General features: G+C 35.4%; 7 protein-coding genes, 1 non-coding gene and 1 pseudogene across 18 annotated transcripts; 2 read left to right on the top strand and 7 right to left on the bottom strand.

Annotated features, from left to right (window-relative positions):
- Positions 1-1,998: 1,998 nt before the first annotated feature.
- On the bottom strand, positions 1,999-3,872 carry LOC147558856 (expansin-A1-like). 2 transcript variants are annotated; one of them, XM_086660578.1, is made up of 4 exons: positions 3,760-3,872; positions 3,503-3,635; positions 3,057-3,366; positions 1,999-2,681 (listed from the first exon to the last, which is right to left on the bottom strand). In XM_086660578.1, exons 2-4 carry the CDS (start codon positions 3,630-3,632, stop codon positions 2,360-2,362), a joined length of 762 nt encoding a protein of 253 aa, XP_086516704.1. In that variant the 5' UTR covers positions 3,633-3,635; positions 3,760-3,872; the 3' UTR covers positions 1,999-2,359. The 2 variants fall into 2 exon arrangements, with proteins under 2 accessions (XP_086516704.1, XP_086516703.1); XM_086660577.1 differs by lacking the exon at positions 3,760-3,872 and having other exon boundaries at positions 2,190-2,681; positions 3,503-3,687.
- Positions 3,873-7,226: 3,354 nt separating this feature from the next.
- LOC147558855 (uncharacterized) lies at positions 7,227-10,418 on the bottom strand. 3 transcript variants are annotated; one of them, XM_086660567.1, is made up of 5 exons: positions 10,174-10,418; positions 9,575-9,635; positions 8,995-9,483; positions 8,534-8,574; positions 7,227-8,449 (listed from the first exon to the last, which is right to left on the bottom strand). In XM_086660567.1, the coding sequence occupies exons 3-5, from the start codon at positions 8,999-9,001 to the stop codon at positions 7,928-7,930; spliced, it is 570 nt and encodes a 189-aa protein (XP_086516693.1). In that variant the 5' UTR covers positions 9,002-9,483; positions 9,575-9,635; positions 10,174-10,418; the 3' UTR covers positions 7,227-7,927. The 3 variants fall into 3 exon arrangements, with proteins under 3 accessions (XP_086516693.1, XP_086516695.1, XP_086516694.1); XM_086660569.1 differs by having other exon boundaries at positions 9,575-9,632; positions 10,174-10,342; XM_086660568.1 differs by lacking the exon at positions 9,575-9,635 and having other exon boundaries at positions 10,174-10,352.
- A 5,831-nt stretch (positions 10,419-16,249) lies between these two features.
- Positions 16,250-26,724, bottom strand: LOC147558854 (S-adenosyl-L-methionine-dependent methyltransferases superfamily protein). 7 transcript variants are annotated; one of them, XM_086660573.1, is made up of 12 exons: positions 26,347-26,724; positions 22,983-23,129; positions 22,283-22,380; positions 20,663-20,767; positions 20,429-20,489; positions 20,137-20,212; positions 18,886-19,411; positions 18,639-18,755; positions 18,290-18,448; positions 17,753-17,859; positions 17,364-17,438; positions 16,250-16,719 (listed from the first exon to the last, which is right to left on the bottom strand). In XM_086660573.1, exons 2-12 carry the CDS (start codon positions 23,075-23,077, stop codon positions 16,660-16,662), a joined length of 1,479 nt encoding a protein of 492 aa, XP_086516699.1. In that variant the 5' UTR covers positions 23,078-23,129; positions 26,347-26,724; the 3' UTR covers positions 16,250-16,659. The 7 variants fall into 7 exon arrangements, with proteins under 7 accessions (XP_086516699.1, XP_086516698.1, XP_086516696.1 ...); XM_086660572.1 differs by having other exon boundaries at positions 22,983-23,117; positions 26,585-26,643; XM_086660570.1 differs by lacking the exon at positions 26,347-26,724 and adding an exon at positions 26,067-26,180 and having other exon boundaries at positions 22,983-23,117.
- Positions 26,725-37,839: 11,115 nt separating this feature from the next.
- LOC147558853 (uncharacterized) lies at positions 37,840-41,349 on the bottom strand. Its single transcript, XM_086660566.1, has 9 exons — positions 41,055-41,349; positions 40,837-40,946; positions 40,613-40,731; positions 40,410-40,507; positions 39,657-39,744; positions 39,446-39,565; positions 38,786-38,891; positions 38,547-38,674; positions 37,840-38,280 (listed from the first exon to the last, which is right to left on the bottom strand). Exons 1-9 carry the CDS (start codon positions 41,114-41,116, stop codon positions 38,236-38,238), a joined length of 876 nt encoding a protein of 291 aa, XP_086516692.1. The 5' UTR covers positions 41,117-41,349; the 3' UTR covers positions 37,840-38,235.
- Positions 41,350-43,229: 1,880 nt separating this feature from the next.
- On the top strand, positions 43,230-44,689 carry LOC147558852 (protein FAR1-RELATED SEQUENCE 5 pseudogene; annotated as a pseudogene).
- A 2,802-nt stretch (positions 44,690-47,491) lies between these two features.
- On the top strand, positions 47,492-50,439 carry LOC147558851 (transcription factor Pur-alpha 1-like). Of its 2 annotated transcripts, none has more exons than XM_086660565.1 (5): positions 47,492-48,124; positions 48,251-48,298; positions 49,440-49,580; positions 49,713-49,952; positions 50,037-50,439. In XM_086660565.1, exons 1-5 carry the CDS (start codon positions 47,870-47,872, stop codon positions 50,187-50,189), a joined length of 837 nt encoding a protein of 278 aa, XP_086516691.1. In that variant the 5' UTR covers positions 47,492-47,869; the 3' UTR covers positions 50,190-50,439. The 2 variants fall into 2 exon arrangements, with proteins under 2 accessions (XP_086516691.1, XP_086516690.1); XM_086660564.1 differs by having other exon boundaries at positions 47,551-48,124; positions 49,710-49,952.
- Positions 50,440-50,725: 286 nt separating this feature from the next.
- Positions 50,726-54,249, bottom strand: LOC147558849 (uncharacterized). Its single transcript, XM_086659118.1, has 2 exons — positions 51,979-54,249; positions 50,726-50,899 (listed from the first exon to the last, which is right to left on the bottom strand). Exons 1-2 carry the CDS (start codon positions 54,007-54,009, stop codon positions 50,726-50,728), a joined length of 2,205 nt encoding a protein of 734 aa, XP_086515244.1. The 5' UTR covers positions 54,010-54,249.
- TRNAK-UUU (transfer RNA lysine (anticodon UUU)) lies at positions 50,969-51,041 on the bottom strand. Its single transcript has one exon. It is a non-coding gene; the product is annotated as a tRNA-Lys (tRNA).
- Positions 54,250-66,340: 12,091 nt separating the features above from the next.
- LOC147558848 (NAC domain-containing protein 87-like) lies at positions 66,341-68,502 on the bottom strand. The gene is made up of 3 exons (XM_086657639.1): positions 68,028-68,502; positions 67,632-67,912; positions 66,341-67,159 (listed from the first exon to the last, which is right to left on the bottom strand). The coding sequence occupies exons 1-3, from the start codon at positions 68,197-68,199 to the stop codon at positions 66,518-66,520; spliced, it is 1,095 nt and encodes a 364-aa protein (XP_086513765.1). The 5' UTR covers positions 68,200-68,502; the 3' UTR covers positions 66,341-66,517.
- Positions 68,503-69,924: the final 1,422 nt, after the last annotated feature.

Raw genomic sequence — 69,924 nt, 5'->3', positions numbered from 1 at the left:
AATCATGTGAAATCATTGTATCAACATAAACGTATTATTGAAGGAGACTCGTTGATCGTGATAAATGCGTGTTCAAGTGCGGAGGAGGAACCACTGTGGAGAATATTCTCTCTATTAGTTATGAGATTCTTACTGAACCTAGAGCTCTGGAGAGTTTCCGATTCTCGCATTGTTCGCGTACCTTTAATGAAGGAGACTCGTCGATCGTGATAAAGGCGCGTTCGAGTCCGGAAGAAGAATCACCGAGGAGAATTCGCTCATATTATTTCTGAGATTCTTAATGAAGCTGCAACTTTGAAGGGTTGCTAATTCTCGCATTGTTCGCGTATTTTTTAATGAAGCAGCTCACGAGCTTGCTAGATTTGCTTTCACCATTGATGTAATTCAGGTGTCTCAAGTAGAGGAGCCACTATTGGAGCTCTTGCTCTTTTTATATTCAACCGAATAGTCCGTGGAATTTAGCGTTAAGGTAACTCTAAACTAGTTCATATTAAGCTTATGCATGAGATCTGACATTCTTAAGAACCTACAGCTCCGAGTATCTTTATTGAAGTAGCTCAGGGCTTAGCTAGATTTGCTTTTACCGATGATGTAACACGAAGTGAGAATTTCCCAGCATTCTTGTGCATTGTAAGTCTCGTGGCGACTGACAAAGCCATGAATTTGAGCTATGCTTACTTCTATTAAAAAACTGGAAAAATCGTTTGCACATTAATCCAACTTTGGGACCTCTTGTTACGGAGTGAGTGTCCACAACTACACCAAAAAGTAGTGGACTTTTCCAGTTAACTCCGTCTATTATAACTTAGAAAATAATATTTTATGTCATCTAAAAAAACAAAAGATCGTACCAAATACCATGCCATTACGGTAGAACAAATAATCTCTACAGTAAAAGATGAATACGACTTCAATTATAAAAAAAAAAATACAAAAAGTGGTTGTCCAATTGAGTCAGCTCTGCACGGGTGTTATAACGGAGGTGCCCCAACTCGTTATCCTAACACTTTTACTGAAGGTTGGTATTGTCATGCGGCTTTGCGAAAGCAAGTTAACGCTGAACGGGTCTCCAGGAGCCATGGGATCTGAACCGATGGAGCACACCTCATGGCTCATGTTAGGCAAGTCAATGTACACACGCAATATCCTTCCCAACCAATTGAAACTGACTAATTGTTCAACCACTTTAATGCCCCCACATGGGTTACAAACTCACGTTAATGAGCTCGGCAATTGAGTAGGGATGTCTAGCTTCTAATAAACATCTTGGTATTGTTAAGATTTTCCTGTGTGGGACTAAAAGAAAACGGTTGACAAGATTTCTTTCCTCTAATAGAGAACTTGGGTGACAAACTAACCCAATCCAACTTTGGGAAGTTTTATATGCACCGAGGGAATCAAGTGATGAGGGAATCAAGTGATGTGTGGCTTCGTAAATAATGTTGGTGTGGATAGGGCTTTGTGTATTTTTGAAATACTTGTCTTCTATATTATCTTCAAATTGGTTATCCAATTGTTGAGATGGCCGAGTTGGTCTAAGTTGCGTTTCCGTAATAACCATGATTCACGAGCTAATCACGTCATCAAAAACTAAGTTTATTCGAAATTTCATATCGTGATGGAAAAATATGGTAAATTTTAGTTGGAGGAATAGAAAAAATCCAAAACCAAAATCTACTTATTGATTATATTGAAAACAAATATTTTAAATAACTCAATTTGCCTTAACATTTCAATAACCCATCATATTTTTATTATATTTGAAACCAGAAGATCCAATGGATAACTTCCCACAAAAAAACACAGAAACAAAATGCAGATGCTAACTACTGGCTATCCCACAAACATAAGAATTCTCTTCCAAATCTACTTAGGGAAAAAATGCCCTCTTTCAATATAACAAAGTCCTCATCCTCCCACCAACATTAACGACCCATGGATAGGAAGATAGTCAAGTCATTCAAAAGATTTCCTAAAAATAACTAAATAAAAAATTGATTTTTTTTTTTCTTTTTTACCATATTAATCCAAAGAAAACTGAGTAGAGTTTCTTTTATAGGTATGAATATAAACGGGCTCAAATTTATGTGAATTTTACATGCCTAAAATAATCTAATCAGATTTTAAAAACAAGTCTTTTTCTCAAATCCTTATACGTGCATATGAGATATAGAGGTTTTTTTAAGACCTAAAGTAAACGAATGCAAAACCAGAGTTTGATAACTAAAAGTACATAAAACCTTGATTCAAACTCGGATTTTCGAGTTAAAGAAAATGAAAAATACCTAACTTTGATAAATGGGGATTTTTCAATTCGGAGTATTTTGATTTTGATGAAGTTTAAAAAAGAATTAAGTGGTTAAAATCTAGCAGGTTTAAATTGTCTTGGACTGTTGTAAGTTTTTCCAAAAGACCAGTTTGGAGGAGCTACATTTTGAGAGACCATTCTTTGACCATCACTTATTTGGACTCTGAATGAAAGTGCTTGACCATCAAGGTAGGTGTTGCTTTGCCAATTTTGACCCCAGTTTCTTGACATGGAATGCCAACCAGTTTTGGTGCCTTTTATAGCCACAGCTACAACATCTCCAGCACCACCAACATTTGTTACAATAACAAGGTTGAAGTATGAGTGACCATTAATTGTGAATCTCATCCCACCACTTTTTATGCAAGTAACCCTAAAACCAAAAAAAAATAAGATAATGAGTTAGAAGTCGTCAAAATTGTTGCAAAGCAATCTCCCATCGGTGGTGAGGCGGAGTGTGGTTCTCCGTGCTCCTCTTAAGAAGTTAAGCACCCTTCCCTAGTGAGGTCTTTTATAACCGTGAGGCCCAGGTGTGACAAACAAGCACCACCTAACATGACCCATGCTTTTACTTGTCTATTAGGTTTTTGGGGCGGTTTCGCTCGTCTTCTGAAGAAGTATTGGGTAGTCTAGAGAAGACTCATGTTTGCCAAGGAAAAACCTTGTACAATGTTGTACTACTTTGGACTTAGTGGGCTTTGGTGTTACTTAAGAGAAAGAAAGAAGGGAGAGGACAGAGATGTCTTACCTTCTATACATAACAGGGACAATTCCAGACTTGTAAGTGGCAATATGTTGATAAATAGGTTGAGAAAGATCAAAATGTTGTTGGGGAGGATTACACCATCCTCCTGCATTATTAGGTAAACCATTGTTTGGTGGGCAAAAGTTTGTAGCAGTAACTGTGATTGTACCTGGGAGACAACTTGGACTATTAACACATTTGATCTCATAACAAGCCCCACATGTCAACCCATTGTTGAATAAAGCAGAGCTCAATGCTGCTGTATTAGTCCCATATCCTTGACTATAAAGATCTCCATATCCACATGCCCCTCCTACATTTCACACACACAAAAAAACATTATAAGATCAAGAAAGAAAAAATTCGTTTAGGCAAAAAGTATATTGTGTCTGAACCAAATGTCTGATTTGGACACAATAAAAATGTTGTTTTAGGTTTTTTGTTCTTACCCATTGTCCCCGAAGCGTCCGATCCTCCATAAAAAGTTGCACGCGCATTATACCAATAAGCAGTTCCATATACAAGACTAGATTTTAAAATTGTGAGGAAAGCTAGTAGGAAAAATCCAAAGAAGTTCATTATCTGCATATTCCAAGAAAAGAACAAAAACTAGATTAGTTTTCTTTGAGATGGGTAAAGAAAAGGTTAAAACTTAATAGAAATGGTAAGTTTCTTGTGATGAGAAAGTGGCTTTGGGAGAGCTTACCACAAATGTGACTTGGAAAACTGAAATCTCAAATTAAGTAAGAGAGAGAGAGAGAGAGAGAGAGAGATGGGAAGAGTGTGAGGGTATCAATGGTGCATTTATAGATATTGAGAGATATAGATAGAGTCAGAGAGAGTAGTTAAATAAATCAACAGAACAATCTTGTTAAAACTAGTGGTGTTTAAAAGGATGGCAGCCAGGTTGGGCCCGGGACCGGCCCGGTCCGTACAGGCTCGGTCTGACTCGTACGAAAAGCGGCTGGTCCGGCCAGACCCGAATTTGCCCCGGATAAGCCCAGTCTGGTTCAAGTCTCGGTTCCCGGCTGGACCATGAGTTTAGTCAACCCGGGCCCAGCCCAAAACCCGGCGGCGCCCAATAAGCGCCTCTAGTTAAAACAAGGGCAACATGAGGCACACTTTCCGCATCTTATTTTATGTTCACTTAAACTTTCCTATATTGGATTTCGATGATTTGAATATGTTGTCTCTGGGACGTCGATTTCAAAAGTAACTCTTATTTAATGAGTAACAGAGTGTCGATACATTTTTTGAATAGTCAATAGCAATGAGTTGAATACCTCGTTACGATAAGTCGATAACACCATCTAAATGGGTTTAAAGATCATCATTGTCAAAATGCTTCTCCTTAAATGGGTGCAATTTGTATTATCCCACAATTCTATAAACTAAGAAACATTATAACTGATAAGGAAATGCTAAATGTACTTAAAATCTTGACAGTTACAAGTTCTTCAGCAAATGCTAGAAGAACCCCGCTACACTAAAAGAAATGTTTACATATGGATTTAGTATGGCTTTAATACAAGAACATGGGGTGATCTGGATTTGAATTTGACTTTGAAGCTTAAAGACTCCTCCATTTATAACTTAGAAAAATCATTTCCAGACTATGGAGAAGAGGAGTACTTGAATATATTAACTTTAGGATCTACAAGATTTGGTAAAAGTGCTTCCTCATGTGGCAAACAGTCTAGCTTGAAAGAATATATGACAACCTTCCTATCTCTCTCTCTCTCTCTCTGCTCTCTCTCACATGATTCTCTAACTAATATAATTATTCTCTTATATGACATGGTCTGTAACTATATTCATTATCCTTGATGATTTGTTTGCTGCAATGGATGAACCAAGTTTGGTAGCGTTTGTTTTCTCTTCGACTTATACCGACTTGTTAAATCTCCCGACTCCAGTTGATTTCAGAATGTTTTTTTTCTTTTTGCTTTAGGTAGTGTTTAGGTTTTTCCTAGTTCACATTAGATTTGTCTAAATGGTCTGAATCTCTTGACTAGTGTATTTCAGAATGTTTATTTTTGCGTAACTCATGCATTTGGCTTGTCTAAAAAGATTTCTCGCGTTGATTTTGGATCTATGAATTTATTATCGAAGTTAACTTATAATTACTATCATACCCCCTTATCAAAGTAATTGAATCAGATGATTTAGATTTAGACAAGTCACTTCAGACAAAAAAATCAAACACCAGTTAGTCTTGAGCTCTTAACAACCTCCGAAGAAATGGATGAAAAGCAAAGGAAGCAATTTGTTTGTACTCATATTTAGCGTTAGGGTCAAACAAAAATACCGACATTAGTAGTTGGGTCAAGAGTTTGTCCGTTATAAGGTCTGGATCACAGACTAACCGTTGACCCAGTTGACTAGAGACAGTCGTTAACAACCGTTAGTTTGTGACCCAAATGTTAATGTCGGTACTATTTCATTGACCCTGAGGCAAAATTTACCTTTTAATCATTGGAATACAGACGTCTTAAAAGAAATTGGTGAAAGATGTGAACTTGTCAGACGTGGAGCGGAGCCTAGTCCTAAGCTAACTCTTCCACCATCATTAGCGCCGCAAAAGACACGAACACTGACCGACTAACCCGCCAGTAGAGAGCTATGGACACCAGCGACCTACCGTTGGTAGAAAGACAAGTTGTCTTAGTATATGTCACTCTAATGGATCTACTGCTTAGCATAGGCCCATTCAATGTATCAAGGAAATAATCATTAAAACTCGTCCGATGAGATTCCCAGAGGGCAACTGTATCCAACGCTTGCTATAAGAAGATTAAGTCCATGTCATATTTGTGAAAAATACTTTGAAAAGCACAGAGAGTTCCACTATAAGAAAGACGAGAGGCATGAGAACAAAGAGAAAGTGGTCTAGGGAATTTATAGAAAAAAGAATCTCTCATATTTCGAGACACTAGAACAACAATTTTCGCATCGGAAAGACGCGCATTAAGTGCAGAATAAAGCATGTTCCCTCTACGATCAACATATTGAATTCGATGAATATTTATATTTTCGAATTACATTGTAGTTTTGCTAGTTTGATCAATATGCTTTTATCTTGGCATTACAATTTACTTCTGAGATAGTTAGTGTTAGGGTCAACATAAAATACCGGCATTAGTATTTGGGTCACAAACTAACGATTGTTAACGACCGTCTGTAGTCAACTGGGTCAACGGTAGTCTGTGACCCAGATACTATAACGGACAAACTCTTGACCCATACGCTAATGTCAATACTTTTCTTTGACAATCACACTAAATACCGGAAAACCAAACCATACGTAAGAAGTGATAGCACTACATCTTAAGACGATTAGAACTCATGAGTGAATTTGGTCATAACTACTAAAATACTAAACCATTTAAAAAAGTTAAATTTCTTTCACTCATGTTCACTATCATCTCTTAAAAGTCTGGATAGATAAACAAATTATATGTGAAGTTGATAAGAATCAGATTAAACTATTAATCATGTTTTATATAATTGAAAAGTCAAATGTAATAATTAATTTTCTAAATAATTAGTCAATAAATTAATGGGAAGATATGAAAATCATTCTTTTTCTAAATAAAATCACTCAAATCAATTAACAAACACAAAGAAAGGAATCCCACATGATCTAAAGTATTTTATTTTTTTTGTAGTTTACTCATGATGATAATGAATGGTCAACTTCTCTTATTGATCTACCTTACTTATTGTTTCTTCCAAGAAGAGAACAAAGGGTAAAATTACAATTCAAGATAATTAGAAAAGCGTAATCATGGCTATAGTTTGCCAAATCAAGAATATGGTTTCGGCCTTCGATAAAACCATAATAAATTTGTCAACAACTCTTGATAGGAGAAGTTATCAAGTTGGTTTCTACCTTCTAGGTCAAGAGTTTGAGACGCAGAATCATACCCCTCAAAGTACACTGACTTAAAAAAAACAAAAGGGCATTAAAAACTATACTTTATTCAGCGTTTTAACACAAAATGGTCAATCATGCAGCTTCAAACCGATATCGAAAAACCATCATTTTACCCATCGCATAGACCGGCCTGAAAGGCAGAGCCAACGGATTTGCCTTCATAGGTTTCCAGCACAACCTCTGTCAAAATGGTTGCAGTAAACTAAAACATCACCTAATCAACACAATTCACAGCATATCAAATATATATACTCGTTTTTACCTCATTCTATCTGTAAACTATATCCAAGATTACATATTACAAACCAGAAGTTCAGTGATACATTGCTAGGTAATTGATAATATAACAGAACGCCACATTTTTTGCCAGAGAAACCAGTATGCTTATAAACAAATCGACCGAACTTACAACAGACAAGAATGTCACCTATCGGCTATTTTTCCGGGACTTCATGGGTCTAGAACAACCAGCTGGGTCTTGACTTGATGAAGCCGAACCAATCCTCCTTAATAACTTTGCGCCGAGGAAATTCTTTCCAGAGCTCCCCTTAAAGAAGAGATTCTTCTTTAGATGAGATCTTATCGAAGAACCATTAGCATTAGGCTGTGATACTGATAAAGTCAGGTTTCTTCTTGAACTGCCTTCAATATTATCTAAAAATTTAGTAGACCCATTGTTTCTAGGCTCATCAGAAATTACCAAACCTCGATTCTTTCTTATCGATCTCAAGGCTATCTCCAGTGGCGCAGAAACTGAAACAGACTCTTCTGCTGCATCAACAGTATTTAAACAAGTAGGACAAGCAGGGTCGCTACTATCTGCCTTCGATGTTGTTTGCTCCAAACATTCAGCGTGAAATACATGAGAGCAAGAAAGTATTCCAGTAATCGGCAAATTCCCACCTCTGAAAATCCGATATGAACTCCATGGGGACTTCTAAGACAAAAGTCTTCCGCATAATACACATTTCTGATCTTCTACAACACATTTAGGAGATCTTCGGGTCTCTAACTCCACATGCTCGGGTACATCAAAGCTATCCCCGTCAAACCCCAGATCGTGACTGCTCACGTTACTCCATCTAAACCCTTCTCTTCGGGAGCTCAAGCTAAAATCAGGAGAATCATCCATCATTTGGAGTTCAATTAGTGTTTTATGGAACTTATGGTCAATATGAGAACTGATCTTGGGACAATGAGATGAGGTCGTATTCTCACGAGGTGTTAACCTGTTTGTCGAATTCGTATCTTCAGACATGAAAGCTTCACCATCTGATATAGGATTCTGAAATACTAACGGGTATACAGGTTTTGACAAACAAGAGAGTCGGCTTGAAGTGTGGTGAGGAGGAAGAGATACGGGTTGTCTGCTAGTAGATACACACTGGCCCGACTCAGAAAGTGATGATGGAAACTGGAAGCTGTTGGATACTGCTGATAATCCGCTTGCAAATCGAGTCTACAACCACGAGGAAGAAGCAAATTAGGAGTCGTGTAAAAATAGTTTGGGCACCGACATGACAAACTCTAATAGAATTGTTACCTCGGGCGGAAGAGGCAGAAAACAAGTACTCGACGTTGTTGCTGGTCATGAGCAAAAAACATATTAGATTTTGTAAAACTGAGAAGAGATAATAGGTATCGAATAAATATTAAATTGTTATAGCAAAAATTCTGAATGATTTGAAAGGCTATGGCATCATAGTGAAATGCTAGACTAGAGGGGTGGATACCTATAGATTCATAAGTACCTTAATAAGACACTAAGTTGAAACTCCCTCAGAGCCATTTCTACAATTTCTCCACAAGTTGGCCTCACATTTCACACAAATAAGGCATCTCAATGATAATTTTGAGTTCAATCTTTCTTCGTCTTCTTCAATCTTCAATGTAATAATACTATTTTTATGGTGAATCTAACATCGTGCAACATTATAGGATCGTTCTAAGTGGGAAGCATGAATGAAATTATCATTCGGAAACAAAATGCACAAGCCCAATTACCTTCCATGGAAGTAGGGAACTCATTGTAATCAAAGTGCTTTTGCAGTGGTGTCCATAACGGTGGCTGGAAATTATCAGAGGGGCTTCCAGAATAAGACACCACACCATCAGATATAGCTTCTTGGTGGTTTGCATACTGATCACTACTCACCCTACTTCTACTTCTTTTACCATTCGAGGATACAGATAATGAGTGCAATGGAGTTCCACTTGCTTCTCGAGGCAAACCATCAAACTGAAATCGACAATCCCATCTCCTTGATGGAGGAGAAAAGCTAGAATTTGTCCGCCAACGAGGTTCATTACCAATAGAATTGTCTCCACACTCTGTACTTTGTTTTGTTCCCTGTGGCCCAGCGGCCACGCAACAAAGTGAACCCGTCCTTATCTATTTTCTGTAACACAGTTAACTCGTCCTGCTCTTTCAGTGGTAACTTTCACGCAAGCATGGACCTCTTTTTCCAATCGAAATGACTTAAATTTTAGCACCTATAAGAAAATGATAACTTAATAAGTACCAGCCAGATTAGGGGCTATTGACATGAGGTTGGCAGTACTAATAGTGTAAATATTTGTCTACCTTCTTCCCACTTCTTGTGCGTAACGATCTCCCAATCGTTCTTTACGTAAGTATATATCTTCTAAATACACAAATAAACAAGATGGACTCATTATGAAATTGTAACTCGAGTAGAGTCAATATCACTTGTCAAGATCCAAAATCATGAATTTGAAAAGAAAATAAACTTGGGTTCTATTAAAAATGACTTATTTTCCAATTGGAACCATTTGATTTTCATCAATCAACTTCAAACCCGAAAGTCGTAATCAGTTTAAATGATCTTAATAAACAAAACCCTTTACTAGTACAATTCTAAAACCTTAGTACATATAGCTTCAAACATAGAAGAATATAAAAGTAGAGTTCATTCATGACAAGAAATTGATTAATACAAGAGGGTAAGAGAACTATGATGTATCACAAGATTACCAACTGTATTAGCAAAAGATTAAAGAAAACAAAACAGGTTTAACTAATTATTTCATCCTTAATCAACTCATACATACAGGTTATAAGAGAACTACAAATTAAACAAGTCATGATATAGAGGAATTAAAATTAATAATTCAAATATAAAAAAGGGTAAGTTTAGTTAAAAGGAAGATGAAGAAATATACCTGCAAATAAATATCTATGAGATTGATTCTTTCTAGGGTTTTGTTTGGTGTTTATTAGGGAATGGGGAGAAGAGGGAAAGCTTTTAAAAAGAGAGGAGAGAGAGAGAGAGAGAGTGAAAAGGATGGGAGCAATACCCTCCAAAAAGAAGAACAAAAAGAGTGTTTAATCATTCTTTCTTGCTTGGGCCCTCACTACTTTTTATCTCTTTTTTGTGTTTTTTAGTAGGAGAAATTAAGAAAAGGTCAAAGTTCGAATTATTACCAACCGCGTATTTAATGAAATGTGGCAGTGCCGCCGACACTAATCACGGTGGCGCCACTTCATCAGCGGTCGTCTCATGTATGTTGATAGTTGTTGGTAGCCGGTAGCTATCTAATAATGGACCCTCTTCTTCTCTTTTTTATGTTGTACTATTTCTTCACTATTTCTTCAAATATTAATATTTGGTTGTCCAATGATCCACATAAATTTCAAAACTGTAGAGATTTCTTTTTCGTTCTTTAAGGAAGTGGATTTAATAGTTCATTGAACTTCTATAAATAATGTAATTGAGTTGAATATTACATTCTTTTTTTGGAATTGTCATTTTATTGTCCAATTCAACGGTTGTCTTTGCCTTCACTATTTAACATTTGGCATTTCTAAGTCACATTAGGAATGGAACAAAAGAAATGAAATGGCCAAATTAAAAATACTTTTGTCATTGGTCATCAAACTCCACCACAAATACACCACAAGCATGAAGCATCGGCACAACCACCACAAACACTACCGATGCTAAATGGGTACTTAAGAAATTTATTTTTGCGATGTTAAAACAACAAATGATGTTGATAAAACTACACCAATAGAACAGGTTGATCTTAGAAACATCATTAAGGATCCGTTTAATACGCGAGAAAACTTTGAGTAAGAAGATGAGTAAGAAAACCAATATTCTTTTAATGTGAATTAAGTTTTGAATTTTTGGGCTTATAGTCCAAAAAACGGGTCCTAATAGTGGATATAATCCTCTCTAATTCTATAAAGGATTTTAAAACCAAAAAAATAATATAAATGGATATCTAGTCCATTTGGTCTCATCTAGAGAGAAAACACAAATCTCTAGAATAAATATTATTTCATAATCCCTAATCTAACCTTTTCATATTTTATAACTGATTTATCTTCGAAATCTATGCATATCTTTTTCCATATTTATCTCCCATATTTCTCTCCAATCAAGTTTCTATTCAAAGTAAGGATATCTTCATTATTATCTTCCATATTTCTCTCTAATCATGTTTCTATTCAAAGTAAGGATATCTTCATTATTTCCAGTAACGGAAACTCTTTATTTGATCTCTCTAAAACCGATTTAGTTGACAAACCTCCATTAAACTCAGAAAATCTTCTTCTATCCTAATCTAACCTTTCCATATTTTATAACTGATTTATCTTCCAAATCTATGCATATCTTTTTTCATATTTCTCTCCCATATTTCTCTCCAATCAAGTTTCTATTCAAAGTAAGGATATCTTCATTATTATCTTCCATATTTCTCTCTAATCATGTTTCTATTCAAAGTAAGGATATCTTTATTATTTTCAGTAACGGAAACTCTTTATTTGATCTCTCTAAAACCGATTTAGTTGACAAACCTCCATTAAACTCAGAAAATCTTCTTCTTCTACATTATATTGCTGTCCAAATTCATCATTTATCAGGTTTAATACTTTCGAAATCTTTATAAACACCATTGTTAATATCTAATATTTCTTCTTATAACTAAAACCCTAATTATTTCGCTCTATTATAAAACGTATCAGATTTATGATACATATCTATAAGATCTGTTTACTAATTCATTAACTTCGAATGTATGACGTTTATTTTCTCTCTATAAAATTTTCATAACTGTTTAAGATCTTTATGTTTATTCTTTATTCATGATCCCTTCAAAGTTAGTATGTTATGTTTGCATCCAGTGATAATATCATATTTCTTTAGATCTATGTTTAATCTTCTGTTGTTTCTGATATTTCGTGAGATCAGATTATCAATCATCAATCGAATGTTTGATGTTTATTTTATTTCTCTCTCTTAAAATTTCATTTATATTTTTGATCTTGATGTTTAATCCTTCAACTCGAGTTTGACATTATTGCAATCAATCATCATAGCAGATATATTTAGATTTGTAGTTTAAGCTTAATGATATTCTCATTTTTTTTTTCTTCAGATCTGGTTTTCAATCCGTACGGATTTATGAAACATTTGTTCTTTCGTACGGTTACTCATAACAGAATTTACAGTACATGTACTTTATTGTAAATTACCACAATTTATAGTAAATTATGGGTAATTTATAGAACATTACCTATGTTTTAACACCAAAACAGTACTCATTTCATTAGTAGAAATACTTTGCTTTACTATCAAATCTCGTGTACTTTGTAATAAAGTATATATAATTTACGTATATCTTCATGTTCTTACCATTATGAATATAATTTACGTATAAGTGCACATAAATCGTGTATTATTTATTTACCATTACGTGTACTTTTCACCCAAAACAGTAGCCTTGATAAGTTTACCAAACTACTCAAAACCTTCAAATGTTGTCAAAATTTGACAAACATTATATATAATTTACGAAACTGTACATGTAGTTTATAATATAATGTATGATTTTTTTTTCTTTAATGTATGTGTATTTATGTGTGTAGATTTGATATACCAGATGAAATTTCAAAGAGAATCATCAAATCAAAGTGAGTTAACGAAACTAATGGAGAGTACATGGATGCCTGGATGGGCACCATTTTTGAACCAAAGAAGATTTTCTACTTTTTTTTGTAACAGAATGTAAAGGATGTGTAATGTAAAAGAAATTATGTGTAATTTATTGAACAAGACCCACATACATTTGATAAATTATGTTGTATACTTGACAAATGATGGTTTCCTCGTCATAAATAATACATAATTTACGTATTTGTTTCATAATTTGTATTCTATGTGTATTTATGTATGAGTAAAAACGAAAACACATGTTGCTTTAATGTTCCTAGAAAAATATACTATTTCCAAAACTGAAAGTTAAGTGAGAGAAAGTGATATATATGTTTTGTATATTAACCCCCAAATCACGCTAAATTGATCCTTGAAAATATACTATTTCCAAATCTGAAAGTTAAGTGAGAGAAAATTGATTTGAATCGAAAAAAAATTACATAGTAAGAGAGAGAAAATTGATTTGTTTCCAAATCTGTAAAGAGAGAGAAAATTGATTTGGTTACGATTTTTGTTTTGAATTGATTTGGAAATAGATTTGCTTTCCGAAACGGTTAGAAGATAGAGAAAAATCAATTTCAGATTTATACGTTAGTTGCTTTAAATCCCCTAAATCACGCCCACATTAGAAACATTCCAAATTCACCCTGGAAAATTAAAAATCCCGTGATTTTTGTAGGAGGGACATGGACGGTAGTTCTCTCATAAAGAATGGGTTATTATGTCCATAATGTAAAAGGACTAAATATCCATGTTTTGGGAAGATTGGATCATAAACCTTTTTTGAATATTATTTTGGTCTATATACCCACGGACTCTTAAGTTTTAGGGTTATTTCCCTAATGCCCCCAACTTTGTGACCAGCTTCCCGCTTGGCCTCCTACTTTACGAAAAATACCCATATGGCCTCCTTCCGTTATAACACTGTCACTCTCTCTCCTCCATCATGTTTTCTCTCTGCCAAGTCATGCCACATCATCTGTTACGCCACCCCATCACCTTCTCCAGCGAGAGTCGCCGGCCGGCGACTTCAAACCTGAAAAAAAACTTTTTTTTTCTCTCTTCCTCTCTCTCTCTCTAAAAATTTTTTTTTCTTTCTTCTCTCTCTCTAGAACTGTTAGATCTAGAGAGAGAGAAAGAAGATTCATCACGAGGAAGAGAAATTTTTTTTTTTTTTTTTTAGGTTTGAAGTCGCCGGTCGGAAATTGGCCGGAGAAGGTGATGAGGTGGCGTAACAGATGATGTGGCATGACTTGGCAGAGAGAGAAAACATGATGGAGGAGAGAGAGTGACGGTGTTATAACGGAAGGGGGTCATATGGGTATTTCTCGTAAAGTAGGGGGTCAAGCGGGAAGCTGGTCACAAAGTTGGGGGCCATTAGGGAAATAACCCTAAGTTTTAAAGTGTTTGACAGGGTTTTTTTTTTTGTTAAGGAAGTGTTTGACAGGGTATTAGAAAAAAGTTTACATCCACGAGTCTAACTACTCGCAATTTTTTTATCTCAATAACAACATTTTGAGTCTTCATAAAAAAAAAAAACATTTTGAGTAAGACATGTTATTAAATGTAAGATAAACCTTTTAGGGAACCTTTTATCGTTAATATAAAAGAACTCAGATATCTAAGTCTAAATATTTTTCTTTATTTTTGTTAACCACCCCAAATTTCGGCCCATAAATATTCTAGACGTCTAAATTTTTCGTCTACATGTTTATCATAAACTTTAGCCAATAATGTCAGAAAAGTTTTCAATGAAAACAAAAACTGCTTTTTTTGCAAAATTTTGTATACAAAATCTTAAATTTTGGAAGAAAATTTGAAGCACTTGTAACTCATATACACATAACCTACAAATTCCTGCACTTCCTACACGTCTCAAAAACAAGAAGAGTCACTTTAAGTTAGACTAAGGTGCTGTTTGTTTTTTTATTTTTTCAGATCTGAAATCTGAATTGGGTGTCAATTCAGATGTCAGATGTTTGTTTTTTTATTTAAAGAAATCTGAAAATCTGATCTGAATTGGGACCTGGTCTGAATTGGCTGAAATGAAGACCAAATATTTCAGACTTCAAAACAAGTCTGAAATAAAGATCCATCTGCTGAAAAATGTAAAAAGACTGTTATAACCTTTTAATTTAGAAAAAAGTTTCCCATCAAAAATTTTTTCCTGCCCAACACAAGAGATCGCTGCCGCCACCACCAATTACCAAAACGCTGCCACCATCACCACCATAAAACCACCACCACCACCACACAAAACCACCACCATAAAACCACCACCACATAACCAGAAAACCACCACCACCACCACCACTATAACCAGAAAACCACCACCACCACCCCCAGAAAACTATAACCAAAAAACCACCACCATAAAACCACCACCATATAACCAGAAAACCACCACCACCACCACTATAACCAGAAAACCACCACCACCATCGCCACCTCAAACCATAAAACACCACCAACCAACATGGACCAAACCGTGGCTTCAAAAGACAACACCACCACCAAAGACCATAACCACAAATTACAATCACTAACCACCATTAAAATCACTTCACCGGATCTGGGAAAGAGAGACAACCCTCGCCGGATCTGGTGAGGGTTTCCCTTCACCGATCTGTTGAAAGAGGGGGACTAAGAGAGAGAGGGGAACTCGAAGAGAGAGAGAGGTACTGAGATTAGAGAGAAAGAGAGAGAGATGTACTGAGAGTAGAGAGAGATAGATGTACTGCGAGAGAGACCTTTCCACCGGACCTCCATCGCCGGATTTTCTTCTGTTTTAGAGAGGTAGAGAGAGAGACGGTAGGGAGATGAAAAGTTTTGGTTTTGGTTTTCTTTTTTACTTTAACGTGGGAGATCTAGAAATTAGGGTTTAGTTAGTTAGTTATTGGCTTTAACAAGGGATGAGTGAGAAATTAGAGTTTTGTTTGTATAAAATATTATATAAGGGTATAATTGTCAAAATTCTAATTCAGACTTAACATTTCAGATGTAAAAAACAAACATCTAACTTGCAAAGTATTTTAGCTAATTCAGATTCAGCCCAATTCAGTTCAGCCAATTCAGATTCAGCCAATTCAGATTCAGACATTAAAAAAAAACAAACACAACCTAAAAAAGAAGAAAAAAATATCAGCCACATGCAACAAAAAAAAGTAAACAGCATATAGCAACGAAAACGGATTAATTTTCGACAAGATGGGCCAAAAAATTTCATCTTCTACAATACTTATTACCTGAAAAATATCATATTCCTTGGTGATTTTTCATCCATAAAAGTAGCCCAGTTTAGGACGGAACTGTAATTTTTCCATAAAAATAGCACAATTTGAAATAAATGAATCAAAAGATGGACGACCACAAAACTTCAACTATCAACCGTAAATCTATCAAAACAAAATGCTTTAAATCACACATTATCCGTGTGTTTGTCAACCTGTTTAGTCACTATTGCGTACTCTTGCTAAAAAACTAATTAATCAAGAGATATGATTAAAAGCAACACAAATCATATCTTCTCTCTTTTCCCGATTTCAATACATCCAGTTGCAACCTTTCCTCTGCACCTCAATTTCATTTCATAACTGCACCTTAACGGGGAGATGAGCGAGCTTTGCGTTTGCAACCAAAGAAAGCTATGAAATATCACTTTCGAGATGGAGTTTAAGTTAATATATGTCAGCACACACCTATGTCGTTAGACAGTCTCGTTAAAACAGGTTTCTTCTGGCAGTCTAAAACTCAAACAGAACATTGCCTGCAACGTCAAACAAGAACTCAGAAAATTGGAACATTACGTAGATATAAGGACAGTAAACGATAATTACTTGAAGAAAACTAGTATAGTAGCATTCTTTTATTGTCTATGGTGGCGGGTATCTAAAACATCTACAGCATAACTGCAATTATTATATCGGTTTTGTTATTGCCCCAGCTCGTCATTTTGACATAACCCCTATCCTTTCGATCAACCATTTGCCGAATGGCGGGTAGAGGTTGGTTCAGAACCCTTGAAGTGATTATCGCACTCAAGAATCAGACAACCTCACAGTCACAGTCCGCCTATATAGCTGTGGAAGTGTACATTGTAGAGATCAAATTGACCATCTACCTCTGTGGTTCTTTCTCTGTTCAAAGAATCATCGTGGTTCTTACTCCAAAATTTGGCTTTCGATTGAAAGCTTTACTAGCGGGATATAAACTGGTGACTACAGCTGCCTTACGCGGCCTATAGGCTTGTATATCTTTCTTTTTAGTTCTGGTTTACCGAAGTGTGGTAAATCTAATCACAAGCAATTACTCTTCATAGGGAAATTTATCATTAACCAAGGTATGAATTCCTTCACCACAAATTACATAAATGAAAGTATGCAAGTCAAAATTTGGGTAATTAGTTTTTACCTTGTTTGGAGCAACATCTCTAACCCTATGAAATATGAAGTTCTCTATCTTGGCGTTCAAATAAGACTCTGCCTCCTATAAGAAAGTTGAAAACAGAAGAAAAAAAGTAATTAGTTTATAACTATAATCAAGAATGAGAGCACTAGCTAGGTATCAATAGTATAGAGGAAGCTCCAGTTCAGACAACTAATGGAAGCCGGAAAATTTAGTTAATAACTATATTTATTCATGTTTGCGATCACCAAATAGTTGAGATAACGTATATGATTGTCATTTGCCATACTAATTACTGACTATGAACTTTGTTCTGAAGCTAGCTTAAATCAGGAGCCTTGAAAGCTTTTCAAATATAATACATTTGAGGATGGGTCTAACAAAAGAAAACTTACAGATATTATGGATTCTTGCGTTTCAGTCGATCTAATGAAGCAATAACAGTGAATCCAAGGCAACAGTCCTTTCCATTGTGTCTTCCTGATAAGACCCTTAAATGCATCTGCACATCAGATACAGATTTAATGAAATATATCATCAAAGAAATATTTGGTGAAATATCTTATTAAAAGAATTACTAATATATCAGCCACCAGGATAATACTATAGATATCTAGAAAACCAAGCTTTCAACATTGATCGTTTTCAGCACTACCCATATTATATCCCAACTCCTGGTTTCCTAAACAGCGTTAACAGGAACTATCTACATAGAAAGTTTACTTTTTTAAATATAAGATTTAGGAACCAATGATATTCAGGTGCTTTTATATGGTATCCTAATATGGGAGCTGTAACATCGAAACCTGTTCCCACGGTATTACAATCTAAGACTAGGATAGTGATTATTTAACATCAAAACCGAGATGTATATATGGACTGCAACACTAACAAACTATAACTACAATGAACCTTAACAAATATCAACTTACCAAGAAATTGCAGGGCTGAAGCAGGAAGATTCATAATTACATGATCAACATGTTCCCAGGTCTTAGTATTACACAACTTTGAGCTTTTCACTCTTTTGTTTTTGCCGCCCTTGCTCCTACCTGGAACAGCAATACTAGAATTATCCCCACTTATATAATCTGCACGAGTAAACACGAGAACAGAGACATTATATCAGCATTTCCTAGATAATTTACTTCAAGTGCGGAGTGACCCCATTTACTCCCGTTTAATCAAATATGATATAACATCAGAACAAATTTCATGTCAGCATGCAAATTATAAAAAGTTGAACCACCATAAGCACAAGCCAACTTGGGTGTGTAATACCTTCGGTACAACTCTCTGAGGGTCTTTTAGAAGCAACAACAACCTCACAATTTGTACATGAACCTTCCTTTCCATTTTCACTACTGGAGCTGTTAACGAAGTCATCTGGCGTGCCCACTGCAGAGCATATGAACTTAGATAAAGTTTTTTTTTTTGAAACTTAAATGAATCGTGTCAAAAAGATAAGTTACGGTACAAAGTTTAGATATAGTTATCAAAGAAATCTATCTGCAGAATCACATTTTACCTGTAGGTGTTCCGTTCCCAGGATCTGCTTCCCCTTTAAAAGATGATTTGTTTCCATCACAAGATTTAAGACATGGAGCTCCAGTTTCCAATTTAGTATCAGAAACAGGCACTGTCAATAAGTCAGAAATAAATGCTCTTGCATCCATATTGTACGCACGAAGGCAATCATCAACCTTGTTGATTTCAGCATTAATCTTTAAGTAACGTATGCTATCTGGGTTTAAGTCGTTGGCGAACACTTCGCATCCTTTTTGGGCAGCTGGAATCGCAAAAGGGCCAATACCAGCAAACATGTCGCAGATGGTCTCTCCTGCCTGGAACTGAGAAACAAGTCTAATATGCTCATGTTCTAATCTTGAGTTCCAATAGACCAAGCCATAATCGAGCTTGAATGTTGCTCCATACTGCTTGACTTCTGTAACCATATCTTTTTTCCCTGCTAAAACTTCAAATTTCGGCACACGAAACTCGTTCGTGATGGTCCCAACTTTATTAACTATAGTTTTGATTCTTGGCTGGTTTTTCTGTAAAAATAAAAAACGATCTTTAAACAATGGAATTAGGCACTTCCAGGAAAGGATTTTTCGGAAGCAATCAAACAACAAAATATGCTACACACATGTGGGACTGTGGGGTTATAGCATCATTATTGTGAAAGATAATTAGGATCAAGAGAAGACTTATTATCTTTGCTAAGGTCTGCAATAAAATTGTTGTTCCTACAATCATGAATACCATAACAATCTACAGGTTGCAAGAGACCTTTCCTAGATGAAGTTGGTTAGGTGTCCAGCCATCAAGATCAGAATGTAAGCCAATAGTCCAAACAACAACTGCAACCATTGGGTGGTAGCAATGTCAGCCTGGCCAAAGGCCACACAAATTTTTAGCTTACTTTGGACTTTGACCTATCAGAAGAAATATTTATGACTCAAAATTATGGACTCCCATGAATAGAGAGACCAGCACTAACAAATCATCCAATTCAACTGTTACTACCTGGCTGGTTTTGCACCGAGCCAGACAGCTCAGCGGGATTCTTTGCCACCTCTTAGCAGCTGTTAGAGCTGGTATCCTGTTGGAGCTAGCAACTAAATTACAGTACGAATTAACTAAAAGAAGTTCAAACATGATGAAATATAATCACATATATCTTTGGTGTTATAAGATTAAACAACGAATAATAATAATAATAATATAAGTGTTAGCATAGGCATGGAACTAAAAAGATGGCAGAGCTTATACATACATCATAGATAACCTTCGCAATGACATCCTTGTATGGAAGCAAATTACCAGGTATGTTTAGATGAGCAACATGACCTGCATGAACAGTAAAACTTGTTAGTTTAGTTCATGAACTAAGGAGACCCTTCAGTTGTATAAACTGAAACACAAAATCCACAATTGTAAGAAAACTTCACCAATAAGCCATATAATATGCAAATCCGTTCATATAGAAGACCTTTGGAATTCTAGAAGATTCAAAGAAGATTAAATATGCAAAAACTAATGAGTATAACATATGAAAGTACTTAACTATTGTCTCAAAAGATGAAGGTACCTCAACTCCAGGAGGCAATATCTGCTTTAGAACATGATCTAGATTAAGACGAAAAATTTGTTGTTTCAGAAACATGTATAGAAAGGATAACAACATCTGGAAAGCAATCAAAACATATGCAACCACATGCATAATCACAGAAAAGTGGAACCGAATCAATTGGAGAAAAAAAAAGTACGAAAACAATATATCAAAATATAGTACCACCGACCTGCACCCCAATAGGAGTACCCTAGTGTCAACGAATAGGGTACCACTTCAATTTTACACACATTATTCAGTGCATCAAGAGTCTGTTGCGGGATACCAGATAAGTCTGTTTAATATCAAGAAAAAAATTCCACAAGTAAGAAGTCAACTAAGAGCAACAATACCCAAAAATGCTATAGAAAATGACCATGAATCTCAATATATCTGCTTTGAATCAATCGTCACGATTCACAAATACATGTTATTGTTATGTCGGCAGACTTTCTTTTATTATGCTTTGCCTCTACTAGCGAAATGCCCCCTCTTCTGTCTGTCTTTTAGATCAAACTATCTGTGTATCATATAAAACAACCACCCTCCGATCGCAAAATACATGTAAATCTTGAATCAAGCTCAAAGATTAGGTTGCGCAGAGTAACCCAGCCCAACACCCCTAAACTAAACTAGACAACTCACAGACACATAAATGTCCCCAGATCATCATTGCTTTGAGAGAAAAGAAGAGAATATTGATCAATAATTCAAAATAACACTGGGATACCCTAATGAGGTTAGATCCTTTTATAATAACCAATCATGATAATTGTTAAGCACCACTTCACGAAAGTATGCTTTTCAAGAAGCCAAGGGGTTCTTTAAGACGTCTTAATACGAGCCCAAAGAGTGTTCATCGTCTACCACGAGGCCCACTTTTAGGTGGCCCGAAGCGAAGTCCAAAATTGAGGCCCCCTTGTATTATCTGTAAATTCAAAATTCACCTTAGGTCCTCACGAACTTACGTCGACCACGAGGCCATCCTACAAAACCTAAGTAGAAACTAAATATTTTTCCCTTCATTCAAAAACACATACATAATATACTTTTTTACCAATTAAATCCTGGTTGGATTCAGCGTAATGGATAGCTAACAAAGATGGTCATTTAGATTTATCTAGGATAAAATAAAATTTATCGAACTTAAAATTTTGTTAACTATATTGCGTATAAAAAGTAAAGCTACATATATTCTAAAACCTATGTATGTTGTATCAGTTTCAAAAATAATAACGAATATTTAATATTGTAATAGATAATAACTTAACTAAAAAGCCAAGCTGGGTAAAAAATAATGAACTAAAGAGAAGTGAGAAGTCTCTCGACAAAAAAAAGAGAAGTGAGAAGTGGAGATGGAATGAAGAGATGCACAAAGACTACCTGTTATATAATAGACATGTGTTAAAACTCAAGAGGCTAGAGTTAATTTGTTGAAAAAGTTGTATACTTTGGTGGGGTCCATTTGTTGAAAATGAACGAGAAGAAGTTACACGGCCAACACATCTTGAGTGTGAGGGCTCTCATGCTGGTTACGGATGGACAAGTTTTAAAACGTTTTGTTTGCAGAATCTTTCATAGGCGCCCTCACAAATGTGGCCCCAAAAATTTGGAAGCCCAAAGCGAGGCATTGCTCGCTTTGGGCCAGGGCCAGCTCTGTTAATGAAAGTAACCAACACATGTTGCTGACTTCTGTAACTAGCATCAAGCTTCCTCTTTGAAATTTATAGAAAAGACATAAATGCCTCATGATCATCCAGTACTTGTACCGATATAAAGCTCCTCAATACAAATTTTCAAGACTACTTACCGGAATTTTGAATCTGTTCAGATAATATCACAAAACGGTTCTTGTCAGACAATGGATCTTCTGTGACGGGCTTGACACGTGACTTGTCTAGTAAGTATCTGCAAAAGGAAAAAGAAATCAGAAAAGTAATAATTTTTTATCAGGACAGATCAATATTATGGTGTATTTTTAAACAAGAAATAAGACAATCTTCAGAGGAGATGGGATAGATTAGAGAACATTAAGGTGATCATACTCACTTGGCATATTCTTGGGTTGAAACAAGAATTTGATACGATCAATCTTTTTCAGGGATTTTACAAGTACTCTTTTTTAGTGAACGGCTATTTTTTCCACAATGAGGTGATTGTGGGGTCTTCTGAACTATTTCTGACCCGCCCGTATACGGTATACTTGTACAGTTTGTACTTAATAATATAAATTACTATTATTGTTGAATAAATAGCCAAAATGCCCAAAATAAAACCCCCAAACTTCTAATCACTTTGCCAGACAAAATTGAACTCAATGTAGAAAAAAATAGTTCATTGAAGTAAACTCAACACAACAAAAACAGAACAAACTAAAGACGAACTCTAGAAAAAAAATATAAGGCCATAATTTTCATGCCAAAGCTGTCTACCCATAAATAAATCGACAGACTTTCGCATAACACAAAGAAAATATTTGAGAGATCAAATAGATTAGATTGAAGTATTACCCGTTAAGCAAGCGGGTAACAGTTTTGCAGTGCTCGCGAGAAATTCGAAGTGCCCAAAGTTGGAGTTCCAAATTGAACTTACTTTCATCCAACATTTTATGTATTCACAAGGCAAGGTGATTAAATTTCCGGAACCTGAATTTCGCACTATATAAGCTCATTGTTGAGTTCATAAGAAATCACATAAGAAACTATGGAGAAAAACGAAAACTGGAGCAAGAAACAAATCGTAGATTTCTACATTCATGCTTCAACAACACAAAATTAAAATTCACAAGCAGGGACCAGAAAAAGGATCAATCAAAACAAGTTATTTACTAAGAAACTTTAGATTATGCCATAAAAATAAAATATTCAAAAGTAGGTTAAAACAGTCAAAAGATCTGGTTGAATCCAGAGCTAATATTCAAGTACAGAAGCAGAGATCTCAACTTAGACGAGGCTAAACTTTAACTTCACGGTAGCCAAAAGTTTTAACGAAGTCACTATAAGTAGGTTTCTACCTATGATGCATGTATTGTAATACATGTAAAAGTGTTATTTAAAGATAATTTCTAGTGCTAACAACACATTCTTAACGATGCATCTCAAATTCATGTAAACTATCTGACTAAAAAATTTAAACATGAATCGTACATCAACCAATACCACTCGGCAAACAGATAAACTAAAATGAATCAATAAACAATGTCAATTGACAATAAGACGACAACTAATGAACTAAATTTAAAACTATCTAAGATTCATAACTCATAAGAAATTTAGAATAATAACTCATAAATCATAACCATATCAGTCGACAAATAAACATCAACTCATTAACTAAATGTGATTGTATCTAAGATTTATAACACATAAGAAAGTAAGAATCGTAATTCATAAATCATAACCATCAATCGACAAACGAACATGTAGTCATCAACACAACTTGAATTTATCTAAGATTTATAACTTATAAGATAGTAAGAATCATAATTCATAAATCATAACCATCAATGGTCAAAGGAAAATAAACAAATTAACAAAATTTGAACTTATGTAAGATTCATAACTTCTAAGGAAGTAAGAATCATAGTCATAATCATCAACCTGGTGAACAGTGAAATCTTTAATTTGCAATTTTAAACATTCAAGTGGTCTGCAAGAGGACATCCATCAAACAGTTGGGCTACAACCTAAACAATTTCCACAATTCTCAAAGACTCTTCAATTTCTTGATTATAGTCTTAAAAGGGAAAGGGGCAATTACTGAAACCCCCACCTTTTCATAATGCAGATTACTGAAACCCCCACCTTTTTGAAAATTCTGTTAGATTTAACTTTATACTTTTAAATATTACTTTGTTACCCCTCTTACTAAAACCCCCACCTTTTCATAATAAACTTACTAAAACCCCCACCTTTTCTAATACACTTACTGAAACCCCCACCTTTTCTAAACAAACTTGGCCTCTTACTGAAACCCCCACCTTTTCAATATGCACATTACTGAAACCCCCACCTTTCATTTATAATTACAAAAACCCCCACCTTACATTTAATCAACATATGACAAAATTACAAACCAAGCCTAGCACAAAATTCATACACATACTCGCATATATGAGGTTCAGGAAAATAATAAAAACAATAATTAGTTTTTATTGAGGTTGCATGTAATTTGCTTAATTAAGACCTAGTAGAATATGTTTGCTCATTTAGAGAATCTTGAAGTATTAACTATCAAACACAAATAAATATATAGTAGTTATGTACAACATTCTGACCTAGTAGAATATGTTTGCAGCTTAATTGTTGCTTAATCGTCAAAGTTCATATAAGTATAGTCTTATTTGTTTTAGTTATTTCATCTGTCATTTCTCTCTAAGTTAATATATTGGCTCTCTTTCATATAGATACATATATAGTTGAGTGTGTATATACTTTGTATATTGAGGAGTGATATTTAGTGCCTCAAGGTGGTAACCTATCAAATCATCATCTTATTATTAATGGACTAGCAAACACATGAGAAGGTACTTCACAAATAAGGAATAAGTATTTTTTATATATTAGTTTCATAATTGTATAAAGCTTTAAGAACAAAAAGTTTTAAATTGGATTGTATAATTGTTATAATAGAATGATAGGAATAGCTTTTTGATTCATAATTTCTCAATATTTTGGATTTAACCATTTCGTACAAACTTATCCATGCAGTCTCTAAATAAGAACCTATTCCTTGAGTCCTCTGCTGGATTGTCCAAACATATTTTCTTGACTTATTTTTTGTTAAAAGAGTCCACTTGATAGCATCAAAGAAAGGGAGGCACCATCTTGATCAGAGTTCAACCAAGAACGACATAAGCCATCAAATAGTAACAACACCATCTCAACCAGAGTTCGACATAAAATGATTAGTAGCATTCAAAACAATAGTGAGATCATCTCAATCAGGGTTCAATACTTGCACGAGAAAAAAAAAAGATTCAGTAACAACTAGGGTTCTATTTCTAGTTGCATAATCGATGTAGTGGACACAAGTTTCTTCCCACAGCTTAAGCTCATATAAAAACTTCGCCTGAAAAATAACATTAGATCCCACAGACGACAAATGACAAAACGAGTACACGTTTATTTCGACATATTATATGAAATCTATGACAGTTACAGATAAACAAGCTCAAACTTCAGAAACAAGACAATGCTAAAATTCAACACTCCCCCCCTCCCCCCAATCACAAATTTGAAATTCCATTAGCAGCAACACTCATTTATCTATTGTGACAAAATGATATAATTATGACCACCAAAATTCATTCAAACATTTTAACAAACACCTCTCATGGAAGATTCTATTGTGATGAATCTGTTAATGTAATAAGATTGATGAGTTCATAATAAAATTTAGGTATATCTTTTATGATTAAGTAATTATCATAACAAGAAATTGTAGCTAGGTTAAGGAAAAGGGGCACGAGATGAATTGGAACTACAAAGCATTTCGGTTTCAGTAATGGAATCATGCAAAACCCTAGAGAGATAAAGAGAGAGACTTCAACAACTGGAATCATGCAAAACCCTAGAGAGATAAAGAGAGAATACCTTCGGTTTCAGTAATGGAGGTGCTCGGTACCGGGAGAGAGAGAGAGAGAACCTTCAATGGATTACAAGAGAGAGATAGAGAGAGAGAACCTTCGGCAGGGAGCAGCTCGGTATGGTGAATCTCCCGTGCTTTGGTGGGAGAAGATAGATAAGTTTATTTGCCCCCACGTGTTTTCTCGAAGGCGCCCAATTTTTTGCAATCATAAAGGGTGGGCTTGTTTAACAAATGGGCTTTTCGGTCATTCCACCTCACTAACGGCCCTACTCCGTTAAATATGACGGAAAAATTCAAAAAGGTGGGGGTTTTTGTAATTATAAATGAAAGGTGGGGGTGTCAGTAATGTGCATATTGAAAAAGTGGGGGTTTCAGTAATTCCCCCAAAGGGAAAGCAAAATTATATCTAAGACCTGAGGAATAAGGATCAATGATCTCTATGAGTCAAACCGTTCAGATTTCAGAATCTTTTACAAATTACATATCAAAGTGGTTAGAATTAAATCATGTATCGAGTACTCACCAGAAACCTGAGTATCCCTAATGTTGGGGTGTTCCAAAATTGAAAGCTCAATCAAATCCTTGGGAGAGAGAGTGAAGATTTAAGATAAAACCCTAGTTGCTCGGCAGTTCGGCTCCTTGCGGTTGTCGACTTTTCTATTTGAGGAAGATTTGAGAGAGAAACTGGAGACTAAAGATAAACCCTAGTGTTAGTTGCTCAATTCACTTGCTTTGCTCCCCTCCTCCTTGCGGTTGTCGATTTGAAAAATAAAAAAACTCCCACTCTCTCCTGGGGTGGGAATTCAGCCGAGAAGCCCGAACCCGGTCCAAAACGCGCGAATACGACGGAAAACGTTCCCCGGAGCCCCACATGGGAAGTGTTAGGGGTGTGCTTCAGTCGAGCATATAACGAGTTGCTTGAGCTTGGCTCGACAATTGCTCGTGCTCGACTCGAAATTTAACGAGTATGAGCTTAACACGAGCCTTAAACTATGCTCGTTTTCGATCTACGTTAGTCGTTACAAGGCATTGATACATCATGAAGCTGTGATAAGCACGATAACCGCCTAAGTTTAAAAGAGGTCTAAAGCCCAACAACATGAAAGAGGTCTAAAACCCGACAAACTTATCACATTATTTATACCTTTAATAACCCAAGTTCAATAAACCATGAATTTCACTTCATTTGGGAATCGAACGCTAGACCTCCAAAGTTCTTTTTAGAGTTTATGTTAACACTTTCAACCACTTGGGCAACCAAGTGTTGACAAATCATGCTCGTTTATATATACCGAGTCGAGCTTGATCATTTTTTAGTGTATCCTGAGCTACTCGTGAAACTTGTATAACATACTATCTATAATAGCGTAATATATGGAATACCAACCAATAAAAGATTATTAGAATATGAATCATTGAGAATACCAACCATTATCAGTAATTAATAGTTTTCATAACAATTAATGAAACATTTAAAGATTAAAATGAAAGGGTTAAAAGCAACGAGCTTAAAACGATGCGAGCTCGATCTCTTTTGAAACATATATGATTCGAGTTCGAGAAAATGAACATTTACTCGACCATGCTCGAACTTAACCAAACAGACAAAGATATTAGCGGAGCTCGAACACCTTACTACTTGCATCAGCTCAACTTGAGTACACCCCTAGGAAGGGTTTCGGAATTGCACAGTTAGCCCAACTTTGTAAACCTGGTCCTTTTTACGTCTTCTTTTTCATTATATAGACGGCCATAGTTGGTGCAACTTTCTCTCTCTTACTGTTCATCTTCTCTCTAAAATTATACTTGAATCAATCTGAAAATGAGGTTTGAACAATAAACCACCGTAGTTCCTTTGCTGGTTCAAAATGTATTTGTTTAAGCTCTAGAGCTGATAAGAGTGACAAGTCTCTACTCTTCAATGAATTGTTCTATGTCCATCGAAACTATTAGTCGATCCCCCATTGATTCTATAATGGAGGAGGAGGCTCGGTTCAAAACATAACTCATGCTTTTAGGTACAACTTTCGCAACCTATGGTGATGATCTTGAGACACCATTTTTATTCAAATTATGAATGTTGTTGATTCCTTGAACAACATAAGAATGAATTCATTTATCCTGTATATTACCGAGTAATAAATGATTTAATCTTGCCAATGCATCCACACTGTCGTTTGGCAACCAAAAGTATAAGTACTTTTGCTTGTAGTAGAAGTTCTTTTGCTTTAAAGAAGTAAAAAAAATATTAAAAGTATATTTGGCAAAATCTTACTTATGAATAAAAAAAAAAGTCAAAAAGTTAGTTTGGTGACTCAATTTACTTTTGATAATTTTATTTTTTTTCTCATAGAGATACTTGATTTTAATTGAATTTATTTATGATTTCTATACGAAATGGTGGTGTTGGTGGTGCCATAAAGGTTGGTTATGGGGTTTGGTGGTGCTCGAGGTTTAAGGGTGGTGGTAAAGATATGATGGTGGTGGTAAAGATATGATGGTGGTAATTGTGGTGGAGGTATGGGGATGGTGGTGGTGGAGGTATGATGATGGTGATGGTGGTGGAAGTATGGCGATAGTGGAAGTATGGTGGTGGTGGTGGTGGTGGAAGTATGGTGGTGGTGGTGGTGGTGGAAGTGCGGTGGTGGGTGTAAATACTATGGTGGAAATACGGTGGTGGAAATTAAGGTGTGTGAGTGATAGTGACAGAGGTATGGTGGTGGATAAGATATGTAGGTGGTAATGGTTGTGGTGGTAGTGAAGGCACGATGGTGGTGGTGGAGGTACAAGGTGATTATTGTCTGAGGTGTGGTGGTGTATGGTAGTGGTGGTACGAAGGTGGTGGTTAAGGTGTGGTGGTGGTAGTTGAGGTGTGGGAAGGTAGTTGAGGTGTGGTGGTGAGGGAGATGCAATGCTTGTTGTGGTGGTGGTGGGGGTACAATTGTATGGTAGAAGTTTAGTTGTGGTGGTGGAACGGAGATAGACAAAGAAAAAAAAATTGTCAAGTAAAATTCATGCATGTCTAAAAAAAATTAATTTACTTTAAAGTCAAAAGTTAAAAATATTAACTTTAAAGGTCAAATTTTAACTTAAATGAAGTCCATAAGTTCTGCGTTACCAAACTAACTTTTTTACTTTTCTACTTTAATAAGCAAAAAAGTAACTTATTTTGGTGTTGCCAAACGACACCTAGATAATCTAAGAAAACTAAATCTTAGATTATCCGTTCAATAATGTGATCATTTGAGAATGTGGATCACAATGACAAAACCCTACTTCGCCAAAAGATATACTGAACAAAACACAAAAACCCTACTTCTGAAATAGATAAGTTCCTCTTAATGACCCTTGGATTCAAACTCTGGGTTCTAGAGATCACACAGATGGTTATACTAAGGCATCACAGCTGATCACCCCTGAGCATAGTTGGAATTTAAATACCTTATCTCTTCTATTCCCTCCTGAAATCCGACAAAGAATTCAAACAATTCCTCTTAATGCTCAACAAGACCAACAAAAATGGATGTTCTCTCAATCAGGGGATTACTCAGTTTCTTCTTACTATAAACATCTGATCCATGCCCACACCACACCAACAACAAATATCTTCCAAGGCTGGAAACAATTATGGAAACTTAGGGCACACCCCAGAATCCTTCTCATTCTCTGGAAATTAACTAATGGCAAAAATACAATCCCACCTCTTGCCAAAAATACAATCCATCTGTCCACTATGTGACAAGGAAGTAGAAACCATTATTCATTTTTGTCAGAACTGTAACTTTGTTAAGAGTATCTTGGTTCCACGATCCTTGTCGCTCACTTCTCTCATACACCACCTTCCATGATTGGTTTAACTTTTTACACAGTATGGATACAGAGAGAGATCATCCCACCTCACTCAGAGTTATTGAAACACTTGCTACTACTTTTTGGCGCATCTGGAAGTGTAGGTGTGAACTTATTTTCAAAGGAAAACAATCTCACTCTCCAGCTTTGACTACAAGCATTAGAAACTTCAATCAATCACAAACAGCCATATTGAGAGTCAACCCTCTTATTCAAATTTCAAATCCTCAACAATGACCTGCCCCCAAACAAGGAGTAATTAAAATTAACTATGATGTGTCTTTTGTGCAAGCTTCTTTAACTTCGGTTCTGACCATTGTTGTATATGATTCCACATGAACCCAAATTGTCAAAGACTCCCTTCTCACCAGCTCGAGATCAGTAGATGAAGGAGAGGGGAAAGAAGCGCTGCAAAGAGTAATATGGGCAGTGGGACATGGAGTCAGAAAACTTATTTTGGAGGGAGATTCCGTAAACATTAACAATTCTTTAAATGGCTTCTCAAGTTCAATCCACTGGACTGCTAAGCATGTTATTAAAGAAATCAAAGCTTCAACCTCCTCTTTTGATATGATAAACTTTTGGTATGTAAATAGAAGCTTAAACAAATCAGCAAACTCTCTTGCTATCAGCACTAGGAAAAAGGGACTATCTTACTCTACTTGTATTCCTAATTGCTTGCTTTCTCATCATAGCATCAATATAACAAACTTATCTTCTTATGTATAGTTGTTATGGTTTGTCTTAAAAAAAATAGATAAATTGAAAATCATAAATGAGAAAACCCCAAAAAAATCCCAATGAATTAATGAGATAAGAAATGAGCTTTCCTATTGCTCAAATTAGTAGGGGTCTATTTCTTGGGAAGTCCCAAAGAGGGTACATGTTTTTTTTTGTTGAAACATCCATAGAATTAAATAAGAAAGCTATTACAATTCTTATTAACTAAAAAAGAAGGGACATTCTTCCAGATTTTGGATCTGTTTTTCTTTTTTGCCCATTTAGCTAATTTGTCGGCCTGTCTTTTAGTGTGGCTGAAGAGAACATTCTCTAGTCTTCCTTTGACTTCTCGAATTCTTTCCATGTGGACTTTTGATTGCCATTGTATGGAATGTCGACGATCTTGAATATGCTTGATGAGGTTGATGTTATCACTTTCTATGATGATGAATCCATGGTTGTGTTCCTCTGCCCATTGTAGTCCTTTAAAAATAGCTAACGCTTCACTCTCTTCGCTGTTTCTCGCTCTAGCTGTGGTGGCTATTGTTTCAATGAATCTGGATTCCGCATTGTGGACTATAAGCCCCGTGCCTATGTAAGCCTCAACTAACACAAATGAGGCGTCAACATTGATTTTAAGATATGGGTCCGCTGGAGGTTTCCAATTGTCTGGCTGGTCACTATTAGTGTTCACTTTGAAGTTAATTTTTTCCGGAAAGCTTTTGATCAAGGCAATAACCATATTAATATCCGTGATGGTATTTTAGAAACAGTTGTCACATCGCATTTTTCATATATTCCAAAGGATGGTAGCGAAGTGAATTCCATTGGCGGTGTTTGTTTGAGTAAAGTCTTGCGATGAAAAGATCCAATCCGGAATGGAAGAAATCTTCTCAAAGATAATGTTGAAGTGAAACCAGATGTTTTTTGCCATAGGACAATATAAGAGAGCGTGTTCTATCGTTTCGACTATTGTGCACTTGTTACACATGAAGTTATTTCCGATGTATTTTCCAATCCTACATTTTACAGGTAGAGTGTTGGAGCATATTTTCCAGATAAACAATTGAATTCTCGGAATGGTAGGAAGAGCCCAGATCAAATTCCAGTTATAGCTGGGGGATGGGGGAGGTATATTATTTGTTCTAATATGATTATACATAGATTTGATCGTAAAGCGGTCGGATTCTGTAAGGGTCCATCTTATTTGATCATTACCCTCACTGTCAATAGGGATGGCTTTGATCAAATTACTGGTGGTATCAAAAGTATCATTTAATATGTTCTCATTCCAATTGTTGTTTGTTATGAGTTGAGATACTTTGACGAGATTGGAGTTGTTGATGTTAGTAGGAGGAGTGTTACAGTTGGGTATCCAGTTTTTGTTCCATATATTAATATCTTTACCATTGTGGATTTCCCAGCAAGAGAGATTACGAATTTGATTTATGTGTTTACTTATGTTCTTCCATATCCAAGAATGGTGTGTTTTGCTGGACTCGGAAATTCAGTCTTGGGGTAGTATTTAGCTTTCATCACTTGCACCCATGCTGCCTTAGGTTCTGTATGAAGTCTCCATGCTAGTTTGCTAAGGAAAGCAATGTTATTTATTTCGGGAACATGTATACCCAACCCTCCCAGCCTTTTGGGAAGACTGATGGAAGACCAAGCTTTAGTACATATACCTTTAGGCTTACCCCACCCCCAGAGAGGGTACATGATCTTACACAATTTATGAAACCCAATTGCCAACTTGTCTATTATTACTATATAGTAGAATTTCCACTTGACATTAACCATAACAAAGAATATCTTCACTAATCAAACAATGACACAATGTATAATCTACTTAAAATTTTATAACCTAGCTCAAATAAAATAATTTCTTAGGCTCTGACCACATCTTTTAATCCAAAAAAGAACATATAATGTGGCACATTACTGCAAAATATAATCAGACCCACCTTTTCGTTGGTGGACAAATCCTAGATTTCTACTCCTTAGGATTTGAACAAATCCTAGATTACCAATTTAGTTTGTGTTAAACTTCTTCAACCTTTGGTAATCTAGGTTAGTTCAAATCCTAAGGAGTAAGAGATTTTTATTTTTCCTTTCTTGTTTGGTTTATCCACCATAGGTTTGGTGAAGAATTAGTTAATCCTCTATTTGTTTAGGAAAAAGTTGTTATTCAAGAGTGTTTCCACACATCTTGAAGAGTTGGTTAATCCTCTATTTGTTATCCAAGAGTGCTTCTACACATCTTGAAGAATTGGTTTATCCACCATAGGTTTGATGAAGAATTGTGTAACCCATTATTTAATCATAGTGGAAGATTTGTGGACTAGGTCCCGTGGTTTTTTACATTCTATAGTGGAGGAGTTTTTTGCCACGTTAAATAAGCTTGGTGTCTCTGCTTTTACATTCACATATTTTATCTTCATATTCTTGAACAAGTTAATTAGATTATTTTTTCCTAACAAGTGGTATAAGCTCAGGCTAGGTTCGGGAAATGGAAGGGAAACAGTAGTACACTTTACATATGATTCGAGTGAATTCATGAATGAGAGTTGAATGCAATTGGAATGTGAGATATCAGTGGTCTCGAAACGTTATTGAAGAGGGTTTGCTCCAGATGCCAAGTATCCTGTAACGTTCTTCAACCATAAGGGGTGCTTCGTGTCAGCCATCCAGTCTGAGTTTGTTCGTTGTTAGCTTCAAGTGTGCTCTTATGTTCTTCCTCGATTAGGATTTCAAGCAACAACTTACTCATGAACTCCTTGACAGCTTCAACTCCACAATTTACGATCTCCTGTAAGTGAGTTTTGTTCCAAGTTAAGCTTCCTAACATTTTCTAAATCAAGTTCTTTGAGAATGATGAGATTACCAATTGTGCCAGGAAGAACTGTCAAATCACTGAAATTACTACTAATGTTAAGGATTTCAAGATTTGTCAACAGGCCAATTGCATGTGGCAAACAATGTAGTTCGTTAAAGCAAGCATCCAAATGTTGCAATGATCTCAGATCACCAATTCTGTAAGTTAACCAGTGGACAGAGTGTTTTGCAACTTTCAAGAGTGAAAGAGACACTCCTTATGCCAATACATGATTGGTTGATTGATGGAAAATTTCGAACAATGAAAATGGTTAAAGAGGGAGATGAAAATGGTAAAAGCTCAAGATTTAGAAAAAAAAAGGTAAGACACATGAAAATCCGGACACCAGCAAATTTGGGGCGGACGGATGAGAGGAACTAGAAAGCGAACACCAACCTAGAGGACGAATTAACAACAATACATAGTAGCTAAGTCAATTTAAATCTGTTAAACGAACACTAGTACATGAATGAATCAAAAACATTAAATGAAGGCCGCGGTTTTGGAGAATAAAGAATAATCTCTGGGAATAAATTCTTTAGGGTATCCATGTTTTTTTTTATATTCTTGGGGGAATATTTTATGTTAGTCCAAAAACTCAATTGATTTAAACATTGCTCCCTAATCTTCATCCTCTTTATCACCTTCACCAATCACCACAACAACTTCCCACCACCACCATTCCGGCCACCACCACGTCGGCCACCATTTCCGCCTATTCTCTTTCCTATTTTCTCCTCCCTAACTCACTATTATCCTCTCTCTCCCTCTCCCTCTCCTTCTCTCTCTCTCTCATTGGAGATCACTCTCATTATTTCTCTGATTGTAGACAAATCTCTTTCTCGTAGTCTTTATCTATCTTTTCCGCAGTCTCTCTCCCTCTCTCTCTCTCTGTCTGTATAGATCTCTCTAAGAAATAACAGAGTTTGTGGCCACAAAATGGTCATTGCTACAAATATTTCGTGGCCACGGAATCCTCGAGGAGGGTTTCACCAAAAACCCTCGATGTCAGATTCCGACGAAGGAAACATTGTTCTTTGTCGAAACGGTGTCTGTGTGAGAGATGTAGAAAAACAATAAGAGATCGATTGAGAAACAATGAGAGATCGATTAAGAAACAATGAGAGATTGACAGAAAAACAAGGAGAGATTGAGAGACATAGATAGTCAGAGCAATAGAGTGAGATAATAAGAAATAGACAATGAGAAATTGAGAGACTAAGAGAAGAAGAGAGAAAGAATAAGAGATAGATGGTGCGACACAATGGGAGAGAGAGAGAGAGAGCAATATGAGAGAACTATAGAGAAGAGAGAGAGAGAGAGAAAGAGAGGGAGAGAGAAAGAGAGATAAGGAGTAAGAAGATGAAGATTAGGGGGGCAATGTTTGATTAAGACAATTTTTGGATTGAAAGAATATGCCCTTGAGTCGATATTTATTTACTAAGATCTTTATTCCCCGGAGAAATTTTTTTATTCCCCAAAGCCGCAGCCTAAATGAACTTCAAAACTCAGATAATTAGGTTTACAAAGTTCTATATTCTTCAAAATTGATAAAGGGAGATTTAATAATTGAGCCCCCACTTATTTAGCTATAATAGGACTACACCCCTAAAATGATTATCGTTTAGGCGTTAAACATCAAAAGATTTTCCGTCAAATGACTGTTACATTAGGGGCGTGTGAGTCACATGCTTCATCTTGGACAGAAATACCCCCTCTAAATCTAATGGTAAGCACATGGATAAGAAGAACAACGATCCAGATCAATTCTTCTTTTTTTCAAGTTGTTAGAATATTATTTAAAAATCGACCTCTTCCCTCCCTCCAATAGTCATCCTCTATAAAAAAAAAACCAAGGCATGGCCGGATGGCCCCCAACTTTCACTTGAAAATCTTGACAACCAAATGCAAGTGTTAGTCGACTGGTTCACGCTAAAATTGATAGGGGGGGTCAAAAATAGGTTTAGGTAGTCAGGTATTGCAAATCCGGGATTTTTTCGAATGGCGTCTTCACTAAATACTATATTCACAGTGAGGTGTTTTACCTAACTATAACTGTTACTGTTTATGAAGTGTTTCAAACTTTCTTTTTAAATGGTTTGTAAACAGAGGACGTGGGGTTTGATAATGTTTCTTTTATGCAATGAAGTTTGAGTTATGTATGTTGTTTTGGTTGATTTTAGCATATCTATGATGTGTTTTCTTTGTGTAATGTAACTTCGTTGTTCTCGGGTTTTTGTTGCTCACGTGCAGTTAAACTTGAATGGAACTTCAAGTGTTTTCTTTGTGTACTTATATGGAAATGCAATGAAGAATTCATGGTTCTTGTGTTTCAATAGTTTTGTTATGACAGGAAATGCAGTGGAACTTGATAAAACTTTATGGAACTTTATCACCTTACAGAAAATAGAGGGTTTATACAATAAGATGGCCGCGGCTTTGGGGAATAAAGAAAAATCTCTGGGGAATAAAGACTTAGTCGATAAACATTGACTTAGAAGACATATTCTTTGTTTAGCCCAAAAATTAAGTTGATTAAACATTGATCCCTATTATTCATCTTCTCTCTTAACAAAACCTAGATGGGAAAAACAGAGAAAACTAATAGATGAGAAAGAGTTGGGGTTTCATTTTCATTTTGTAATTTGCACAATTAAATTAGTATTTTGATCCATCAATTTCATCAAGAGAAAAGGTTGAGACAAATAAAGCGTAATCTATGATCAAACTGGTGTTCGACCATTATTTTAGATCTACCAGCTACTGAAACAACACATCAGGCTTCCATTTATGTTTGGAATAAGGTATTTCTAAATCATGAACCACCAAACACTCCAATTTCTTTTATGCAATCTCGTCCACCAACTCCTTCAGCCGTCCTTACCAAACTTACAGTCGATTTCATCCTGGCTTACCACTCCAAGCTCTATCCATGGAGGTCAGTCACTTTTTCTCTCTCGCAGATTGATTCCTTCGATAATCGATCTAGTTGTTTTGTATTTTTGTAATGATTATTGATTTCTATGTTGAGGTGATTGGGAATTTTGTTTATTGATGTGTTGAACATGCATTATAAGAACCCTAATTTTTTCAACAAAAAAAAAACCCTAATCTGTACGGTTAGATATTTGTACTCATAATGCAAATTCTCACATGGTTGTTAGAATTACAATAGGTTAAACCCGAAATCATTTACAACCCTTTACTTATTTTGAACTTTTCAATTGATTGCTTCATCTAGGTATCTCCAATTCCATAAATAATTTGACCTTCAGGTGCAGTTCTACCAAGAAAGATGTTAGAGTTTTCAACATTTGGTACAACCATGGCTCTTCTTGAATGGTTTCCATTAATACTTGTTGACAAGATTTTACTTCTAATTTCTCATAAATGGTCAGACCGAGAGAGAGAGAATTAGTGACAGAGAGAGGATGAGCAGGAGAGAGAGGAAGAGATATGGAGATGATGATTAGGAGGTAAAAAATCAAAAAAATCAATTTGTGGACTCAAAATGAAATTGCTCTATAAGTCAAATCAAATTGATTAAAATCTCTATTCCCCGGAGACTTTTTATTATTCCCCAAAGTCGCGGCCAATAAGATTACTTCATTACATATGAAATTTCTTGTTAAACAATAACAACTACAGCTAGGTAAAACTCCTTACTATAAATATAGTATTTAGTGAAGGCCCCCCATATTTGGAGGGGGTATTTTCGTCCGAGATGAAACAAAGGGACCTGTCTCTAGTGTATTGGGACACAATTAGTATATAGACATTGGTCTTTTTAGTAAGTAGACATTTTCCTCAAAAAATCTAAATAAATCATCATAAATTCACTTTAAAATGACAATATTGAAAATACTTTGATATTTAAAATTAACCTCAAAAAGATAAAAAAAAATTTAATAGTAAAGCTCTCTTTCTCTATCTAAAAATATGCGCAAAATTTCGACCACTATTGTCGAACTATGAATATTGGTCGAAAGTTTGGACATAGTTCAACCACTATGGTCGAAATATTTTCAATATTTCGACTACAGTGACGGAAATTCTGGCGACAAAAAAAATAAAGTAATCATGGTAACCGAAATATTTACTTTTTGAGAAAAATCTTTACTAACATTTTACACTAGTAGGATAAAAAAAATAAATGTGTTAGTACATAGGAAAGAAAGTGATGAGAATAACTTAAACATAAATAAGAATTTAATGTTTATAACCTTGTAGGCGATGGTTGTTTTATAGAGTAGGTTAAAAATAGGATTATGTGGATCTAAGGAAGAACATGAATATAAAAGAAAACTTCGATATTTGTATTGTTTTAATCTTAGTTTTTGTCCATATAAAAGTTCATTTATTCGATTTAAATCTCTAGAAACAATGTCTATTTTCTAATTAGTAAAGGGACTTCAAATCCAAAAATAAGATATTTTGACTATGTCCCTATACCATTTGTCCAAAGTCCCTGTACTTAACACCTCCTAATATAGTTAAACTAGTGGGGGTCAATTACTAAATCTCAAATTGATAAATATCATCAGAAAGAAAAAAAAAAAAAAGTTTACCCAATTCTTTGTTCTCATATCTCATCTGTCTCAAGAGAGGTGGAAGAACTCGAAACTTAGATCTACGGGCACAGGCGAGATAGAAGCTAGTAACAGCTAAAATCTGAATTGCCACCCGGATCAGGTAAACGACAAGAGACTCCTTATAGAAGTTTTTCCCTATCATTCGACGGTTGTTCCTCTTTCACCTCCATCTTCATTCTCAACCTGATACAACAAAACCAAACATATTTCAACATTTTCAGTCAAGGAAAAATGTGATCACAAACTTACGAAATTTCATTCAGTAAGAGAGGCAGAATCGGTTATCGAGCTCATTCATCTAATGTTATTTAGTTACTCATCATTATTTGAGGAAATGGAAATAAAAACAGGATGACGGATATAAGTTTTCTCGGCCAGAAATGGTAACAGTTTAGAAGCTAGTAGCGTTTTATATATACACGCAAATGAACTATAGGATAAACTTTTACCTCGACTACTACCCTTCTCTTCCTCTTTGACTTGGCAAGTCCATTAGCTGATTTTGACTCTTTCCTTGTTCTCTTTTGGACAGTAGCTTCTCTCTCTTCATCATCTTCGACATCTTCATCTGAGTCACCTGCATCAGGTTACAAAACATATTATCTGCTATTCTGCATATTATAGGGTGCAAACAACCAAAAGATTGCATGAAAAATGAAAATGGTACTAAATTATGCAAAAACATTACCGTAGTCAGCATCCTTCAGAGGCTCGTCCATTGCGAGGCCACTAAAATCTTCCATTTCATCTTCCTCTTCCAAATCTTCATCGGGTTCAACATACTCTACTTCCGGCTGTTCCTTATCATAAACATGGTAGTAAATTTGCCTTTATTGTTATTGAAATAACCGAAATATTTCCATTTCCGAGGAGACCGAGATAAAATATAACATACAAAACATTCAAAATAGAAAATATAACAAAACCTTACACTTTTACAGAAACTAGACATCTATTACTTGTTTACTTCTATTAGTGACGCACCCACATATTATACGAACATAGATTAAGATTTATGTTGATAGTTACACCTTGAGGTGTACACACCAAGAGTCGAACGCCTTGTATGTAAGATGTTTACACCTCGTTTGTCATGTCAGACACAATCACGAGATAGAAATCTAGTGAATTTCCTTGAGGCCTCGCATCTTCCTTACTAATCCGCGGTCATACTTATATAACATATTATCCTTAACCAACAGGCCTATTTGTCACTAGTTAATGATTCCTAAAACAATTAAGGGTTTTCTTACCAGAAAAATGTATTTCATTAGCATGACCACAAAAGTTTTACTACTAATCAAGTCACAGTTAAGGAGCTATGAAGGATAAATGTTTCTCATCTTACCTCATCCTCTTCATCACTTTGCTCAAGAACTCGTTGGTAAGCTGGCATATTATGGTTGAGTATGTCATCTTCAGTATATATTCCATTTAGAAGACGTACTATTAGTTCTTTCTCAATGTTCTGCAACAAATAATTACATTGTAAATACCAACTTCAGTGCAAAGACATGAGAGTTAAGATTCTCTCGCATATATACACACAAAGAGATAACCTTTTCCACAAGTGCAGCCTTTTCAGCCTTTTCCAGTCTCCTAGCATCTCTCTTACTCTCCTTCCTAGGTACTGTCGTTATCTTCTCTCTGAGAAATTGAAAAAACCGTTAAGTCGTTGATCAGATAATCTTTAAATTTCATCTCTTTCAAAACTAATATAGGTTAGACTGGAGTAATGATGATTTAACACGCTCCTGTTAAACATCATCATGTCGCATAGAACCAATAAATTTTGGTTATCAACATAAATTAGTGTTCCATTGGCTGCTTTGCGAATCCTGTACTAGACCACCATGTTGAGAAAATGAAGTCATTGCTCGCTGAATGAGCCACCAAGCTACAAAAAGATTATCGCGCACACCAAAATTCGGAAAATGATACAGTAAAACTATTTTTGAGACGGTTTAGCCAAGACCTATTTCATATGGTCCAAGTGGATACTCCTTTTAGTGTTATTGCTTTTGCCCCGAGTCAGATACTCCAGCACCCAGATACACACTCATATTCTAAGTCAGCTTACTAAGTATAATGTGAGATTTTTTTACTTGCTCGTACTGGCACGCAATTGTGTTAGAACCACAAAATACATCTCTAGGTTAACGTCTTTCGTGTACAATGTAGCAATGTTGATTCAAAACTAAACACTATAAACTAGAAAACAAATTAATTCAATAGTGAAAAGATTAAAACTATTATAATTCATCGTGAGAAAGGATTCCATTCCATTCAAATCAAACAGAGAAAACAAATACCTTGTCTTCAAAGAAAGCTTCCTCATACGTATCCTCATTTGAGTCATTTTCGTGAGACGTTGCTTTATTTTGTGCAAGAGGAACTTGGGCCAGTACAACTATGAATATCAAAATTAAACAATATTAGGGTTTTTTCCAATCATTCAAATCAAAGGGGTAATCAAAGGAACTCAATTAACCAAGGGCAAGTGAAAGTAAAATACCATATGCTTATCAATGATTTCAAGTGCTTTGTCATAATTTTTCGGTAGTTTAACTCTTTCCCATAATTTATTCGGCATATGTGCTCTCTCTATGGTTTTCATATATAAATAAAACACTCCTGTTTTCAAACACAAAAAATGCAGGATTTGATGGAACCCACAGCTAAAAAATCAATCTTTCATCATCCAAATATGTTTAGAGAGAGAGAGAAAGAGAGGTCTACCATCGTGATCCCTAATGGTGGCATAACGACTGTTAGCAAGAGGGCAAGAACTCCGATTGCAAATTCCAGTTAAATTATATGGATTTCGACAGAAATTACCCGTTTCAATTCTAAAAAGGCAAATTAAAATCCACGATAAAGGAAGAAATAAGTAGCTAATAACAAGTATGATTTTGTTCATCTAAATGAATTTAGTAAGGGGGGTGAGAACTACTTACTTGGCCATGAAACTACAATGGTTGTGCCTGATAACTTGCCAGATAACTTCATCGTGCTGCATCTTTGATTCTAACTTCCTTACAATAACAAAACTTGGACGAACTCTAGGGTTTCAGATGTTAAGGGTTTGAGATTTAAGGGTTTTCTGTAGAGGTTTAGGGGCTCAGTGAGGAGGAGAGTCAATTAGGTTTAGGAAAGCTTAATCAGTTCTGGAAGGTAAGAAAATCTTGGCGGGTTAGCGCATGAAGTTGCGCAAGCAGCCCTCGCTCCTTGATTTCCTAATAATCTATTTTTGGCCCCTCGATTTGTGAGGTGTGGCTAGTTAGTTCTTTCTCTTAACTTCATTGTATCTTGAACTTGCACCTTGTGCTTTGAATGAAGTTACTCTTCAAAAAAAAAAAACCTTAAGTCAATCTCTCTGACCCCCTCCCTCCCTCTTTTTTTTTTTATTTTTTTTAAAAAATTCTCCCTCTCCATATTTTTTTTTGAAGAAATTGACTACAGTTTACGTTAGTCGTTACAAGGTAGTGATACATGGAGACGATGTGATAAGCACCATAACTGTCGAAATACTACTGGACTTAAAGGCCGACGAATTAAGTGGCCTACAACCCGACGAATTAAATGGCCTACAGACCGACCAATTAAGTAGCCTAAAGTCTACATAAAGGTCATGTTTGGTACGTGAGAATCGTGTGGGAATGGAATGTGATTTCTATCAATCACATTCCCCACTACTGGTAAGGCCAAACTACTTTATTTATACCCAAGTTCAATACTCCTGGATTTTCACTTTCATGCGATCAAACCTGGGACTTCTGCATTGCAGAGTATATGCGCTAACCAACTAAGCTACCAGTGGTTGGCTCTCCCTCTCTATTTTGAGGAAGGGAATTGCCAAAACACTTATCTAATCTGGAGAAAAACCTCAAATTAGTATACGAGTTTCCACACAAGAGCCAATATTAAAGGTGGAGGTGATGGTCGGAAGAGGGAGAAAAATCTGACAATATATATGAAAAGTCGCAACAATAACAGTTTATTGACGACCCTTACCAGCATAGAGAAGAGTTAATAACGGAGGCTACACATAAACAAAAAAATGTGCCAAAATCTTCCTAAAATGTGGTAGGGTAAATGGACAGGCATCAGGGGTTGGTTGAAAATAGATGGGCTTCGATATCCTAATTGAGTTTGGGCTCAAATGTACTTAGTAGAAGTTGGGCTTTCAGGTTTTTCACTAACTCACTTCTCTCTGGATGTGAAGTAATCTCACAAGCATATCATTTTCTAAACTGTGATATAAATTAACATTCTTTTACTATATTAATAAGAAATTACTTAACTAGTAGTATGATTCTGAGACCGGAAAAAATTTAGATTAAACTCTCATATATTATTTTTTGTTTACCTTCTACCTGTGTAGTATGACGAAATCGAATATCTACCTAGTCGTTATAATGTAGAAAACAACTATAGACAATGACAAAGAAAACTTTGTTAGTGAGAAAAAAAATGATATTTACAGTGAGATAGATGATGAAAGTAAATTAGGGGATAACATCAACGAAGAACATGAAGATTTAAAAGGAGATGTACGAAAAAAAGAATATGATGATATTCAGGATGAGATAGATGAATTTCGGCCATATGTTGGCATGGAAATTGAATCTCCCGATGAAGCTTACAAATTCTACAGTCAATATGCATCCAATATGGGATTTAGTGTTCGAAAGTCTTCGACCTGTAAATCTAATCTCACCAACACAATAATAGGTCAAAAATATTGTTGTTCGCTACAAGGATTTTCTAATTCCACTACATCTGAAAATTTCAAAGATAGAAAAAAAAATTGTTCTAAGACAAGAACAGATTGCAAAGCAATGATGTTTATAAGAAAGAGAGAAGAAACTAAATGGATAGCCTCTCAATTTTTAGAAGAACATAACCACAATCTTGTAAGTCCAAACAAAAGACATAAACTTCAATCACATAGGAAGATAACAGAAAGTCAAGGAGTATTGTTAAATAACATACGTTTGGCAGGTATGAAAATAAACCATATGATGAATTATATGGTCAGTGAAGCTGGGGGTAACCGCAATGTTGGATTTACAGAAAGAGATGCGAGAAATTTCTTTAATGCAAATCGAAAAAAGAGCATGTAAAGAGTGATGCAGAAGCTTTACTTGATTATTTTGAACGTCAACTTACGGAAAATTCATCATTTTTTTTATTCAGTCCAACTTAATGAAGAAGGTCAAATAACAAATTTCTTTTGGATTGATGTTAGGTCAAGGATGGGTTGCCATTACTTTAGAGACGTCGTTTGCTTCAATCCTACATATGGAACTAACAGGTATGGCATGCCTTTTGTCCCAATTGTTGGTATCAACCATCATTATCAAACAATATTGTTTGGTGGTGCATTACTTTATAATGAATCAGAAGAATCTTTTGTTAGGGTAATAGAAAAATGGATGAGATCAATGAATGGTAAACAACCAAAAGTTATTCTTACTGATCAAGAGTCTGCTATCAGGGGAGCCATTGCGATGGTATTACCAGGTACTCGACATCGTTATTGTTTGTGGCATATATGTAGAAATTCAATGAAGAATTTAACTCATACTATTAATCAACACAAGGGTTTTACTCGTAACTTTAATAATTATTTGTACAGAAACGAAACAATTGAAGAGTTTTACTCAAATTGGGAAGCAATGTTAAAAAGATACAATTTTGAAAACAATAATTGGTTGACAAGGCTATTTCACATAAAAGAAAAATGGGCATCAGTTTATACAACGGATATATTTTGCGGAGCAATGTATACAACTCAACGTAGTGCGAGTATCAATTCCTTCTTCGATGATTACTTGAAAAAGAGTTTGCGTTTAGCTGAATTTATTAAAGAATATGAAAGAGCATTATTAGCTAGAAGAGAAGCGGAAAACGACGAAGACTACGAAACCAATCATAAAATAAGGGTTTTGAGATTTTCAATAAGTATTGAGAAACAAGCAGCAGAAATTTACACAAGAACCATCTTTCAAAAATTTCAAAATCAACTTTTCGAGGGTATTTCATACCGGCATGAATTGGTAAGGAAAGAGGGGACAAAAGATAGATATCATGTATGGAGATCAGAGCACAAACAAGCAACACGTATTGTCACATTTGATTCTCTTGACATGACTAAAAGCTGTAGTTGTCAATTTTTAGAATTTACGGGTTATTTATGTAGACGTATTCTTAAGATTTTTAGTTGAAGATGTTCAAAATATTCCAATTCAGTACATACTAAAGAGGTGGACAAAATATGCAAAATATGGACCGATGATCGATGAAAAAGGTAAAGAAGTGATAGGTGACTTGAATGAAAGCGTTACTATGAGATATACTAAACTTTGTCAATAGACAATTAATATTGCAGCTAAGGGTGCATCATATATTGGAATTGTATAAAGTGGCAATTAATAGCTTACATAATGCATTAAAAGAAGTTGAAAGTGCAATGAAGAATGAGATGACTAATATATATAAAGAAAATATTATTAACAATTCATCTGAAGAGAAAATACAATTGTTAGTTACACCTATTGTCAAACACAAAGGCCGGAAAAAAGAATAAAATATTGGATTGATCAGTTACCGAAGAAGAATGTCGTTCAAACTGTAACAAAAAAATCTAAAGGAGATGCAAGGAGGTAATGTTAATTTTTGGTCTCTAATAAAGTACTTATCTTGTCATAGTGTATTAAAATATTGATAGTTTTTATTCCGAATTTTTGTAGCTCAAAAGGCATGCACACAACAACAAAGAAGATTCCTCATAATACAAAAGGAGAAAGTCGACAATATTACAACACCAAACCAGGTATTAATTAAGATAAGATAGTGTAAATTTTACTAGAGGCAATAAAAAATCTTACTAACTTAAAAATTGTATTTTGTATCGTAGTGGTAATGATAAACACGTAATTTCTAGTACAGGCAGCGACATCAACATTCTAGTGAGTCAGGTAACAATAATTTTAAGTTACACGTAATTTGAAAGAAAATTTCAAAAATTTACTAATGATCTTGATTATTTGAAGGGTCCCTACATGGTTGATGCTTATTCAATTAATAAAAAGAAAAAATCTCTTACCGGACCTCAACGAGAACCTTTCACATGAAATTGAAGACAACACCTCATAGTGGGACATAAATATAATATCTCTTTATTCTGACTAGTTGTTAAGTTGTCATAACCAAAATACAAAGAAGATGAGTTATGTTAGTCAAAATTTCACGTTAAAAGATATGTCTAATGAATGGGTGTTAGAGAGTTTATTGTCCGAATTGAGTGTAAAGGTTAAACAACATGTGATTGAAAGGTTAGAAGATGTTTTAGGTGATGGTCATTGTGGATACATATGTTGTGCAGAACTTTTAGGTTTGGACAAAGAAGATGGATGGATAATTGCTCGTAAGAAAATGGTTGAAACGTTAAAAGAAAGTGAAGTTTTATTTTCTGAGCATTTGGGTGTTGATTGGTACATATATATTAGAAAAATACTTGACTATTATGAAGAATATTGTGGTAAGGGAAATTATTTTACTTTACCTGATATGGGTTGCTTATTTGCTACTATTTTCAATTGTGTTTTGTGCGTGCTATCCGAAACTCAAAATATAACGTATCCACCGCTTAGGGGTGGTGCCCCAAGAGCCAAAGATTATTGTAAATATAATATCTGAGAGGAAAAATCACTTTGTCAAGGCAATTCTAAAAGAAAATGCTCCAATTCTACAAATATATAAAGGTTGACCTCGATATTGTCTACCTTGTGCAGTTCAATGGGCACATTGGATTGGACCAAAAAACGAGGCATGGAATTCCTTAGTAGCTAATTAATTTTCTCAAGAATTTTACTACTTATTTTGTTATGTTTAGAAGTATGCTAATTAATTTTCTGAATAATTTTACTATTATTTTGTTGTGCATGAATTAGAAGTATTTTAAGATTCATCGAAAGTGAAATGCAGTAGGGTGTTGTATTGTGCCTATGAATTGATCAATGGCAATAATAGTAAATAAATAACTTAGCAAGACTTATTCTACACTATTTATTATTACCCGTGTGAATGCAAGTTGTCCTTCCAAATCTAATTCACGGTTGTGGTAGGTTGCCTTAATTTAAGAAGAAATTTAGGGTGGACGTGGAGTAATCATACAATCCAACGACATCAGAGTTCGAGCTCACACCTCACGGCGTGAACTCGAGCTCTTTGAATCACGACCCTTTTTCGTATACAAGTTATCATAAATTCTTTTTATGTGAAAGTTTAAAGAGAAGATTAACTACTTAGCCATGAAATTGCAATGGTTGTGGCTAATAACTTGTCATATTCGCGCTGCATCTTTATTCAACATCTCTACAATGACCAAAGCTAAACGAAATTTAGGGTTTCAGATGTTTAGGGGGTCTGTGAGGAAGATTATTTTCCTCACTGCTGGACCAAATGGTCGGCGTATTTATAAGTTTCCTTCCTCACGTAGAGAAGAACCCTTATATGGTCAATTATTAAATTTAGGAGTTATTACTTATTACAACTCAAATGATTGTATCTAGTAGTTCAACAAAAAAAAAATGATTGTATCTGGTTCTAATGGTAAATCAAACCAATTGGATTAGTTTTTAGGTTTTTATTGATTACTCAGGGTCAAGGTTAGATTTTTATTACATCTAAGAATCTTGATTTGTTTTCCGTGAGTCTCCATTACTATATCTTTTTTACTACTTTCTCAAAGATGTCAATCGATTAAAAATATTTAGAACACTATGAATTTGACTTCATATAGAAATAAACCTTTTTTTTTTCTAAAAAAAAGACAGAAATATACCATTGCTCATAGAATTGAAGATGGAGGTTTTCTTAGAGTGGATCGAGTTTAGTCCACCTTTTAGTAGCCTTCTTTGTTTTTTCTTTTTTTTGAAAGAGTAGCCTTCCTTCTTTGTGTGTGAGAAAGTATAAAAGTAATATATAATCGAGAAATTTCATAAAGGGATAACATTTTTTTTTGATGAACTATAAAGGGATAATAACATGATAATAAAAAAGATAAAATATCATCTCAAAATTCAATCTATTAAAAGGTGGTGCCACTATTTTATGTATTTATTAACAAAAAAAAGAAACAGGTGGTGCCACGAAATGAAGATAGTTGCTTCCTCACATCTTATCCATCTTAATCCTATTTATTTTTTCTTTTTTTTTCGAAGATATTTTTTTTTTTGTTGAAAGGATTTTCGAAGATATCTTGATCCAATTTACTTGTGAAAGAATTATCTAATATTCATCTACAAACTTATGTGGATCTCATTCACATTAAAATAGTAATTTAAATCTATAATCTATATAAAATATAGTGTAGGATAAACATCTCACGTCACCCGGCGCATTTTAGCAATTCTTTTACTCAGTTTAGGGAGAGAGGGAGAGGGTGAAAGTGAAAAACAAGTGTTGCCAAGAGAAGAGTAAAAAACGCTGATTTGTTTGGGAAGGAAGAAGTTGTTAAAAAGAAAGGATGATAAACAGATTTAGTCAACAAACACAATGGTTCCAAACCCTAACCCTAACTCTCACAAGTAGAAGAAGAAGACGAATATTGAAACACACCAAGTATTCAACTTTTTCTAAATTTCTTCATCTACACCTAAAATTAGGGTTAGGGTATTCACTCTAGGCGTTGTTGATTCATCATTTGGTGTGAAAATCAAAAGTAGGTAAAAGAGGGTTTAGGGTTTTGTTTCTGGTTTGAGAAATGGAAGGAAATTCAGGTGGTAATGATGTTGAACTTCTCTGTAAAACCTTACAAGTAGAGCATAAGCTATTCTACTTTGATTTGAAGGAAAATCCTCGTGGTAGGTATTTGAAGATCTCTGAGAAAACTTCATCTACTAGATCGACTATAATTGTTCCTGTTGGTGGCATTGTTTGGTTCTTAGATATATTCAATTGTTATGTCAATTCTGGTGATCAAGAAGTCCTTAGCAAGGAATTGCAACTCGATACCAAGGTATAATGGTGAATTAGTGATGCAAGTTTCTCTCTTTTTTTTAGGGTTTATGCTTTTCTTGGAAGTCTGATCCAGGCTACTCAATGAGTATTGATCTATTTCAACTAATGATTTTTGTTGTTTTAGGTGTTTTACTTTGATATAGGTGAGAATAAAAGAGGGCGCTTTTTGAAGGTAATTCATGTTTATCTTTACACTTTTGTTGTTGTTGTTGTTTGTGAAGATCAAATTGAAGATAGTTGAATTTCTATGATCTTTAGCTCTTCTTTGTTTGAGAATGGCTTAAACATTTTGTTCCATTAGTCCTGAGTTTCGTTAACTTTCGATCCTTATACATTTGGTTTGGTTCGGTCGGGTCATTGTATTGCTTACTACCTTGTTCGTCAAACATTTCGATTAGTTCCTATTAGAATTAGTTGTTCTTTTCAAAAAATTGAGAAGACAGAATGCATTAAGAAGCCGAAAGACGAAGAAGAAAATGAGTAACAATCTTCGTGTGCATACCAAGGGCAAGGGAAAGAGAAACCTCAAGAGGATTACAAGAGAGATATCATGAAAGTATTGCATGTTCGGCATAAATTGTTAAAGTTGAATTCTGCTAACTCCTTGTATCTGAAGATTCTGAACGCCTGTGCATTTTATCTCCGAAATAGTCAACTAGTCTCATCTTTTGAAACTTCATGACCATCAAAGGTTTGGGTTTATGTCTCTTTGCATAAGAAACGTTTATTAGGCATATAGAAGTTTGAAGTCTGAATTGACTAGTCAGTATGGATTTTTCCCACACACACATCCTGTGTAAAGAGCACAAACTTTTTGGAATCTTTGCTTGCGACAATTCCTTTTAAGGAAAAGGTTCTCCAGTGTGACCTATAAGAGCCTCGAAGAACTGACTGTAAAATTATTGTGTAACATGTTAATTGGATGCTTAGAAAATATAATTTTTTGCTCACATAAATCCTGAAACTGTTTCTATATACGGAGTGATAGTAAAAGACTAATATAAGGGGGTCGGAGTATGTGAGACTTCGTAATGTCGTAAGTTATCCATGAGCATTTTCGACCCATGATGTCAAATTTTGATATCATGTCCGTTTTTTAGCCGCTTTGAAATCTCAAGCATCCGCCATTCTTATTCCGGAAACCGAAAAAATTTAGAAGTTGTTTAATAGTCTAGGCTTAGAATCTGCATTTTGCATAATATATCTAATTTTCTACCAGTGTTAAAGTTCAGAGAAACTTTGTTTAGTTGGCATCTGGGTCATCCACGAAACTACCCCTCATGCCTACACGATTATGTATCTTAATATTGCAGGTTTCAGAAGCATCAGTTAGCAGAAACCGTAGTACGATTATAGTTCCAGCCGGAAGTGGGAGAGATGAAGGATGGGCAGCATTCAGGAACATTTTAGCGGAAATTAATGAAGCTGCAAGCCTCTTCATCCTACCTAATCAGGTCTCTCTCTCTCTCTCTCTCTCTCTCTCTCTCTCTCTCTCTCTCTCTCTCCTGTTTGTTCCACTTATACTGTCACATCAGCATTAGTTTGCTACTGTGAGACTGACGTGGCCTTTCTCTGTGTGGAAGCAGCAAAGCTCTGAACCTTCGGAACGCCTTGCTAGCCTTTCAGATGATGTGGGTGCTGGCTTCATAGCTGGCCACAGCAGTCAACCTGCTCCACCACCCGATATAAATGTAGATAGGGTGATCGAATTGCCTCGTCAAGAAATTGGAAACCTGGGTACTTCAAAAGTAATCAGAGCTGATCAAAAGAGGTTCTTCTTTGATCTCGGAAGCAACAACCGAGGCCATTTCTTGAAGATATCCGAGGTATCTATGCACGTTTATATTTGATGCCGATCTTTCATCTTTCCAGTCTATTAAGCTCTAATTATTTTCGATCATGATTTGTAGGTTGCAGGCTCTGATCGTTCGTCCATTATTCTTCCATTGTCTGGGTTGAAGCAGTTTCACGAAATGGTAGGCCATTTCGTGGATATCACCAAGGAGCAACTTGAAGGGATGACAGGTGCAAATATCAGGACCATTGAGCCATCACAGAGATGATTTGAGTATGGGCTTGGTGAATATATCACATTGGTATCGGATTAGATCGCAGAATGTGCTAGTTGTTTGTAAATCTTTTCTTATCCTTTTCTATTGAAGTTGAGAATAATTTGAATTGTCTATGTGAGTGGTGGAGAAGTTGGAATTGGTTTGGTAAGTATTGTTAAAACTTATGGAATAACAAAAACAATCTTGAAATCTCGGTAATGATGTTAAATTGTTCTTAGTTTCAGTTTTTTTCTCTTTCCTCAGTAGGAAGTAGATTTCTGGCAGAAAACTATATACCAATTGGATAAACATCGGTGTTTCAACTTATACCTAGTGGTTATTGTTTCGAAAAAAAAAACAAAATTGCCGCCCCTCCGTTAATCCTATCCGAATACAAGCATTCAAAACACTCAAGCAAGTAATCTGTTTAGCTCCAAACTTTCCCTTCTCTCTATTCAGAAACAGGCTTCGACTGGAGTTCATGTGACCAAATACTCTCTAGATAAAATGTCCTCGTTAGCTGCACATACTGGACTCGGATCTTGCATTCACTGTCTATGAATGAATTGGCTCCTCGATGGGTAAAGAAGGTAAACACTGATTGGTCTTCGAAAGGTTAACCCGCGCAATGCAGCTGCAGGTGGCCAGGATACTTTTTGTGGGTGGATAAGGGGATTGAGGCTCAATGAGCCATTATCTAGGGACTGCCACTGTTCTGGCAGCTGAACTCAGGGCAGAGGGAAATAGCAGTTTTCTCGTCATCAGAAAAAAAAAAAAAAAACTAAAATATTCGCCGTCTGTGGGAATCGAACCCACGACCACGTGGTTAAAAGCCACGCGCTCTACCAGCTGAGCTAAGACGGCATTCATGAACAGTGACTGATAGCTGTCCTCTTCGATCAGTAGACTTAAAGGCTATATGAAGTCCCTTGTGCTAGGTACATTAAATGAAAGTAGAAGCCCACCTTTTTTATATACTTAATACAAGTCAATAAATGATGATTTCATCTGAACCCTTAATCGAACTTGTAACTTTTGGTTTTTCAGAGTATGTGTGTATAATCAATTGCCCCAATAGTTGTTAGTTTAGTGAAGAAATGTCAAAAGAAGAATTCAGCTCATAATGATGTAGAACGCAGCGGAATTTAAGAATAAACTAAACTAATACGAAGAACGATCAAAATAACTGTAAACAACTGTAAATAACTGAATAAACTGTAAACTTTGATTAACTTCAATGGGGTTTTTTTATTCAATATGAGAATAATAGACAAACTAGATATCCTTTTATAGGATTCTGGACTTTCCTAGATAGACTTGAATTAGACTTCTTAAATAATTAAATACTGCAACTGCCTAAATAACTTGACTCAAATCTGGACCTTTCCAATTATTGGAAATATTAAAATAGCATAATTCCTAAACCTAAATTAATTAATACTCATACTAAAATAAGGACTTTCTAAATCTACTATCTCTGGCCGGTTGGTCCATGACCGGGTCCGGTCATGGAAATAGTCTCCACGCCGGGTGCCCCTGCATCAGCTTCCCCTTCTCCCACGAGGTTCGTCCCGAACCGTTTCGACGAAGAAATTAATTTGATGGACCCGCATACGATGAATACCCCCAAGGCGATTCGTAACTCCCACTTTGCACGAACAGTGTATGAAATCCGATGTATAGAGAAAGGGACCAAGTCACCAACGACAAACGGAAACCTATGATGTAGTTTGACGAGGAAGATTGCAAATACCAAATTGTTCTTTTTAAAAAGAAACTTAAATTTCTTCTGATGCATGACCTTGTTTGCCTCTTCCTTTTTATTAACTTGGACTAACATTCCACGTTCAACTTCATTAAGTCTAGAAACCATAACCAACAAGTTGCGGTCTCTTGTTACAGTTATCTTGCCGACATGTAACGTAATCAACACAATAGGTTGATTGCTCGAGTAATTAGCGAGGATCTGTGCCTTCTTGGCAGGAGTAGTGGTGTTCCTAGGAATTAAAGAAAGCATAACTTCTTCAGCCATTTCCAACCTTAGAGAAAGAGGAGTGACTACCAGTAATGATAAGTCATGAACCTTCTCAGTACCCTCACCAGATATATCGTCTAATTCCTCATCAAGTTGATTATCCATGTATCTAACATCATGAATTCTACCCTTTTTTGATCCCTTCTTCTTCATGATCTTCTTCAGAATCTCTTCTCCTTTCTCAGTTAAGTGTCCATCTTTAAGCTCCTTTATCTGTTTTATCCCTTCAATCTTTAAACCTAAATCGGGGACAGACTGGTAAACAGGTAAAGATAAAGACTCCAACAATTTTAAATGGAAAGAACGAATATTTAACCATTTTTTAGGAACAATCGCAGCTACTCCTTCAATTGCAGCCATAACATTATCAACAATTTCATCACGTTCCATAGAAACCCTAGCGACCTTTATTACACTACAAGTACCAGTTCTTAAGTAAAGAATAGCTGAACCACAAGAAATTTCAATCTGTTCTTTCCAATTCTTGTGAGTAAGATCAACAGGAATAGGAATTTTCTTCTTCTTAAGAAATTGCTTACCTAATAGCTTTGGAAGGAAAGGAATTACCCGTTTATCAGCGAAGAACATATCATAAGAACCAAGAAGTTTTCGTTTTTCTTCAAAAGCACGATAATCTTTCTTGAGTTTAGAAAGTTTGAGAACTTTGGAAATAGGAACATTTTCAGATTTGATCTTTTTCTTAGCTGCTTCAGATGAGAGAGAAGATTTAGAACGATCATCGATGATTAAGCAACGTTCTTCGGTTGAATCAGATGGGTGAAGAGAGTGAGGAAGAGGGATTTTATAAGGGTTAGTACGACCTTTAGGTGGGATTTTTTTTAGGGCTAAGACAAGGTAGAAGAAATCGTCTTGTTCAAATAGTTGAGGGTTTTTATCGTTGGATTTTGATTTGTTCCATTTGAGAAGAGAATTGACTGCTAATCTAACAGTTTCTGGTGTAACCCTAGATGAGATTACTGAAGGGGGAGGAGGAACTGCCGGTGATACTGAATCCATATGAAATTGGGAATTATCTTCTTTAATAACATCGTAGTATGGTTCATCAACATCGAACTCATCTTTTTCTATTTTCATGCCATGTCCTTCTTGAGTATATGTTACTTCTTCATGGTTTGGGGACATAATAGGCGGGGAAGATGTTCGAAGTAATACGGCCTCAAACTTGTCACAATTATTTTTCATCCTATCGGTTTCGCACTTAAGTGATTGAAGTGTTCCAAAAAGAGAAGATGGTTGCGGTGGTAAAATTTCTCTTACATGTTCTCTTTCACTGTTCCCTCTTTCGACTTCAAAAGTTGTAGTAACTGTTGTAGGTGTAGAATAATATGATGATTGAGGTGATGGTGAATAATAAGAGTACGGAGGTGGTGTTGAAGACGGTGGTGAATACGGTGATGAACAAGGAAGTGGTGTATAATAATAGTATGGTGGTGGTGGTGGTTGTATTTCTGAGGATGGTGTCGGGTAATAATAAGATGAAGGTGATGGTGTATAACACATTGGTGGTGGCGGTGGTGAGGGTTGGTACTGACAAGGAGAAGGTTGTGGAGGGGTTTCTCGTTCGATTTCTCCCGGATTCCAATGATAATTGTACGAGTCATTATTCGCATATAAACATGATGAACATGAGCATTGATTCGTTATCTCTTGATGAGTATAATTTGATTGAATATAATCATCTTGACGAATATAATACGATTGATACTGATGTAACTGGTCTGGAAAAAAATTTCTAGAATCATTAGCCAAAAACTTTGGTGGCTCTGAATACCACATGATGTAGAACGCAGCGGAATTTAAGAATAAACTAAACTAATACGAAGAACGATCAAAATAACTGTAAACAACTGTAAATAACTGAATAAACTGTAAACTTTGATTAACTTCAATGGGGTTTTTCTCTTCAATATGAGAATAATAGACAAACTAGATATCCTTTTATAGGATTCTGGACTTTCCTAGATAGACTTGAATTAGACTTCTTAAATAATTAAATACTGCAACTGCCTAAATAACTTGACTCAAATCTGGACCTTTCCAATTATTGGAATATTAAAATAGCATAATTCCTAAACCTAAATTAATTAATACTCATACTAAAATAAGGACTTTCTAAATCTACTATCTCTGGCCGGTTGGTCCATGACCGGGTCCAGTCATGGAAATAGTCTCCACGCCGGGTGCCCCTGCATCACATAAGCAAAGAGATATAACCCTAAACATGACATGAGACGAACACTAAATATGCCAAGAACAAGAGCTACTATAATTCGTACCTATTACCTATATTAACATGAGACCATTCCACAAAGTAAATTATGGTCCCTAAGACTCGAACCCATGAACTCATGTATTCTAGAGGGACACCTACCAGTTTGGGTTACAAGCCCGTGAGGCCCATGCGGCTGATTTGAATTTTGATCTATAATAGCAATCAGATTAACATGATAGAAATATACAAATTAATTTCTGCAGTAAATAAGGTGAAAATTTGTAACTATGTCAATTTGTGTATTTTGTGTATGGAATAAGTAAATTGTCTTTTCTTAATGATATATATATTTCATTTCTTTGTCGATGCATGTGTATCTATAGATAAAAACAAACCTAATATTCAATTAGAAGATAAATAAAACCAAACAACCATGATTAAGATTAATAACCGATAATCTCGCTGAACGTCAATCAATTGAATAAAACATTATACTCCTAACAAAATCAACATTCTATCGACACATCGATAATCCATATGGGTAGGCAGTTCCTTTCGGGGAATAAGGACAATTTAATAAAATTTCTTAAGCTAGGTCAATATTACAAGGAAATTAATCACTTATATCCTAAGAATTTTCTATAATTAGCTAAGAAAATTTATGACTAGATGACACATTTTAAATATTTTTTGAATACATTTCTTCTCCGGGATTATTTTTTAAATAATTAGATTTTAGAATGGTAAGAGTCGAGGCAAGAGTAATTTTGACTTCTTTTTGGTAGATATTTATTTCACAACCTAATATTCTTTTAAGAGTAAAAAATATGCTCGTAATACTAAAATAAATACAAATAAAAATATAGGAGACTGAACGAACAAACAAAAGTGAAATCAATGGTGCTCTCTATAACATAAAATTTTTAATTAAGAAAAGGGTATTGAAAATTATTTTTTCTTCATCAAATTTGGTTACGAAATAGATTTTTAGTTTGAAAAGATCCTCGTTTACACATAAGTGTTACATATGAGATTCTACACAAGTACTATCGGTGCAGTCGTATATACGTCACGAGATCTATTATACACACACTATGTGGGCCATTGAGGAACATTTCATGTAAAAATCTCAAAGATTTGCAGCATAAATCCAAACATCCAATGGTGCTTGTTGAGTTGTAAAACATGTAAAGTTATGTACATGAAGAATTTTTTTGAGGCTTCATGTACCAAGTCATGATATGTGACCTTACCCAATTTATTTAGACGTCAGCTCCATGGGTTTCATGTCATCTCTTTGACAAGATATATATATATATAAAAGGGTTATTTCCCTAATGGCCCCCTACTTTGTGACCAGCTTCCCGCCTGGCCCCCTACTTTACAAGAAATACCCATATGGCCCCCTTCCGTTATAACACCGTCACTCTCTCTCCTCCATCATGTTTTCTCTCTCTGCCAACTCACGCCACATCATCTGTTACGCCACCTCATCACCTTCTCCGGCAGAGGTCGCCGGCCGGCCAAATTTCCGGCCGGCGACCTTCAATTTTTTTTTCTCTCTCTAAAAAAATTTTTTTTTATTTATTTTAACTTCCTCTCACATCTCTCTCTCTCTCTAAACTCCGGCGAAGGGGGTTTCCCTTCGCCGGAGCTGTTCGTGATGAACAGACCTGGTCTGTTCATCACGAACAGATCTGCTGTTCGTGATGAACAGACCGGTCTGTTCATCACGAACAGATCTGCTGTTCGTGATGAACAGACCGGTCTGTTCATCACGAACAGCTCCGGCGAAGGGAAACCCCCTTCGCCGGAGTTTAGAGAGAGAGAGAGAGATGTGAGAAGAAATAAAAAAAAAAAAAAAATTTTAGAGAGAGAAAAAAATTGAAGGTCGCCGGCCGGAATTTTGGCCGGCCGGCGACCTCTGCCGGAGAAGGTGATGAGGTGGCGTTATAGATGATGTGGCGTGAGTTGGCAGAGAGAGAAAACATGATGGAGGAGAGAGAGTGACGGTGTTAGAACGGAAGGGGGCCATATGGGTATTTCTTGTAAAGTAGGGGGCCAGGCGGGAAGCTGGTCACAAAGTAGGGGGCCATTAGGGAAATAACCCTATATATAAAGAGAGAGAGAGAGAGAGAGAGAGAGAGAGAGAGAGAGAGAGAGAGACAGAGAGAGAGAGAGAGCAAAGAGAAACATTTATCTAGTGGTTAGTAGTCAATTGTTTGAGAAAAAAAGATGAATATAAAACATAAAATGGTTATCTAGCCTTCTTATGGTTGTGATTTAACACAAATTTAGAAATACAAGTTCCGATGGATATTTTAAATAAAATGAAAATAAAGTAAATGAATGACCTGTAAATGATGTGGCTACTAAGGACAACTAGATAGGATCATAAGAACATGAGAACATGAGGCCAACTGACACAAGTTTTACTCATCTTGTACAATATGAACCGTCTGATTTACCACGTAAGCTAATAATAACTGGTCCATCTTATCTTTCTGCACTACCGTGTAGAAAAGATATATGCTTTTTAAGAGCAACTTCAATGTGACACGCAAACTCTAAAATTTAGAGTGTCACTTGGGATGTTTAGAGATTTGGTCAAAAAACCTTCTGCAATGGTGCACCCTACTAGACACTCAGTAACGATGTGGATCATTTATTAATAGAGACTCTCAAGAGAGACACTCTGAAATTAGATTGTCTCCTTGAGACTCTCTAAGTGTCAATCCAAAATTTAAATCAATAGAAACCCTTACTTTTTAACTACTTTTTATTTATTAAATCTAAAAGTGACATGTCTATTAAGTATAAGCATTTCATAGATCTCCATTGGAGACAAGAAAAGTTTAAAGTGTCTCTATATTGACACCAGGAAAAACTTAATGTGAAAACTTGATCCATACGAAAATGGAATCAATTGCCTTTATGTTTTTTCGTCATCTTTCTCTTTCTTGATAGACTTTCTCTCTCTAAACTTAAGACGGTCGATTCTCATTTAGGTCTACGATAAGTATAATATAATTTTTAGTCTCTTTTTAATATGTGATATGAGACTGCTAGCTTGAGGATAATTGTGTAATTCCATTTGTAAGAGAAAGAGAGTATAGAAGCAGAACAGAGAGAAGAGAAGTGGAGAAGATGAAGTTAACTACCTAACTAACGACCACTGGTATCAGCACTCGTATACATAGAGAAGAGCACTCCAACTGATAAAGAGAAGAGGCACCCAATGTGGGCGTATATAGCATTTACTTTCTTAACTAAAAACTCTAATTAGTTGTTAAGTCTGTTTTTAGTTTTTCTCTCTTAACTAATTTTCCTTTTAACCTCTCTACTTATATAAAGAGAGTTTGTCTTAGTTGTAATTCACTATTGATGTGAGAAGTTGAATACAAATTAAACTTCAAGAAACTCATAGCTTTCATGGTATCAGAGCCAAAACCCTAGAAATCGATTTTCAAAGTAGAATTTGAAATCAAGAATTAAGGAAGAAGTTGATCTTCTGTTATCATAGAATCAGAGATACCAGTCTTCATCAACATAGCTAAACTTCAACAATCGAGGATGAACCCTAATCAAATTCAGGTAAATTACAATCCAAATCTCACAAATCTCATATCTGCTAGATTAGATGGATCAAATTTCCTTGTGTGGAACGATCAAGTCGAAAATGCCTTGATAGAAAATGACCTAGTGTGCTACATTGATGGCACCTATAGTGAACCCCCTCAATTAATTGTAGAGGAAGGAAGAGATGTAGCTAACCCAGCTTATCTCCAATGGCGGAAAACTGATAGCTTTGTGAAATCTTACATAAAAGCTACGATCACACATTCTATAGCTTCAGATATTTTAGGTTTAAAGACATCTAGAGAGATTTGGTGCTATTTAGAGATGGTTTTTCTTCAAGAATTTGAAGCACAAAAGTCATCATTAAGGAATAAGCTTCAAAATATTAAGAAAGGATCATCTTCTATATCTGAATACTTGAGTAAAATCAAGAATCTTGCTGATTCTCTTGTAGCTGTAAATGATAAAGTATCTGAACCTGAGCTAACAAGAATTGTTCTTCAAGGATTAGGGAAGGAATACTCCCAATTTGTAATTACAGTACAAAATAGAGATGGGTTGCTAAGTTTTGGAGAACTTAGAAGTAGGTTAACCCACCATGAACAATGGTTGAAAGAACAAGATTCAACCAATGATTCAAGTGAAATGTATTTTGTTAAGAAATTTCAGAACAAGAACACCCCTAGACCATCATCAATGAGATTTCTAACACAAAATCAAAATTCAGAATATAGTCAAAAGTCTCAATTCAGACAACCTACTGTTCAACCAAGAAACCCAAACACATTCTTTGATTTCACTACTGTGCCTTGTGGCATATGTTATAAGTGGGGTCATACTGCCAGACAATGTAGAATGAGGTTCAAAGACTTCTCCTCAGAAGCTTCAAAGTCATCAACAAGAAATTTTGCAAATTTGCATCTTCAAGAAATTGAAGATGAAGAAGAAGAGGAGGAAGAAATGGATTCACAAGAGAATGATGAAGAACATGCTCACTTTGGTGTTGCACTTGATGATGAGATACTCACTCATGAACATGCCTATTCATCTGTAGATATGAAAGATAAAAGATGGATAGCAGACACAGGAGCTACCAGCCATATGACACATACTAAAGAAAACCTAAAATCAAGGACTCCTTATCAAGGGTCAAATGGAGTCATGATTGGAGATGGAAAGTGTTTGGACATTGCAAGCACAGGTGAGACAACATTAGTCACTGGGTCAAATACTTTTCAGCTTAAAAAGGTACTCCATGTCCCATCTATACAGAAAAACTTGCTATCAATTTCTAAATTTACAAAAGAAAATTTCTGTAGTGTGGAATTTCTTCCATGGGGTTTTCTTATAAGAGATCTTTGGTCAAAAGATACTTTAGCTGAAGGACCAATGATAAACAACCTATATAGCATTGATTTTCAATTGGATCCTCATATAGTACCTAAGGAAGAAGGGGAAATGGCTTGTATAGCAAAGGCAACTGCTGACAATAGGCTGGGACATGCTTCTCAAGAAGTTATTTCATTTTTAGAAAAGGATAATTTGATCAAAATCACTTCCAAGAATTTTAAAAATGTTTGTTCATCATGTCAAATGGGAAAGAGTCAGAGATTACCCTTTCCCACATTAGAGAGTTCAACTACTGCTCCTTTTGAGTTAGTACATTGTGACATTTGGGGTCCAGCACCTTGAAGGAGTTGAAGGAGATGTCCTTCGACCAAGGTGACAATGCGAACAATTTGTCGGATAGGACAATTGATGTGGAAGATCATCAAGTCCGATTGATTTAGGGATCGTAGAGTTGTAGCTAGAGACCAACTACAATCGTCGAATTACGAAGTAATTCGCGGCTAACTTCGATCGGATCCTACAACGGGTTACACATAAGAGTGACAAATTGATCTAGGATATGACTAGTGGGAGTGAGATATAATCATGGGAGTGTCCCATAAACATATCTCATAGGCCTAAAAAGGAATTAGGCAAAGATAGTACAAAAAGGCCAAAAACAGGGTTTTTTTGGGCCTAGACCGGTTCGGGTACTTCTAGGACTCGGATTGGGCTGAATTTTGGAGGGTTAGTTGCTGATATAATAAACATTATATCTGCCAATTTTCGTGGTGTTTGGGCACCTCCTCCTTAGGGAATTGAGAAAATATCAATAGTTGCTATTTTCGACTATTTCCCTAAATCTTATTCTAAAGGGTGTTTTAGGAAACCTAAAAGGAGGTGGATTCTTATTAGGGTTCTATATAAACACTCTTAGGGCAGAGAATAAGGTGTGGAATTTCTCTCTAAGCTTTCTTACTCTACCACATCAAGTAGAGAGGAGAAAGTGAGTTAATTCCCATTACTATCAATCTAGTCAAAAAGAAGGTGTTCTTCTTTTCAACCACCATTGGTGTGCTAGCTATACAACAAGGTGGGAGATCAAATTGATTGCTCGTGTCCCAAGTAGAGGAGCTACACTTGAAGCTCTTGGTCTTCTTCAATCAATTCAACTAGTTCGAGGGAAAAGCGATTAAGGTAATCTACTATCTCCATTAGATTAATTACTAGTTTTGCATGTGATCCTGGGAATACTAGTGTAGACATTAGATGTCATATTTCCGCTATAAACACTAGTAGAAGGGTTTAAATCCCTACACACCTGTCACTACTAAGTCTGGAATTCGATATTATATACTCTTTTTTGATGATTACAGCAGGTTCTTTTGGATATATCCTATGAAGCTAAGGTCTGAAAGCTTAAAGTGTTTCCAACACTTTCAGATACATAATGAGAAACTATTCTCTCTACCTGTTAAGAGGTTTCAAAGTGATGGTGCTCCTGAATTAAGCAAAGGAGAGTTTCAATCTCATTTGACAAAACATGGAATTCGATTCCAAAGCTCCTGTCCCTACACACCAGAACAAAATGGTCGAGCTGAGAGGAAGAATAGGCAAATAACCTCAGTGGGTAACACACTACTATTTCAGGCTTCTATGCCAAAGGAGTTTCGGTTTCATGCTTATGCTGCAGCAACCTACATTATAAACAGGACACCAAGTAAGATTCTATCTTATTAAACTCCGTATGAAATTCTTTTTCATAGAATTCCTGATTTTGGCATGACTAAGGTATTTGGGTCTCTTTGCTATCCCTATTTGGGAAATATAAAGGATGATAAGCTTAGCCCAAAATCCTCAAAATGTGTCTTCATTGGGTACAGTCCTTCTCACAAGGGGTACAAGTGTATGGACATTGAGTCTCAAAAGGAGTATGTGTCCAGACTTGTCATATTTGATGAGTTTAGTTATCCCTTTGCCTCAACTAAGTCATTGAATCAAATGAGCACATCTGGAACACAAGACCCTACCCCATCTTATCAAGTCCTTCCTCTTCCACCCCTACCACCAAATATAGACATTACAACACCATCTTATCACACAACCTATTCCCTTGATGACCAGACTTACCCATCACCTATACACTCTACCTCAGAAAGTTCTGTTATGCCATCACCTTTCTCTAGCATTCTACATTCTGAGGAACCTAGGGATGAGGAGACTTCTATTCCTATTGACACTCATCCCTCTTCAGATGTAAACACACATCCTATGAGGACTAGACTTAAAAGTGGTATTGTCAAGTCTAAGACTATTCCTGATCATGTTGCTCACTTTTCTATACCTCATGCTCTCACATTTCTTTCACATACTTCAGTTCCCTCAATCTTAGAGCCTACTAGTTATAAAGAGGCTAGTCAAAGTGAGCATTGGCAGAAAGCAATGCAGGAGGAGTTTCATGCTCTATTAAAAAATAAGACATGGTCTTTAATCCCTAAGACACCTGATATGAATGTCCTAGGTTGTAAATGGGTCTTTAGAGTAAAGTATAATTCTGATGGCTCCTTACAGAGATATAAGGCAAGGTTAGTTGCACAAGGGTTCAATCAACAAGAAGGCATTGATTATATAGAAACCTTTAGTCCAGTAGTTAAGATTCAATCAGTAAGAGTTGTTCTTGCTCTAGCAGTTGCTCAACACTGGCCTATTCATCAGTTGGATGTTTCAAATGCCTTCCTTCATGGGCTATTGACTGAGACAGTTTATATGAAGCAACCTCAAGGGTTTGCTGACCCTGAGCATCCTGACTTTGTGTGTCATTTACACAAAGCTCTTTATGGCCTCAAGCAGGCTCCAAGAGCATGGTTCAATAGAATTGCCACATATCTTCAAAATTGGGGTTTTCTTATGAGTGCTTCAGATACTTCTATGTTTGTATTTCAGCATGATAATCATATGATGGTACTTCTCCTCTATGTGGATGATATCATCCTAACTGGCACATCTCTTGCTCTCCTTGATCACCTTTTTGCTGATTTAGCTCAAGAGTTTGCTATGAAGAGACTTGGTGATCTCCATTACTTCTTAGGTATTGAAGTGAGTCGACTATCTTCTTCTTTGGTTCTCACTCAAACCAAATATGCTTGTGAATTGTTGGAGAAGGCAGGTTTGTCTGACTCTAAGCCTAGTCTTGTGCCAGTTCCTGTGGGTAAGAGGCTTTCTAAACATGATAGTGAACTAATTCCTAATGCTATGTTCTATAGAAGTATGGTGGGTGGACTCCAATATGCAACAATGACTCGACCTGACCTGACCTTTAGTGTCAACTATCTGTCTCAGTTTATGCAAGAGCCTAGGACGTCCCATCTTGTCTTTCTAAAGAAGGTTCTCAGGTATCTCAAAGGAACACTTGGAGCAGGCATCACTATTCAGCTAGGAGATATATCTATTTTGACTGCCTACTCAGATTCAGATTGGGGAGGATGCCCTGACACTCGAAGATCAACAAGTGGATACTGTGTGTTTCTGGGTTCCACCTTGATTTCTTGGTCATCCAAGAAGCAAGCCACTGTCTCTAGATCCTCTACAGAAGCTGAGTATCGGGCTTTATCTTTGGCTACTTCTGAATTGCTATGGCTTTCCTATTTGCTTGAAGATTTGGGTATCTCAGTTCATACTCCATTTACATTGTCGTGTGATAACATGGGTGCTAGGTTTCTTGCTTCCAATCCAGTTTTCCATGCCAAGACCAAGCATATAGAGATCGATTATCACTTCATTCGAGACTTAGTACTAAGTTCTACTTTGAAGATTTGTTTTGTGTCTTCTGAGCATAATCTTGCTGATATATTTACAAAGGGCCTTCTCTGCTCTTAATTTGATTTTATACGAAGCAAACTAATGCTTCTTACTTTTATGAGTCATTAGTTTGAGGGGGCTGTAAGAGAAAGAGAGTATAGAAGCAGAACAGAGAGAAGAGAAGTGGAGAAGATGAAGTTAACTACCTAACTAACGACCACTGATATCAGCACTCGTATACATAGAGAAAAGCACTCCAACTGATAAAGAGAAGAGGCACCCAATGTGGGCGTATATAGCATTTACTTTCTTAACTAAAAACTCTAATTAGTTGTTAAGTCTGTTTTTAGTTTTTCTCTCTTAACTAATTTTCCTTTTAACCTCTCTACTTATATAAAGAGAGTTTGTCTTAGTTGTAATTCACTACTGATGTGAGAAGTTGAATACAAATTAAACTTCAAGAAACTCATAGCTTTCACCATTTATCACAAGGGTGATAAGATGAGAGTTAGGTTTGGAGTAAACATACACATGGTAGAAATGGAAAAGTAGAAAAGGGGTAGGTAGAATTTGTTCTCAAGGTGTTGATTTTATAGTCATCCAACTCATAACTAAATTTACAATTGAGGTAAATGACTTAGAATAGTATATAATTTGTTATTAATTTACTTTTTCTTTACGGGGGACTGTTCTGCACGATTCTTCTCGGGTGACATTCTTACAGCTTTGACATGTATTCTTTTCTCTGTTCGTGTATCGTGTTTGAGCCTACCTCTGATATCATGTTAAGTTTGTTATTATCAAGTTCAAATTAAGTTATTTTGCATGAGCGGAGAGGACCTAACTACTCTATTCGTGGTTACTTATTGAGTACTCTTTTGGATATAAGACTATTTTCACAAAATGGTGTAGTGAAAGATTGAGGGTCTTGTATAAAAAAAGAAGAAGATTGAGGGTCTAGTCTTCTTTGTCATCCTATTATGCACCTTAAGTTTTAACCTTCTTAATTTGGATAACGAGTGGTTACCCATCACACTAAAATGTCTACAAATAAGGAAACAGACTAGACGAGATGTAAGAAAAAGCTACTAAGAGAGAAGAGATGGTGTAAATAGCAACAGTTAATGATGTGCATGAACTGATATGAGGTTAGGATGATATTCATGAATGTGCATGCATGTAAAAATGTAGTGAGTGACCTCATCTTATAATTATGATCATCTAATTTACATTAGGTGCATGAACTAAAGTTTGTTGAAATCATATTCCAAATGAATGAGACATTTACATTCGGAACTTGTGTGATGAATTCAAATGTTGAGTGAGAAATCGAACATTCCATCTGCCTCAATTTCGACTGAGATGATACGGTGGTAGGGCATTGGCTTTGATGAGAGTCACGTGTCTTTGTCTGTTAGGAGGATACTAATGACGGCGTATCTTCTAACACAAATTTTCTAAAAGTTAACGATTCCTGTATAAAAAGTGAGTTTCTGGCGTGCTTGAGCCTTTCATGTCACCGGTGTTTTCTACAAGCCGAGTAGAACTAGGAGAGATTGAGCTCACTCTAGAAGATATCCCTACTTTGACTCTCTGACCAGATTAGGAATCAGGTTGAAGAACTGGACCGGATCCACTTTCTCGTGCCTATAGGCTGCACGGGGCTCAATGTGTCGAGTTGATTTCAGCAAACCTTTCTTCATTGTTCCGAGACCAAAATATAGAGACCTAAAGAAAAATCCAAAGTATCATCGAAGATTTTTTGGGATTTTACAAAAAACTTTTTTCAATGCAAAACAGAAAATGAATCTTAATATAATACGACAACATTTAGTTCTAAGATGTCTCAAGAAAAAAACTAAATCTTTGAGATTTCTCTTGAAGAATTCAATTGTTCACGCAATATTAAAAATAACTTATCCATCTAGAAAATGATGCTTTAAGTAGTTGTTATGTCTTTAGAGTGTTGTATAAGAGATGTTATAGGAAATGAGAATCTCAGTAGTTTCATCTAAGAAAGAGAATCTCAATTCAGTCTCGAGATATAAAACAATTTGAATTTGTTTTTGTAGTTCCAACTAATTTTCGTCCAATTATTAACCACATAATTTACCCTAATTGCCACCCTTGTGGGGCAACATTTACTACCCTATCATTAGATATTTGACCAACATTTAATTTTGATACAACGTACCAGAATTTAGAATGGAATCAACACATATCCTAATCAACATATATCCTAATCGACACATCTCCAAATTTAACAAAAAAAAGAAAAATCAACACACATCTCAGCAATTAGTACTCAAAACTATGCAAACTCTCTCTCCAATTTGAGAACTTTAAGAACCCTTTTCTTTAAGAATGCAAGAAATTTTGTACACACAGTGGAAGAGATTGACAGTGGTCTTTATGAGGGAATTTTTTTTCCAATGTGACCCTCTAACTCTAGGCTTCAATGTAGTTTATGATTTTAAAAAATTTTGTAATGTTGTTTTAGTAAAGGAACACTTTATTAGATACTCAACGATGATGTGAAGATATTTATTATAGAGATTCTCAAGAAAAATATTCTAAAATCGAAAATGATATTTGACCTAAAAGTAAGAGTCGAATACAGACCTAAAACTTATGTGGTCGGCTCCCATTGGTCTCGACAGGATTCTGGCAAATAAAGAGAAAACACCCAGATATGCCCGCTTTCAGACTGTGGTCGGCTCCCATTTTTTGACCAAATAACATTTATGTTCTAAATTAGAGTGTCTTCATGAATTTATCTAGGTTTGTCACCTCATCAAAAATTGAAATTTAAATTAATAGCGAACTTTCATTTTTGATTATTTTTTCTATTAAATTAGGAGAGACATGTGTATTAATTAGAGTTATTTTGAAAATCTTCATTATAAATACAGTATAAATTTCTTCTAGTGTCTTTATTTTGGCACTCCTGAAAAACAATCTTAATCTATATCAGACAACTAGACTTTTATAAAAAAAAAGTCATTATTCCGTTGAAGATTGCTCTAAGATCTTGTATTATTCTTCTCTTACTACTCAAAAAATCATATCATAGTTTTCATGATCACACTAATTATAACTTGAAACCATATCAAACACAATACAAAACTTATTAAGAAAAAGAACAACTAAAAATTCAAAAACAAAATAATATACTAACACTAATTCATATCAACAAATGAACAAATACTATATATATGATAATTTATGATGTTTTTTTTTTCCTATAGTTATAATCTCTTCTGTTAAATAGGAGAAGATGAAGAAAAACATGAAACTCATGATAAAACACAAAATGCTAAGACTGATTCTCATTCTAGTGATGCATCTAAATAATAATGTTCATGATCAATAATCCAATAGAAAATCCAAATCTAGTAGAGGATCATATGAAGAAATCCCTTCAAGATCTTCTTGATAAATATTGCTTCCCATATCATATGCCGACGAAATCTCCCCGGTGTTCACATCGTTGCTAAGTCCGGTATCGTGTGAGAAGCTAATCATAGACTGGTTTTTAGGAGTAGTGAATTGTTGCTCCACCTTAAACTGTTTCTTTAGATCATAGTTTTCATTGATAGCTTGATAATCAGGTTGACTAGATCTTAAGATTGTCTGAGAACCATAATTGAAGTAGGAGCTTGGGTGGACCAAGGAGTTTGGAGCTGATATATTAGATGATTGGTTCATTTGCAGCTGGTTTATCATGTTAGGGTTACAAGGATGAAGCTGTTTTCCATCTGTGAAACTTACCTCCCATTTCGTTGATCCGATTCCGTTTTCGTTCTTGTTATTGTAGTTGTTTGTATGAATTAAACTAGGTCTGTTTGGATTATTGTAGTTAGGAGGATCTATAAGTGGAGGCAATGAAGGAGAACTGGCTAACAAGTCATCTGAAATAGTAGAAGAGCTTATCCCAAGTGGATCTGAGTATGGGTTTTTCTTGATCCCTGTGTTCTTGTGAAATACCCTACAAACAACCCACTCATCCTGCAGAAAAACCAAACAAGAAATAGATTAGTACTATATATGGAGAGAGAGAAAGAGAGAAAACAACAGTGATACTCTGCTAGACTACTATCCTAGCAGTATTCGCGCCTGAAAATGTGGTCGCACAGGATTTAGAGAGATGTTTTTCTTCCCAATTAGGCCGCACTAAGGATTATAATGATCACGAGAGACCATACATACTCTCACAACATTAGAGGTACTCTGCCCGGCCCTTCTCCCAAGTGAATCTCGGCCAGGTGATGTGGCAGGACGAGATTTAGAGAGAAAAAGTTGTCATCTCTCTGAATCTCGCCGGACAACGTTATCCGGTCGAGATTCACCCGGGAGACGGCTCGGGTAAAGTCATTTTTTGTCTCACAAAGGAAATTATCGTGGAGACTGGAGAGAAAGAGAATCTACAAAATGAAAGTTAGAATTGATAATAATCTATGAAGGTGAAAAAGGAAAATACCTTTGCATTTTTAGGCATATTGTAGTAAGAGAATTTTCCATCTAATCTGAATTCATGCATGACCCAGTTTGACTTTTCACCTTTAGGAGCTCTTCCACCATAAAAAACTAGGGTTTTCTTCATACCAACAAGACATCCTTTCCCTTTATAGATCTCCTTATCTTTCCCAGTGGCTTTCCAATACCCTAATTCTGTTGCTCTGTTTGTTCTCATCCCTGTTGGGTATTTCCTATCTCTTTGACAAAAGAAATACCATTCTTTCTCTCCCATCTTTGCCTTACCTTCAAAATTAAACACCAAATTAACAAAAGTTAGATCCTTAATTATAAACTCATTCAAAAACAAAACCTAGAGAGAGAAATAAAGAAAGAAAGGGTTAGAGAGAGAAACATATACTTGGTAAATCCCAAGGCTCACACTTATTCAAATCAACTTCTCCCATAGCTATAGAAGTGAAACTTAAATTGCATACTTTCTTGGTAAGATAGTGAGATATGATTTCTTCATCTGTTGGATGAAATCTAAAACCAGGTGGTAAATCTATACCTTCTTCATTTTTCTTATCCATGATTAAATCTTTAGAATTAAAACCCAAAATTCTATTTCAAGTATGAATTAAACCTGAAAGATATAGAAACCAAATAGCTAGCTAGCTAGAGTGCCAAATGAAAATTAATGAAAGAGAATTAAAAGTTAGAGAGAGAGAGAGAGAGAAAGTGAGAGGTGGTTTTCTTTCCAAAATGGGTTTTGTTTAATTTCTAGTTGAAGGAGAAAGTGAAGATCATCTAGAAAAGAAGAAGAAAATGGGAAAATAAAACAAGTTTAAGTAGAGAGTTATTTCTTGCTTTGCAAGCAACTTCTTAAGGAAGTCTCTACTCATAAGGAGGGAGGTTGTATTTGTCATGTTTCTTCTTACAAATATATCGGCGAGGCCCCTAGTTTATGACCAGTTTCTTTCTTCGTCCTTTATCTCTAATAACCATATGTTTGACCTCTTTTTTTTTTTTCGTTAAGAGATATGTTTGACCTCGTTTAAAGATTTCCTTACTAAATTGCTCCAATATCTTTTATAAAACTTTAAGAAAAAGATTGAGAAAAAAAAACAGAGAAAAGTAAAATATTGAAGGAACTTGGACCTTGATTAGATTTATTAAGACTAATTGTAATTCAAAATAAAGATGGAGATCTAAAGAGATAAATTGACTTGATAAAAACAAATAAATATTAGGGTCAAATTAAAAGTTGGTTAAAAAATTAAGAAGGTTAAGCAATAAAACCTCTAGAATAAATAAAAAATTCTCATTTTACAAAAGATACCTAGTCAAGCAAAAAAAAAAAAGAAAAAAAAATCATAAATTAAGATCAAAATTAATATTAGCCTAAATTATTTTGGTTATAGAGAAGGTGGATGAAATCTAGAAGATCCTATCATCCAGATATGCAAAAAGCTAATTACTCAGAAATTTTTTCAAATGGATTACTATTTTAATATTGGCTAAATAACTATTTAGCTAATTCAAATGTCTGTTAAACTAATAATCCTAAATTCTTAAACACTTTATTCAAGTAATGTACCTAATTCAGTAAACGTTTATGACCTAGTAACCCGAAATCAACCTCTAATATTTGAATTTTATCTATGTTTATTTGATTGATGCCGATTTCGTGGTCAGGTCAGGGTCAACAAGTAGCTAGGGATGAAATGCTAATTTTATATACTTAGTAGTTTGGCTCATTATTACCACGATAATACTGTGACCCTTTGCCTGCGATTGTACAATATTCGCAATAAAATAATTCGATTTATTTAACATATAACCTGTATGTATATGTATATGTATATGTATATTTTTTTCTTATACATATGACGATATCAAAACGCCTGTCCATAACTATTTCAACTATATTCTTCGGTTCAATGTTTGTGGATTTATTAGATTTTGGTTTAATTTCTGTGAATCTATTAGATTTTGGTTGAATTAGCCTAATATAAATTTTCTTACTTACTTATTTTATTCACATTTAATATATGGTTTTTGGTCGGTGAACAATTTGGACGAAGCTTACTATAGTTTTTGAGGAAATTGCTTTGTCATGTGGGATGAAGTTCACCAAATAAAATAGACTATCAATCATTAGAATCTGAGAATATTGGAATTAGCCCAGGCTTGTGCTTGTTTTTCAATAATATACAATGTTTCAACTTAATATAAATTTATTTATTCACATTTTAAAATTGTGATTTAGATTACGTTAGTCGTTACAATGTATTGATACATCATGAAGATGTGAT

This window comes from Eschscholzia californica, unplaced genomic scaffold (assembly GCF_041429995.1).
Source record: "Eschscholzia californica isolate CP2 unplaced genomic scaffold, dmEscCali1.0.p SCAF_2, whole genome shotgun sequence".
Classification (NCBI taxonomy): Eukaryota; Viridiplantae; Streptophyta; class Magnoliopsida; order Ranunculales; family Papaveraceae; genus Eschscholzia; species Eschscholzia californica.
The sequence above is the reverse complement of the archived record's forward strand: the minus strand, read 5'-3'. Positions and strand labels throughout refer to the sequence as shown.

Excerpts from the sequence above, each read along its gene's own strand:
- LOC147558849 (XM_086659118.1), bottom strand. The coding sequence starts at position 54,009 with ATGTGGTATTCAGAGCCACCAAAGTTTTTGGCTAATGATTCTAGAAAT. Across the intron at positions 50,900-51,978 it reads AAAAGGAAGAGGCAAACAAG|CTGCCAGAACAGTGGCAGTC; the intron begins GTCATGCATCAG and ends CCCTGAGTTCAG.
- LOC147558851 (XM_086660564.1), top strand. The coding sequence starts at position 47,870 with ATGGAAGGAAATTCAGGTGGTAATGATGTTGAACTTCTCTGTAAAACC. Across the intron at positions 49,581-49,709 it reads TCTTCATCCTACCTAATCAG|CAGCAAAGCTCTGAACCTTC; the intron begins GTCTCTCTCTCT and ends TCTGTGTGGAAG. Across the intron at positions 49,953-50,036 it reads ATTTCTTGAAGATATCCGAG|GTTGCAGGCTCTGATCGTTC; the intron begins GTATCTATGCAC and ends CATGATTTGTAG.
- LOC147558854 (XM_086660573.1), bottom strand. The coding sequence starts at position 23,077 with ATGTTGGATGAAAGTAAGTTCAATTTGGAACTCCAACTTTGGGCACTT. Across the intron at positions 18,449-18,638 it reads CTCAGAGAGTTGTACCGAAG|ATTATATAAGTGGGGATAAT; the intron begins GTATTACACACC and ends TTACTCGTGCAG. Across the intron at positions 17,860-18,289 it reads TTCAGCCCTGCAATTTCTTG|ATGCATTTAAGGGTCTTATC; the intron begins GTAAGTTGATAT and ends TCTGATGTGCAG.
- LOC147558856 (XM_086660577.1), bottom strand. The coding sequence starts at position 3,641 with ATGCAGATAATGAACTTCTTTGGATTTTTCCTACTAGCTTTCCTCACA. Across the intron at positions 3,367-3,502 it reads GGACGCTTCGGGGACAATGG|GAGGGGCATGTGGATATGGA; the intron begins GTAAGAACAAAA and ends TGTGAAATGTAG. Across the intron at positions 2,682-3,056 it reads GTCCCTGTTATGTATAGAAG|GGTTACTTGCATAAAAAGTG; the intron begins GTAAGACATCTC and ends TTTTGGTTTTAG.
- LOC147558853 (XM_086660566.1), bottom strand. The coding sequence starts at position 41,116 with ATGCAGCACGATGAAGTTATCTGGCAAGTTATCAGGCACAACCATTGT. Across the intron at positions 40,508-40,612 it reads AAATCATTGATAAGCATATG|TTGTACTGGCCCAAGTTCCT; the intron begins GTATTTTACTTT and ends TGATATTCATAG. Across the intron at positions 38,281-38,546 it reads AGAGAAGGGTAGTAGTCGAG|GTTGAGAATGAAGATGGAGG; the intron begins GTAAAAGTTTAT and ends TTGTTGTATCAG.
- LOC147558848 (XM_086657639.1), bottom strand. The coding sequence starts at position 68,199 with ATGGATAAGAAAAATGAAGAAGGTATAGATTTACCACCTGGTTTTAGA. Across the intron at positions 67,913-68,027 it reads TGAGCCTTGGGATTTACCAA|GTAAGGCAAAGATGGGAGAG; the intron begins GTATATGTTTCT and ends TTAATTTTGAAG. Across the intron at positions 67,160-67,631 it reads ATATGCCTAAAAATGCAAAG|GATGAGTGGGTTGTTTGTAG; the intron begins GTATTTTCCTTT and ends GTTTTTCTGCAG.
- LOC147558855 (XM_086660567.1), bottom strand. Across the intron at positions 8,450-8,533 it reads TTCTGCCTCTTCCGCCCGAG|ACTCGATTTGCAAGCGGATT; the intron begins GTAACAATTCTA and ends TCGTGGTTGTAG.